The 72,089-nt window shown below is 43.6% G+C and overlaps 1 protein-coding gene across 1 annotated transcript; it reads right to left on the bottom strand.

The window, feature by feature from the left end:
- Positions 1-68,333: 68,333 nt before the first annotated feature.
- On the bottom strand, positions 68,334-71,399 carry LOC120022731 (trypsin-3-like). The gene is made up of 6 exons (XM_038966718.1): positions 71,349-71,399; positions 71,008-71,170; positions 70,476-70,637; positions 69,688-69,779; positions 69,124-69,260; positions 68,334-68,797 (listed from the first exon to the last, which is right to left on the bottom strand). Exons 1-6 carry the CDS (start codon positions 71,386-71,388, stop codon positions 68,648-68,650), a joined length of 744 nt encoding a protein of 247 aa, XP_038822646.1. The 5' UTR covers positions 71,389-71,399; the 3' UTR covers positions 68,334-68,647.
- Positions 71,400-72,089: the final 690 nt, after the last annotated feature.

The following is a 72,089-nucleotide window of genomic DNA, read 5'->3' as shown; positions in this document are numbered from 1 at the left end:
CATGATGGAGAGTGAATGTTTTGTACAGTGCCAACAGCAGCCAATCCTGCTAGATCTATTGGTCTTTGGATCATGAAAATGTATCTCTCATCAATTAATTAGTTATTAATTGCTAGATGTACCTGTGTTCTTGAGACTGTTAGCTTGAAACTGCAAACTTTTAGATAATAACATTCATTTAAAAAAGATCAGTAAGAGTAGCAAACGGAGGGACAGAGACATAAACCTGTGGCGCTGGCGTGAAAAGAAAACACCCTATATGCATTGCGCCAATAGGGTTAACCCACTTAGGAATTGTAATGTGGCTTATTAGCGAGGATCGCTACACTACCCCCTCGGAATGGGAAGGCTTGTCCCGTGCTTTGACCACCTCAGTCCCCTCACACGTCCGGCCGTGCGTTTCGATGGCCTCATGTCCACCATCCCACTTCTGACACCAATGTAGCGAATGGAGGGAGTGTGTCGCGAATGGGTGTCACTGGCGTGAAAAGCAAGCCCCCTACGCATCACACCAATAGAGTTAACCCACTTGGTGGGAATTGCAAGGTTGCTCATTAGGGAGGATCACTACAGTATAGCTGAGAACTTTTACAGCTTCTGTATAAAATAATATGGCATAGGTCTATAACTGTAGAAATAATGAAAATATACAGTATATCAGGCACTACTTTTGTTATTTTCGCACCACTTGATTTGCTACCCCTTTCTTTTTCCTACCTCTATATTTTGTTCTCGTCTCCATAGACAGGAAAAATATTTATGTATGGAGATTAAGGGAGATAAGAGGTATGTGGTAACATATGAGTGATGGAAGCAGCCTGAATAAGAAAAATATATACAAATTGTATGTGTGTGCGCATGACCCTGTACGTGCCTCTGTGTGGGATTTGGAGAGAAACGGGGAGAGAGCTTGACAGACAATCCCAGAGAGTCTGTGTGTTGAACCCGCTGCCGCCTAATACCCCTACCTACTCCCTGCATGCTTTGCCATGGTTACGAGACAGGGCTCCCAATGCAGGCAGTTAATGTGTTTTTCAGCAGGGGTGAGCTGGGTACTAATGTGTCTCGGTCTGTCTCCTCAGAAAATGGCACAATCAATATCAACTGTCCCAGGATGCACCACCACTAGCAGAGGGCCAGGGAAACCACCAAGCTGCCTGCAAGGCTGAATAATGTAAGGTGACTAAAATGTTATGCTTTTTTTAAATGAAACAAAATACCTTGCTCTCCTTAAAGATTTTAGAATTAGTTTGTGAGTTAGAGAAAATAAGAGTAATTAGAGACTCATTTTAATGTATTCAATTCATTTTTGTACAATATATTAGCACAATTTATTGCACAAGAGCTTTCTTTTTATGTCAGTTATTTTTGTTTTCAGTAAATTATTTTGATACGTACCGTCAGGTCCAAAATTATTGGCACACTTGATAAAGATGAGCAAAAAAAGTCTATAAAATAAATAATAAAAATACTGAGCTATTGTATGCTCAAAAACATTTGAAAATGATTTTGTTTTATTGTTCAGAGAAATACAATTTGTTTAACAAGTAATATATATATTTTTTAAAGATAGGGGTCAAAATTATTGTCATCCTTTTTTTCAATACCTCACCTTGTGAGGATAACGACACTTAGCCTTTTTCTAAAATGTTTTATGAGATTGGAGACCACATCGGGAGGGATCTTAGACCATTCCTCCATTCAGAATCTTTCCAGATCCTTGATATCCTTTGTCTGCTCTTATGAACTGCCCTCTTCAATTCAAACCACAGATTTTCAATGGGGTTCAAGTCCGGACATTGAGATGACCATTGCAAAATATTGGTTTTGTGGTCAATTAACCATTTATTTGTAGATTATGATGAGTTCTTGGGGTTAGTGTCTTGCTGGAAGAGCCACTTGCAGCCAAGTTTCAGCCTCCTGGCAGAGGCAACCAGAGCTGCGTTCGAATACCCATACTAACATAAGTATACTGCACACTTAATGAGTATATACTACATAGTTCATTTTAGTATGCTGTAAACGAACAGTATGCTTTTAGTTGAGTGTACTAGCTCTTCACCGCTCTACCGGAAGTTGATGCTGTTGCTATGCAACCTCTTGCTAGCTAGTTAGCATAACAAATTACTAGTTAGACATTTTACAACTTTGGGTGTGTTCTTAAATTCAATCTGGAGTGCCAGAGTGCACTTGTAAATTCAGAGCATAGTCAGATTGTCTGTTTGTAAATTCAGAGCTTTCGCTCTCGGAGCGCACACTGGACACTCCAGCCTTTGAGCTTTCTGACCTTATGGCAGTCAAGCACCCAAGCTAACGTTGGCTAGCTTGCTAGCTACTTCCAGACACAAATGAGACCACTCTGACCATTTTACTCGCCCTAGCAGAGCTGGTTAGGCAGTTTTCCAGAGCGTTGGTGACTGTAACTGTGCTGCTGGCAACAATTTAATTATGCTCTTTTGCCGAAGTTTACTGACACCAGCCATATTCAATGGGGGTTGAGCGCTCATAAATTCATTACACTCAGAGGAGAGTGCTCTGAAATCAGAGTACTGTAGATAGCCAGAGCGAATTTACGAAAGGACCCGAATGTCCATTGAGAATGCACCATGACTATACCATTTAGCTAAACTAAGAATGACGGGAATAATCTTGTCAATAAACGTTGGGTAGAGTTGGGGAACTCGGCTGAGAGTCAGACTCTGCCGACGTCAGTATTACTTATGGCTAGGATGCGGGGATTGAGCTCGGGCCGATTGCGGTGTGAGTTATCTGGCCCAAATGTATTATTTGGGGCTCGGGCTGATTCCGGTGAGAGTTTACTGGCCCAAATGTATTTCTTGGGGCTCGGCAGATTGGGACTATTCTCTGGCAGATGATTACAAGGGCTGCTTTAAATAATTGACATTTCATTATTTATTTTTCCATGTTTTCTAATTGTTTCTGTGATCAAAAAATATAATTAACATTTAAATTAAATTCTTTAAGAGTCCTGTGTAGTATTTTAGTATTTTGATACTTTGTTCAAGGCAATTGATAAGCTTTAAAAACTTTGTGGATGGAGCCTCCCTGTAACGTCTGCTTCCAACTCACTCTCAAACACTTAGATCCCCTGAACACAGCTCACTTTCCAGTCCACTTTCCAGCTCACACTTTCAAGCACATAGATCCCCTGAACGCAGCTCACTCTCCAGATCCCAATCACCTGAATTCTGATCACCTGTTCACACACCTGTATGTCATTATCACACATTATTTCGTTCAGTTCTTTGCATCCCCGTCATTGTGAGGTATTGTTTGTTTTGTGACACACTTCTATTCGGAGCTCTGTTTTTCCTGTAATTTAATCCTCCCGTGTATGATAGTTTCTGCCTGCCTCACTAACGACACCTATTCCCTGCCTGTACTTTAGCCTATCGGATTTTCCGTTATCAACCTATTGCCTGATCTCCCGGATGACGTTACAAGCCTTTTCCCTGCCTGTACTGTTGCCTTTTTGGACCCCCTGTGTATGACCTTCTGCCTGCCTCTGGACCCAGCTACCTGCCTCCTCATGTGGTCCTTTACCAATAAACACCTGCTGCGCCCTGCGCTTGAAACCAGCTCTATGTCTCACTTTGTGTTCATTACACTCCCGAGTAGCGCAGCAGTCTAAGACACTGCATCGCAGTACAAACTGCGTTGCTACAGATGCTGTCTCGAGTCCCGTGCTTGCCACGACCGGGAGACCCATGAGGCGATGCACAATTGACGCAGCATCGTCCGAGTTAGGGGAGGTCCTTGTCCCATCGCGATGGGTATACTTTGTATGTATAATAGTAATATTTAAAATGACTAAATTGGGTAATTTTGTATACATTTGTTTAAATTTGCATCGGACCGCTTCTGGGGAGATTCTGGTAAGATGTCGGCTGAATTCTGGTAGACGGAAACGGCCCGATGTACTTGGGCTGGTTCTGGGCAGTCCTTCATTTTGATTCCGGACCGAGTCCGACACCCGATTCTGGGCCAATTCAATCAGTTCCAGCCCCCCAGAAGAGGGCCGCTTCTGGGCCGATTCCTCATTGCTAGCTGCGATTCTGCTGTAACGATATGCTGCGGTTCGTAATGACAGCGTAGCTAACAAATTGTCAGCCGACATAACGTGTAAGGTAACTTATTTGAAAAGTCATTTTTATTACATTGTTTAATTTTCTTAACATTTGTCATAATTGAACATTTGTCATAATGAATTTGTATCCGCTCTCGTTGTGCTTCGGCTGCATATTTTCCGCCAATTTCTTCAAATTTGAAAACGACGTGAAGCCACACCCATTTCCTGAAGAATTGCATTATGGGCCCAAAAGTACGGAAATAGTGTCCTCTGCGTGTGTACTTCATATTTTGGCGAATTTAGTACGACATCCGGAAACTTTTGGCATACCAACTATATCCATACTATGACTAATAAGCATACTATATACTCAATTCATGTCACAAATAGTACGGTTTAGCGGTTAGTATGAGTATTCGAACACAAAGGTGCTTTCTGGAAGCACCTTTGGCAGTGATCAAAGCATTGAGTCTTGGGTATGACGCTACAAGCTTGGCACACCTGTATTTGGGGAGGTCCTCCCATTCTTCTCTGCAGATCCTCTCAAGCTCTGTCAGGTTGGATGGGGAGCTTTGCTACACAGCTATTTTCAGGTCTCTCCAGAGATGTTTGATCGGGTTCAAGTCTGGGCTCTGGCTGGACCACTCAAGGACATTCAGAAACTTGTCCCAAAGCCACCCCTGAGTTGTCTTGGCTATGTGTTTAGGGTCGTTGTCCTGTTGGAAGGTGAACCTTTGCCCCAGTATGAGGTCCAGAGCACTCTGGAGCAGGTTTTCATCAAGAATCACTCAGTACTTTGCTCCATTCATCTTTTCCTCAATCCTGATTGGTCTTCCAGTCCTTGCCGCTGAAAAACATGATGCTGCCACCACCATGCTTCACCGTAGGGATGGTGCCAGGTTTCCTCCAGACGTGACGCTTGGCATTCAGGCACAAGAGTTCAATCTTGGTTTCATCAGACCAGAGAATCTTGTTTCTCATTGTCTGAGAGTCTTTTGACAAACTCCAAGCGGGCTGTCATGGGCCTTTTACGGAGTAGTGGCTTCCGTCTGGCCACTCTACCATAAAGGCCTAATTGGTGGAGTGCTGCAGAGATGGTTGTCCTTCTAGAATGTTCTCCCATCTCCACAGAGGAACTGTAGAGCTCGGTCAGAGTGATCATTGGCTTCTTGGTCACCTCCCTGACCAAGGGCCTTCTCTCCCAATTGCTCAGTTTGGACGAGCGGCCACCTCTAGGAAGAGTCTTGGTGGTTCAAAATGTATTCCATTTCAGAATGATGGAAGCCACTGTGTTCTTGGGGACTTGCAATTCTGCAGAAATGTTTTGGTACCCTTCACCAGATCAAGGCTTGGTCTTTTTTTTTACATGCACTTTCAACTGTGGGACCTTATATAGACAGGTGTGTGCCTTTCCAAATCATGTCCAATCAATTTAATTTACCACAGTTGGACTCCAATCAAGTTGTAGAAACATCTCAAGGATGATCAATGGAAACAGGATGCACCTGAGCTCAGTTCCGAGTCAAATAGCAAAGGGTCTGAATACTTACGTAAATAAGGTGTTTCAGTTTTTATTTTTAATACATCTGTTTTTGCTTTGTCATTATGGGGTATTTATTGTGTGTAGATTGCTGAGTTTTAATTTTTTTAATCCATTTTATAATAAGGCTGTAACACAACAAAAAAAGGGGTCTGATTACTTTCCGAAGGCACTGTACATGTATATACAATACCAGTCAAACGTTTGGACACACCTACTCATTCAAAGTTTTTCTTTATTTTACTATTTTCTACATTGTAAAATAATATTGAAGACATCAAAACTATGAACTAATACATATGTAATCATGTAGTAAACAAAGCAAGTGTTAAACAAATCAATGTTTTGATGACAGCTTTGCACACTCTTAGCATTCTCTCAACCAGCTTCCCCTGGAATGCATTTCCAACAGTCTTGAAGGCATTCCCACATATGTTGTGCACTTGTTGGCTGCTTTTCCTTCACTCTGCGGTCCAACTCATCCCAAACCATCCCAATTTGGTTGAGGTCGGGTGATTGTGGAGGCCAAGTCATCTAATGCAGCACTCCATCACTCTCCTTCTTGGTCAAATAGCCCTTACACAGCCTGGAGGTGTGTTTTGGGTCATTGTCCTGTTGAAAAACAAATGATAGTCCCACTAAGCGCAAAAAATATGGGATGCTATATCGCTGCAGAATGCTCTGGTAGCCATGTTGGTTCAGTGTGCCTTGAATTCAAAATAAATCACAGGCAGTGTCACCAGCAAAGCACTATCACACCTCCTCCATGCTTCACGGTGGGAACCACACATGCGGAGATCATCCGTTCACCTACTCTGCATCTCACAGAGACACGGGGGTTGGAACCAAAAATGGCAAATTTGGACTCATCAGACCAAAGGACAGATTTCCACTTGTCTAATGTCCATTGCTTGTATTTCTTGGCCCAAGCAAGTCTCTTCTTCTTATTGGTGTCCTTTAGTAGTGGTTTCTTTGCAGCAATTCGACCATGAAGGCCTGATTCACACAATCTCCCCTGAACAGTTGATGTTGAGATGTGTCTGTTACTTGAACTCTGTGAAGCATTTATTTGGGCTGCAATTTCTGAGGCTGGTAACTCTAATGAACGTATCCTCTGCAGCAGAAGTAACTCTGGGTTTTCCTTTCCTGTGGCGGTCCTCATGAGAGCCAGTTTCATCATATTGCTTGATGGTTTTGCGACTGCACTTGAAGAAACCTTCAAAGTTCTTTAAAATTTTCAGATTGACTGACGTTTATGTCTTTAAGTAATGATAGACTGTCATTTCTCTGTGCTTATTTGATCTGTTTTCGCCATGATATGGACTTGGTCTTTTACCAAATAGGGAGAGCTATCTTCTGTATACGACCCCTACCTTGTCACACAACTGATTGGCTCAAATGCATTAAGAAGGAAAGAAATTCCACAAATCAACTTTTAACAAGGCACACATGTTAAATGAAATGCATTCCAGGTGACTACCTCATGAAGCTGGTTGAGAGAATGCCAAGAGTGCGCAAGCTGTCATCAAGGCGAAGGGTGACTAAAATATATTTTGAAATGTATAACATTTGTTTAACACTTTTTACTATGTGTTATTTCATAGTTTTGATGTCTTCACTATTATACTACAATGTAAAAAATAAAGAAAAACCCTTGAATGAGTCGGTGTGTCCAAACGTTTGACTGGTACTATATATATATACATAGATTACTATGCCCCTACCCCCTTCTCCCCTGTTTAGAAAACTTGGTGGAAAACATTAAAATTGAATATATACTGTACATTTGAAGTCAGAAGTTTACATAAACCTTAGCCAAATACATTTAAATTCAGTTTTTCACAATTCCTGACGTTTAATCCTCGTAACAATTCCCTGTCTTAGGTCAGTTAGGATCCCCACTTTATTTGAACAATGTGAAATGTCAGAATAATAGTAGAGAGAATGATATGTTTCAGCTTTTATTTCTTTCATCACATTCCCAATGGGTCAGAAGTTTACATACACTCAATTAGTATTTGGTAGCATTGCCTTTAAATTGTTTAACTTGGGTCGAACGTTTCGGGTAGCCTTCTACAACCTTACCACAATAAGTTGGGTGAATTTTGGCCCATTCCTCCTGACAGAATTGGTGTAACTGAGTCAGGTTTGTAGGCCTCCTTGCTCGCACACACTTTTTCAGTTCTGTCCACAACTTTTCTATAGGATTGAGGTCAGGACTTTGTGATGGCCACTCCAATAACTTGACTTTGTTGTCCTTAAGCCATTTTGCCACAACTTTGGAAGTATACTTGGGGTCATTGTCCATTTGGAAGACCCATTTGCGACCAAGCTTTAACTTCCTGACTGATGTCTTGAGATGTTGCTTCAATATATCCACATAATTTTCCTGCCTCATGAAGCCATCTATTTGTGAAGTGCACCAGTCCCCCCTGCAGCAAAGCACCCCCACAACATGATGCTGCCACCCCCGTGCTTCACGATTGGGATGGTGTTCTTCGGCTTGCAAGCATCCCCCTTTTTCCTCCAAACATAACGACGGTCATTATGGCCAAACAGTTCTATTTTTGTTTCATCAGACCAGAGGACATTTCTCCAAAAAGTACGATCTTTGTCCCCATGTGCAATTGCAAACCGTAGTCTGGCTTTTTTTATGGCGGTTTTCGAGCAGTGGCTTCTTCCTTGCTGAGTGGCCTTTCAGGTTATGTCGATATAGGACTCGTTTTACTGTGGATATAGATACTTTTGTATCTGTTTTCCACAGCATCTTCACAAGGTCCTTTGCTGTTGTTCTGGGATTGATTTGCACTTTTCACACCAAAGTACATTCATCTCTAGGAGACAGAACACATCTCCTTCCTGAGTGGTATAACGTATGCTTGGTCCCATGGTGCTTATTCTTGTATACTATTGTTTGTACAGATGAACGTGGTACCTTCAGGCATTTGGAAATTGCTCCCAAGGATGAATCAGAATTGTGGAGGTCTACAATTATTTTTCTGAGGTCTTGGCTGATTTCTTTTGATTTTCCCATGATGCCCTTCACGACTGGACTACCGACGTAATCTGCTCGAGGGGGTACTCAACTGGCCCCTACGTTGCAACGTCCCCTGAATGCCCATCTGCTAGCCTGTTAGCCGCGGCCCGCTAGCTGTTAGCCGTGGCCAGCTAGCTGTCTAGAGCATATTGGACTGTTAGCTGAATCGATCCATCGGCCAATTTCTTGGGCCACTATACCTATTTTTCCAATTAGACTTGGACCCCTCTGCTACTCGGGAACCCTACTAATCCATCACGACTGGTCTATCGACGTCACCGCATGCGCAGGCTAAAACAGACTTCCCTCTGTTGCAATGTCCCTCTAAGGCCCTTCTGCTAGCTTGCTAGCTCCGGCCTGCTAGCTGTCTGAATCGCTGTGTCTCCAGCCAGCCCAACCACTCACTGGACCCCTATGATCACTCGGCTACGCATGCCTCTACCCTAATATCAATATGCCTTGTCCATTACTGTCCTGGTTAGTGATTATTGTCTTATTTCACTAGTGAGCCTCTAGCCCTGCTCAATATGCCTTAACCAACCATTTAGTTCCACCTCCCACATATGCGATGACATCACCTGGTTTAAATGTCTCTAGAGACAATATCTCGCTCATCATTGCTCAATGCCTAGGTTTACCTCCAATGTACTCACATCCTACCATACTTTTATCTGTACATTATGCCTTGAATCTATTCTATCGCGCCCAGAAACCTGCTCCTTTTACTCTCTGTTCCTAACGCACTAGACGACCAGTTATGATAGCCTTTAGCCGCACCCTTATCTTATCTCTGTTCCTCTGGTTATGTAGAGGTTAATCCAGGCCCTGCAGTGTCTAGCTCCACTCCTACTCCCCAGGTGCTCTCATTTGCTGACTTCTGTAACCGTAAAAGCCTTGGTTTCATGCATGTTAACATTAGAAGCCTCCTCCCTAAATTTGTTTTAGTCACTGCATTAGCACACTCGGCCTAGGATGTCCTAGCCGTGTCTGAATCCTGGCTTTGGAAGATCACCAAAAACCCTGAAATTTCCATACCTAACTATAACATTTTCCAACAAGATAGAACTGCCAAATGGGGCGGTGTTGCAATCTACTGCAGAGATAGCCTGCAGAGTTCTGTCTTACTATCCAGGTCTGTACCCAAACAATTAGAGCTTCTACTTTTAAAAATCCACCTTTCCAGAAACAAGTCTCTCCGTTGCCGCTTGCTATAGATCATCCTCTGCTCCCAGCTGTGCCCTGGACACCATATGTGAATTGATTGCCACCCATCTATCTTCAGAGCTCGTGCTGCTAGGTGAACTAAACTGGGACATGCTTAACACCCCGGCCATCCTACAATCTAAGCTTGATGCCCTCAATCTCACACAAATTACCAATAAACCCACCAGGTACAACCCCAAATCCGTAAACACGGGCACCCTCATAGATATCATCCTAACCAACTTGCCCTCTAAATACACCTCTGCTGTTTTCAACCAAGATCTCAGCGATCACTGCCTCATTGCCTGCATCCGTAATGGGTCTGCCCCTTCATCACTGTCAAACGCTCCCTAAAACACTTCGGCGAGCAGGCCTTTCTAATCGACCTGGCCCGGGTATCCTGGAAGGATATTGACCTCATTCCGTCAGTAGAGGATGCCTGGTTATTCTTTAAAAGTGCCTTTCGCACCATCTTAAATAAGCATGCCCCATTCAAAAAATGTAGAACCAGGAACAGATATAGCCCTTGGTTCTCTCCAGACTTGACTGCCCTTGATCAGCACAAAAACATCCTGTGGCGTTCTGCATTAGCATCGAATAGCCCCGAAGACCCAGATTTTGCAGCTCTTTAAATGCAACTTTTCAGGGAAGTTAGGAACCAATATACACAGGTAGTTAGGAAAGCTAAGGCTAGCTTTTTCAAGCAGAAATTTGCATCCTGTAGCACAAACTCTAAAAAGTTCTGGGACACTGAAAAGTCCATGGAGAATAAGAGCACCTCCTCCCAGCTGCCCACTGCACTAGGAGGCTAGGAAACACTGTCACCACCGATAAATCCACTATAATTGAGAATTTCAATAAGCAATTTACTACGGCTGGCCAAGCTTTCCACCTGGCTACCCCTACCCCGATCAACAGCTCTCCACCCCCCATAGCAACTCGCCCAAGCCTCCCCATTTATCCTTCACCCAAATCCAGATAGCTGATTTTCTGAAAGAGCTGCAAAATCTGGACCCCTACAAATCAGCCGGGCTAGACAATCTGGGCCCTCTCTTTCTAAAATGATCTGCCAAAATTGTTGCAACACCTATTACTAGCCTGTTCAACCTCTCTTTCGTATCGTCTGAGATTCCCTAAGATTGGAAAGCTGCCACGGTCATCCCCCTGTTCAAAGGGGGAGACACTCTAGACCCAAACTGCTACAGACCTATATCTATCCTACCCTGCCTTTCTAAGGTCTTCGAAAGCGAAGTTAACAAAACAGATTACCGACCATTTCGAATCCCACCGTACCTTCTCCTCTGCAATCTGGTTTCAGAGCTGGTCATGGGTGCACCTCAGCCATGCTCAAAGTCCTAAACGATATCATAACCGCTATCGATAAGAGACTACTGTGCAGCCGTATTCATCGACCTGGCCAAGGCTTTCGACTCTGTCAATCACCACATTCTTATCGGCAGACTCAACAGCCTTGGTTTCTCAAATGATTGCCTCGCCTGGTTCACCAACTACTTCTCTGATAGAGTTCAGCGTGTCAAATCGGAGGGCCTGTTGTCCGGACCTCTGGCAGTCTCTATGGGGGTGCCACAGGGTTCAATTCTCGGGCCGACTCTCTTCTCTGTATACATCAATGATGTCGCTCTTGCTGCTGGTGATTCTCTGATCCACCTCTACACAGACGACACCGTTCTGTATACCTCTGGCCCTTCTTTGGACACTGTGTTACCTAACCTCCAGACGAGCTTCAATGCCGTACAACTCTCCTCCAACTGCTGTTAAATGCAAGTAAAACTAAATGCATGCTCTTCAACCGATCGCTGCCCTCACCCGCCCGCCCGTCCAGCATCACTACTCTGGACGGTTCTGACTTAGAATATGTGGACAACTACAAATACCTAGGTGTCTGGTTAGACTGTAAACTCTCCTTCCAGACTCACATTAAGCATCTCCAATCCAAAATTAAATCTAGAATTGGATTCCTGTATCGCAACAAAGCCTCCTTCACTCATGCTGCCAAACATACCCTCGTAAAACTGACCATCCTACCGATCCTCGACTTCGGCGATGTCATTAACAAAATAGCCTCCAACACTCTACTCAACAAATTGGATGCAGTCTATCACAGTGCCATCCGTTTTGTCACCAAAGCCCCATATACTACCCACCACTGCGACCTGTACGCTCTCGTTGGCCGGCCCTTGCTTCATACTCGTCGCCAAACCCACTGGCTCCAGGTCATCTACAAGTCTCTGCTAGGTAAAGCCCCGCCTTATCTCAGCTCACTGGTCACCATAGCAGCACCCACCCGTAGCAAGCGCTCCAGCAGGTATATCTCACTGGTCACCCCCAAAGCCAATTCTTCCTTTGGCCGCCTCTCCTTCCAGTTCTCTGCTGCCAATGACTGGAACGAACTACAAAAATCACTGAAGCTGGAGACTCATGTCTCCCTCACTAGCTTTAAGCACCAGCTGTCAGAGCAGCTCACAGATCACTGTACCTGTAAATAGCCCATCCAACTACCTCATCCCCATACTGTATTTATTTATTTATCTTGCTCCTTTGCACCCCAGTATCTCTACTTGCACATTCATCTTCTGCACATCTACCATTCCATTGTTTAATTGCTATATTGTAATTACTTCGCCACCATGGCCTATTTATTGCCTCTATATAGACTTTTTCTACTGTATTATTGACTGTATGTTTGTTTATTCCATGTGTAACTCTGTGTTGTTGTATGTGTCGAACTGCTTTGCTTTATCTTGGCCAGGTCGCAGTTGCAAATGAGAAATTGTTCTCAACTAGCCTACCTGGTTAAATAAAGGTTAAATATTTTTTTCTTTGTTTAAATGTCAAGCAAAGAGGCATTGAGTTTGAAGGTAGGTCTTGAAATAAATACACAGGTATGCCTCCAATTGACTCTTATAATGTCAATTAGCCTATCAGAAGCTTCTATAGCCATGACATAATTTTCTGGAATTTTCCAAGCTGTTTAAAGGCACAGGCAACTTAGTGTATGTTAACTTCTGACCCACTGGAATTGTGATACAGTGAATTATAAGTGAAATAATCTCTGTAAACAATTGTTGGAAAAATTACTTGTGTCATGCACAAAGGAGATGTCCTAACCGACTTGCCAAAGCTATAGTTTGTTAACAAGACATTTTGGAGTGGTTGAAAAACGAGTTTTAATGACTCCAACCTAAGTGAATGTAAACATCCGACTTAAACTTTGTAAATATATATATGACACTGAATGTACAAAACATTAGGAACACCTTCCTAATACTGAGTTGCACTCCGTTTTGTCCTCATAATAGCCTCAATTCGTCGGGGATCGAACTCTACAAGGTGTAGGACAAAAAGGGGGTGCAACTTAATATTAGGAAGGTGTTACTAATGTTTTGTACCGTCAGTGTATAACGTCTCTTTCCTAATTACACTGGACTCCAAGGTCAAATGTAAAAAGAAAAAAAAATCTGAATTCCTACTCTCAGATAACCACAGACTAAGCCACCTTTCCCAGTACACTAACATTTGACTATTTCCTTTTGCATACATCCTTCTATTTTACTGTGATGTTTTATGAGGGTCTTGAACCTCTCTATTTGTACCATTTCTACCGAGATTCTCCTAAAAATAAATACTTTACCTTAGGGTATTATCATATTTCCCAATAATTGATGGTGGTTTTTCAAATCTCTTGACAGTACTGTTTGTAGGTCAATCTGAGCACAGACTTTATGACTTAATAACCACTTGTGGACCTGACTCCAAAAGCGAGCCACCGAAGGGTAGTACCAAAAGAGATGATCTATTGATTCTGTTTCTTCGTGGCAGAGTATGCACAGGACTCACTGTTCAATGCCCCATATATTAAGCATTCCTTTTGTGGTGAGAATTTTACATAATAACATTAAATAAAAAATAATGGATTTATGCTTCAATTGTTGTTTTGTAAATCAGTTCATAAACCCGATGCCATGGTATTGGGACATAAAAAATCTGTTCCCAACTATCTAGAATTATATGCGGCGTAGTTATCAAACCTCTCGACCTTAAGTGAAACTGATACATTTTACGATTTATACTAGTCATTTTAAGCCATGCATGGTTTTTCATTGGAGGCAGACAAACCAATTCATTCCTTTCTATTTTGAGAAATGTCCTCTGCTGCGATGAGTTCGTTATACTCCATACACCTTTGTTAATTGCTTGTGTGACATAATTTTAGTGTCCTTATTTACAATGTCAATGTCATCCCTTATACATTTTTTCCAAGAAAATTTGTATTTCCTTTATCAGTACAATGGAGTTTAGCCTTAACATTTGTGAATAATAATAATATTATTATTCTATTAAAGACAATTTTGTGAGGGTCCCCTACCAGAAATGTACATGCTAAAAACGTATGAATATACATTCATTTCACAATAACAACATTTATTGTAACACAAATCGAATTGTAACAAAAAATTATTTCATAAACACCTTAAAGGTTGTTTGGAGTGCCTTTGTAGTTCCAAAACACATTACAAATGCACAGGAAACAGGTAATCAAGTAATTTCACATGAGATGGAACATGTTAGAATTGTTTATTTTGTGTCAAATTTCCAGTAGGGTAACTGGTGCTTTAGGTGGTGATATTTCCGTGCTTTCTTGGCTGTTCATCCGATGACATCTTCTTGATCCCGATTACATCATTCTTACCCCTATCCTAATAGTTTTTTTTTTATTCTCCCAAATTCAGATGAACTTGCATGCAGCCTTGTTCCCAAGGACCTCACCTGTGACCTTCAAGTAATCACAGGTTAAGGGTCTCAGGGACAACAAAACATGCGTAGATATAAGTCAAGTCTCTAAATATACTTAATGTGAATCTATTTGAGGATAAAAGTACAACACAACAAAGACAATAGAGCATGTCATATTATCACGTCACAATCAGAGTCATCATTTGGATGATGGTGGGAAGTGTATAAAGGCTTTTGTAGTGAAACGGCGAACAGCAGTTAATGGGAAACTTACTTATGACGATCCCTGAAAGAAAGAGTCAATCTGCCACTAGTTTGGATACCATATAATTGTGTTGTGTGTTGGGTTGGTGAACGGCTCCACCTCATAATGGCTCATCTCTAAACCTCCAAAACTTGCCAGAGATGTTACCTGAAAGATGAAAAGAAGACAGGGGTAAGAAATCATTGGATGGTATTGATGCGCTGTACCATTCTTGTGTTTTCATTTGAATCTTTCAAGACATGAAGATATTGTATATGCATTTCATTCCTCTAGTTACCCCCTAGTGGTAGACAGACAGAGAAAAAGTTACTGTTGAAACAGACTGACATACTATTGTCTAAACCAGGGATGGGCAACTTTGATGGGGAGGGGGCCACAAAAAAATGTAACTCATGAGGGGCCGCAGTGGTTCGTGGGTCTGCGTACCCACACCCATATTCTAGTTTAAATTTATATTTAGTAGAAATATCATTGATTTACAGACACATTTCTACGCTAGTCTATATTAGACAAACAGTGAAACATAACTAAACAAATGCTTTCTTAAAAGTAAAAAAAGGCTTAAAACTACTGAGATACTACCGATGCGCTAAGTTTGCTGCATGCATGTTAAAGACAGATGGGGAAGATGGCCTTCACAAGGCAGCAAGAACACATCTCAGAGCTCATGCAACGGAATACATACATGTCATGCAAATAAATCCAACACAACGAAGGTGCATGTAGCATGTACTGTCTGAAATTAGACCCCTTCAATTTCCTCTTGTCCCTCAGGTTTTCCCCGTCCCAGATTGACGAGCTCCTCCTTTCTCTCCAAAGCATGAGAGCACAAGAGGAAGGTGGATGAAGAAAACCAGAGAGAGAGGGAGTAGAAACACCACGCAAAAAAAACAGGGATGAATGTGAAGGAAGAAATGGAAAGAGAATAACGGCGGCTAGCCGAAGAGGTCAGATAGATCTTTTCGTTTGCCTATTCGCTCGAGTGTATCCACTCACCATTTCGGCTTTAGCTGGTGTAGAATTTGTGTTCCTTGTGTAAACACACACTCACACACATGACTGTGTGCACATACATACACACAAATGGATGCACATACTGTACATACATACACAAGAGCGTGCACACACACGCATGCAAACATGCACAGTAGCACACACACACACACTCTCGATTAGTTATTGATCTATTACCCCACTGAGAAAAAGGACGATTATTCCATCGGTAAAGGAAATAAAGCAAAATAAACCCTATCCTGCTCCATCTTCACTGTCTTCCTTTTTTTCAGGGCTGTAGCCTAGACAGTAACATGAAAAAGGTGCCCGGTCTACTCCCCCAGCGTTCTCTTTTTTGTCTCTCTCTCCTCCTATCCCTCTCACAGGCTCTGTCCCTGGCTCTGTTAATGGCTGTCTCCATGTGCCAAGTCAGATCCCTAATTCTCCGGGCGATTAGAGTCCAAGCAGCCATTGTGTGAGACAGGTACACCACAGACAATCGCATTGATGCCATTACTGCTGTACTTACAGCCATACTTCCACAACCCCCTACCACAAACACCAGCCAGCGCCTCCATCTCTGACCTCCTCCCCTCATAAATCTGTGTCACCTATATACATCGCACACACACAAACACACACAAAACACATATGCAAGCTTACAGTCCATCTTTCTCTCTCGCCTGCTGACATTCTCACCGCTCTGTCCCCGCCTCCCCTGCTCTGTCTCTCACCCCCTTTCCCCTCATCTCCATCTATTCCATTTTCCTCCTCCCCCCTCTCACTTTCTCTCTCTCTTTCTCGCTCATACTCTCACCCTTGTGTTTTTTTTCAGGCGTGACGACTTGTCTCGCCCATCTTGCAGTCTGTGTGCGCGCATGTGTGTCTTTACGTGTGTGTGTCTATCTGTACGTGTGTGTGTGTGCACACTTGCATGTGTGGTGTGTGTGCTCGTACACTACTGTGCTCGTGCATCTGGGAAAGAGAGTAAATGTGTGTGAGAGCTGGAGGGAGGGAGGGAGTGGGGGAAGGTGGCAGTGGCAGGAGCAGACAGAGACTGAGGCTGTGGTATTCACACAGCATGAGGATCAAAGCCACATCAAGCCCAAAAGTGATTAACCTCACATTCTGTTCGACCGCCACCGTCCTCACTATTATACACTGGGCATGTAAACAACATACATCTAGCATCATCTCTACATCTAAACAACACTCAGTACCTCTGAAGCAAATATGTCCCTAAGAATCTGCCTCTTATAAATATCTCTGAATATAAATGTTTTACAGTTAGAATCCCAATTATAATATGCATATAACTGCCATCTCTTCATTGATCATTTCTACTTGGCACAGACACGTTTATCTCAAATGCACACATGAACAGATTCACTGTTATTTTCATGTTACGTGATTCACTTATTCCGCGCCACAGTTGTGTAGTACGTTTAAACCAACACAGGTTGTATGTGAATATAACACAATCAAGATAAAGTCATATGAGACAATTGGTAATATCAAGAATGAAACATCAACGGTTGACGGCTTGAAAGGAATGTCAGAAAGTCAAAAATAATAAAGTGCCCCCACAAACCTATGAATGGCACGAAATTCCAAAATAGCAGACAATAGTTGGCACTAGTGCCATGCTGGGTATATTTATCCTGTTGGAGGAGAGATCAAGCAAGTATTTCTTTGAGTGCTTAAAGATAAAACAGCGGCAGGCACAGATGAATGATATGTGTTCTTTTTCTCTCCTTACTCGAGCACTGTAACGCAATGCGGATAGTGACTGTCTGAGCCACTAGCCAGACACACTGGGGGGGACTTAGGGGGAGTGGAGGGGGGTTGTAAGGCGAGGAGGAGGAGAGGGGGAAGGCAGTATGGTGGGGGGGAGCTCAAAGCTCCCATGCTTTCGGACATATTGGTACTAATAGCTGTACTTCCTGCAACCACACAGAACAGCAGACTCTTGTGAAGATGGCGAATTTACGAGATCACAGTAGAAACCTGTCACCTGTCCATTTTATTCAAAGGCTATATAATCCAGGGCGTGTGCCTATTTTTTTTATTTAACTTGTATGTAGTCAGGGGAAACTGATTGAGACCAGGGTTTCATTTTGAAAGGTGCCCTGAGCACAGCAATACAACAGTACAAAAATGATCATTCTAACAAAACAAAAAGAAAACTACATTACAACTTTCAACATTACAACCAAAACAATCTCTGAATTCAATCAAAACAACTGCAACTTTCATTCAACACATCTAATACTATAATCTTAAACTGCCCTGGCAGCACCAGGGAACCAAGATGCAAGAAGTTCTGCAGGCTAGTCCAAGAATGGGGGGCATTAAAACTGAAAGCAGATCTACCTAGATTGGTGCAGACTGGTGGAACCCAAAGAGTTAACCATCCCTGTGAATGGGTTTGGCGTTTTAATACATTAGATATTTATCAATCCAAACGCACAGATATTTAAAACCTCTTAGGGCTAGGGGGCAGTGTTCGGAAGTTCGGATGAATGACGTGCCCAAAGTAAACTGCCTGTTACTCAGGCCCAGAAGCTAGGATATGCATATAATTGCATTGGATAGAAAACACTCTGAAGTTTCTAAAACTGTTAAAATAATGTCTGTGAGTATAACAGAACTGATATGGCAGGCAAAACCCAGAGGACAAACCATCCCCAAAAAAAACAAAATCAGCCTACCACTGTTTCCAATGGCTTTCATGTTTATTATGAGGCGAAGTCCTCCCAGATGGCAGTTCCTAGGGCTTCCACTAGATGTCAACAGTCTTTAGAAGGAGTTTCAGGCTGGTTTTTGGAAAAATGAGCTAGAAGTTGTAGTTTTTCTAAGTGGTTCCCATTTTGGCTGTAGTGTTTCCATGCTCGTGGATGAAAGCGCATTCTTTGTTATTTATCTCCGGTAATGAACATACTATTCTCCATCTTAAATTTGATCGTTTATTTACGTATTAGAGTACCTGAGGTTTGATTATAAACGTTGTTTGACTTGTTTGGATAAGTTTATTGGTAACGTTTGGGATTCATTTTGTATGCATTTTGAAGGAGGGAAACCGGTTGATTATTGAATGAAGCGCGCCAGCTAAACTGAGTTTTTATGGATATAAAAAAGGACTTTATCAAACAAAAGGACCATTTGTGATGTAACTGAGACCTTTTGGAGTGCCAACAGAAGAAGATCTTCAAAGGTAAGGCATTTATTATATCGCTATTTCTGACTTTCGTATCGCACCTGCCTGGTTGAAAAATGTTTTTCATGCTTTTGTATGCGGGGCGCTGTCCTCAGATAATCGCATGGTGTGCTTTCGCCCTAAAGCCTTTTTGCAATCTGACACATTGGCTGGATTAACAAGAAGTTAAGCTTAATTTTGATGTATAATACTTGTATTTTCATGAATGTTAAATATTTATATTTCTGTAATTTGAATTTCGCGCTCTGCAATTTCACCGGATGCTACCGTCCCACCTGCCCATAAGAAGTTATACTCTGTCAATTAGGTTAGTATTGTGGAGTAACAACAATATTGTTGATCCGTCCTCCAGTTTTCTCCTATCACAGCCATTAAACTCTGTAGGTGTTCACCATGCTCAAAGGGATATTCAATGTCTGCTTTTGTGGAAAAAGTCAAGGGGTGTGAATACTTTCTGAAGGCACTGTGTTTAGTCCATCTGAGAATTTCCTTTGCGTGAATTAGAGAGCAACATATATTTAGTTTTGCTCGCATTACTGTAAGTACAAGTTTTAAATCAACAAGGGCTGGGAGTTGGTCAGGGATTCTAATACCTTGGCTAGGCAAGATAACTATCGCCCAATTTCCAAGTTATCCAAGTCAGAAGGATCTCCACCATTTTCCAGAAGGGGATAACACCAGTAGCAATTGTCAAGTAAAAAATAACGGTTAATGATTCAACAATGAGTCGGGCAAAGAGCTGTAGTAAGCCCATGGGGATTTTTTCCCATCGATCTTTAGCAAGGTACTAAATATATCAGACATAAAATACTTGAAATGAAAAAAATAAGATTGTCTGTACAGTCTGTTTCAAGTTAAATAAACTCCCTATAGAGAAATTAGAGGAATTCTCAGAAACTATTCTTTCAAAAAGGTGGCCAGCTGAGACAAAATGGTTAAAAGCATCACAAATTTCCATTTGCTCTATATTACGGGACCAGAGGCTGTCATAACCTGTCATGGCAATGGGGGAGTGCAACAATAAAAAGGGCAATACACTGTAATCTGTGACCATGAACAAACCATGATAATGGTGTTTAGGTTATGTTATTGTATGTGTACCTCTAGTTAACAGAGCGCAGTTGAGAAATCTCAAACTGTGTAGGAGAATAATTGATAAAACCTCTATACGTCCACATGCTGCACCAAATGCCATGTTGATGTCTGCCTGGATTTCCCTCACTGTCTAAGTGCCTTTGGAGTTTCACATTCAGGAACAAAAGCCCTGATGTCAACAGCATATATTAATGAGAATACCATTGTCCTTATGTCATTCCATGTCTATTTCAATCGAATTGACATTTTGGTTGCATTAGGGTATTTGTTTATAAAAAAATATTAATGTTGGGATGAAATTCAAATAACATTTTCAAAGTCTAAATAATGTGCCTTAATCGGCCTCTTATGCCCCTTATTCAATCGCACACATAGATTGCGTCCCTATGGGCACTGTTCAAATGTACAGCACTATTTAGGGAATACATAAAATCAAAATCAAATCAAATTTTATTGGTCACACGTGTTTGGCAGATGTTATTGCGGGTGTAGCGAAATGCTTGTGTTTCTAGCTCCAACAGTGCAGTAAAATATAACAAGTAATACCTAACACTTTCACAACAGTATACACAATACACACAAATCTAAGTAAAGGAATGGAATTAAGAATATATACATATGAGATTATCAATGTCAGAGCGGCATAGACTAAGATAAAGTAGAATATAATAGAATACAGTATATTCATATGAGATGAGTAATGCAAAATATGTAAACATTATTAAAGTGACTAGTTTTCCATTATTATAGTGACCAGTGATTTCATGTCTATGTATACAGGCATCAGCCTCTAATGTGCTAGTGATGGCTATTTAGCAGTCTAATGGTTTGAGATAGAAGCTGTTTTTCATTTTCTCGGCCCCAGCTTTGATACATCTGGACTGAACTCGCCTTCTGGATGGTAGCAGGTTGAACAGGCAGTGGCCCGGATGGTTGTTGTCATTGATTATCTTTTTGGCCTTCCTGTGACATCGGGTGCTGTAGGTGTCCTAGAGGGCAGGCAGTTTGCCCCCGGTGATGCTTTGTGCAGACCTCACTACCCTCTGGAGAGCCTTGCAGTTGCTTGCGGTGTAGTTGCCGTACCAGGCAGTGATACAGCCCGACAGGATGCTCTCAATTGTGCATCTGTAAAAGTTTGTGAGGGTTTTAGGTGCCAAGACAAATTTCTTCAGCCTCCTGATGTTGAAGAGGTGCTGCTGCGCCTTCTTCATCACACTGTCTGTGTGGGTGGACCATTTCAGTTTGTTAGTAATGTGTACGCCGAGGAACCTGAAGCTTTCCACCTTCTCCACTGCGGTCCTGTCGATGTGGATAAGGGGGTGCTCCCTCTGCTGTTTCCTGAAGTCCACGATCAGCTACTTTGTTTTGTTGACGTTGGGTGAGCGGTTATTTTCCTGGCACCACACTCCCAGAACCCTCACCTCCTCCCTGAAGGCTGTCTCGTCATTGTTGGTAATCAAGCCTACTACTGTTGTCTCGTCTGCAAACTTGATGATTGAGTTGGATGTGTGCATAGCCACACAGTCATGGGTGAACAGGGAGTACAGGAGGGGGCTGAGCACGCACCCTTGTGGGGCACCTGTGTTGAGGATCAGCAAAGTGGAGGTGTTGTTTCCTACCTTCATCACCTGGGGGCGGCCATTTGGGACACAGCCCTATTTCACATTTCTTACTCAGTGGTATTACACATCATTATACATTGTTCATTATAAATTGACAGAATACATAGTAAAGGTATTTTTAGGGGCGGTTTCCTGGACACAGATTAAACCTAGTCCTGAACTAAAAAGCAAGATTAATGGAGCGTCGTAGCGTAGAGCTGACACTTTCTAAATGGCCCACTCTGTCTAAATGTCCAGAACTGTTGTGGGGTCTTTAGTCAACTCTTCATACTTACCACAGGGGAGTTGAGTGAAGGGGTCCATTGGATGATGTATTGGTGACACCGCAGGGAAAGCTAGAAGGTTGTACAGTTATCTCCAGGCTGTTTATTATGCGAAACAATACAACCAACTACCTCACACTGCAGAGCCCTCTTAGAGCAGGGTCCCTGCTGGAGTTTCCTGACAGAATGACTGTCCATCTCTTTAATGGTCTGTCCTTTCAGTATTTTTACTCTAAATACAGTATGTTTTTCACCCGATTCATCATACAATTCAATATTGGTTCGAAAGTCATCCTGAATTAAAAAATAAAATAAAAAAAATTCCAGAAAGGTTTGTTAACTTATATCCTAACATTGTACATGGTATCATGATGAAATGTTCAGATTCCAAAGTGATAAAAAAAATGCGCGAGGGTTAGGAAATGCATCCACCCAGTGCATTTCTGTGGTATTGTCTCCCTCTTGTGGTACGTGATTGAACCTTCAAGACATCCCCTCCCCCTTCAACTCACTTATGGCAAGACCTTGGTTACGTCCCAAATGGTACTTTATCCCCTTTATAGTGCCAGATCTGGTCAAAAGTAGTGCACTATAAAGGGAATAGGGTGCCATTTGGGACGCATCCCCTTCATTGTCTTACAGCACAAAGCCAGGCACTCTACCTGCAGTCTGTCTGACGTACTTAAACAATAATGTGGTGCATCCAAAATCTTCACCCCCTTGAATACTGAGAATACTTCATTATTCTAAAGCAGTCTAGAAATGCTGAGTTCAGTCTCATCCTTTCTCCTTCTTCTCCCACAAAAAAAAACATCAGAAGTATTGTCTCTCTTTGTGAACTGATAATCATCACTTTACTCAGGTAAAAAGGTCTGTAGGATCACTCTTCACTAGACTATCAACTGATGGCAATAAGATTGTGACACAAGAATTATCAAGACATAGAGTGAAGTGATTTGGAAATGATGATGCTAGATATCTTCTTTTAGCACACTCGTTCAATCACCACAGCATGAGTTATTGTATCAGTAGACATTCTGTCTTAATAATCATATGGGAGTGCCCAAAACAGGGAGTATAATATGTACTAATATAATATACTCCCTTCTCTGATCAATGAAGCAATACTTGCCCTGATGGTAGATCCAGGTTAGATTTTTTATTTGTAAAATATGAGTAATCATGGGTTACAGATCTACAGCTCAACATTGGGTCAGTCTATCTCACTGCACAACATAGGGAGCTGATTTTGATAGGCGCATACAGACTGCAGAGGGAGGTGCAGATCTACAGCTCAACATTAGGTCAGTCTCTCTCACTGCACAACATAGGGAGCTGATTTTGATAGGCGCGTACAGACTGCAGAGGGAGGTGCAGATCTACAGCTCAACATTAGGTCAGTCTCTCTCACTGCACAACATAGGGAGCTGATTTTGATAGGCGCGTACAGACTGCAGAGGGAGGTGCAGATCTACAGCTCAACATTAGGTCAGTCTCTCTCACTGCACAACATAGGGAGCTGATTTTGATAGGCGAGTACAGACTGCAGAGTGAGGTGCAGATCTTTTCCTCTCCGATAACAGCAGTAAATTGGCTGTTGTTGGAAGTCAATGGTGGTGTTTTGACACTCTTCCTTTGTGCCTGAAGGACTCACTGATTACTTGATAGCTACACAGCTTTGCTAGGCTCCCCATTCAGCTTGGTTAATGCGCCAAAAAAAAAAACATCCTTCACTTCTGAGTTGGCTAGCTAAAGCCTTACTGAATTTCTGTTGACCAAAAGGTTGAGGCGCGGGAACAAGGTTTCATGTCAACTGATGCATATTGACTGGGAAATTCGTATTGCGACAATTACGTCAGTGGCTTTTTGTCTAGGCCTATGTATGAGCATAAATGCCATCACCAGAGCCAGCTATCTGAGTCTACCCTTCGTTTGATATATTACACAGATATATCAGGTGGGAAAGACCAACTTTTATGCCCTTCAATAGATTTAGTGCCAATGTCAAACCTATTATGAAAAGTATGATCAGTGGAGACATTACAGATCGTAATCTTTTTCTTTTTTTAACTCATTTTGGATGGCATCCAACTGCAAACCCCATTCGCCACTTCTCTTTCTCCTTCAGTCTACCCCACAAAGCCCGTCTACCCTTCATTCGCTTTCATTGGCCGGCTTCCCCGGTCTCTAAGTGCCTCTCAGTTGTCCTTCATTGCTAAACATTTGTCTGAGAAATCTTTTCCAGCTCTTTTTGTTGTTGGACAATCTCTCTTTTCATACAGGTCTCCCTTCTTCATCCCCTTGATTCCGCTCCTCTCCTTTCAATCTCTCTCACTGTCTCATTCGTAGTCGAATCACGTGTGTATGCGGCATGGTTGTGCCAATGCCATTTCTCTGCCAGTCTGTTTGTGTGTGTGTTTGTGTGCCAGTGTAAGCCTGATGGAAAGCCCTTGCGTTGGATGCCAGTCTATGGTTTATGAACCCAAGATGGTTTGGGGTTATGTGAAGCTATTGTAGATGACTATTCAAACAACTTGGTTGACACCAAATTAATTGGGAGGGTCGGAGGATCGTAGCATAGAGCTCCACCGTCAAGACAAATATTGATGAAGAATATTTAGATATAATAAAGAATTAGAAATTCCTCTCTGTATATTCAGAGAGTGACAGTACATGCACTTATTAGGCTCTGTCTGGGAATCTGTGACTTTGCACCAGACACCAGAGTTGGGCTTGTTAAGGTGAGAGAAGGAAGCACATCCGTCGACAGAATCCAAATTTGGCACTGCACAGTTGACTGATGGATGGTCAAACTTTCCAGCTGTTTCACAATGGGTGGCTCCCTCCCAGCCCGTCTCTGTAACTAACAGTGTCTACGTCCCAAATGACACCCTTTTCCCAACATAGTGCACAGCCATTGACCAGGGCCGAGAGTAGTGCACTACATAAGGAATAGGGTGCCTTTTGGGACGCAAACAGTGTCCCACTGGATATTCACTGAAGATAGAAGGACATTGGCCCCCTTTTGAGTAACCAGCAGTTACATTTTTTTTATCCATTAAGGATATAAGGAGAGAGAAAGAAAAAAAGTAACCAAAGCTTGTTTGTTTGTTAAAAGAATAAACGTAACATCTGTTCTTGTAGTCAAAAGTTGAGAGATTGACAAAGTCTTAAATGAGATTTGAGGAAGATAATACATTTAAAACACAGTTTGACTTAACAGGGAGGGAACGCAAAACAAAAGATTTTGAATTTATATGCTTCTGACTTGACTGGATAGAGACACTAGAGCGACGTGACAGCTGCATTGGTATCAAACGTGCCAGTCTGATCTTTGTCAATCACTGAGAAAGTGATACAAAGCTAAAAATAATGAGCTCAGGTGACAGATACACCTTTGACACACTTAAAAAAAAAATGACAGGTCTTATTAAGACTTAACATGTCTCCACTGTGATTTGAGTGACAGACAACTAAGCCACTGTGTACCCAGACAGCCAGAGAGCAGAGTCCATGAAGTCTGCATGGCAACAAATAAATTGTTGAGTGGAGAGTCTTGACTCAATCTATCATTGTCTTCTAACTGGAAAAGCAGATTGAGTTGGACGGCAATTCGACGTGACACGCATTACCTCACCAGAGCGGAGGCAGGTGGGAGTATAAACTGTGTATACTGTGTGGATATGTGGTAATTATTTTCCCTTTTATTTTCAGAACTTTTATAAGAGTGTGTTTATGTGACCGTTAGACGTTGGGGAGGATGCTGGAATGTGTTATACTCCTCTCCGGAGTCATATTCAGTCCCTTGTCCTTGTTAGAGTTTGGGTCTGGTTCTCTGTATGGGAGATCAAGGCTCAGACCACCCCACAGACAAACTTTCCCTCTTCAGCCAGATGGCAACTTGATTCAAGGCCAGGGTAAGTATCTGCTTCTCCCAGACCATAAATGATTAGCTTTCTCAAGATGATACGAGATGCTGTAGTAGTTCCCACCCCTCTATTCTCTTCCCCCATTTCTCTCTCCCATATTTACAAAGGCAGCATAAGATGTTACCATGGGAACACTGACACTGCCTGGCAACCTCAATGGCTTGGCAAGATGCCCAATAGTTACTATGGCGCAGTTTTCAGTTGCTATGGGTATTGTGCCAATCCTGTGAGTGCACGTGTGGAACATGTGTTTTTGTAGCCTATGTAAGTCAATGTACTTGTACCCAATTCTAATATAGCCCATTGAAAAAGTTGATATAGCTCATTATTTGATGTTTTATGTAAATGAGATATTCTACCATCTGTTTGAAATAGCTACTAGTGGGAGTGTTTGTGAGTGAAAAGAGATTTGAAGTTGCCAGAACATTCACATATGTGTGTATATGTGCGTGTTTCTGTGTGTCTCTCTCGCTCTGTGTGTGTGTGTGTGTGTGTGTGTGTGTGTGTGTGTGTGTGTGTGTGTGTGTGTGTGTGTGTGTGTGTGTGTGTGTGTGTGTGTGTGTGTGTGTGTGTGTGTGTCTGAGAGAGAGAGAGGAGACAAAGAGAGAACGAGAGAGGGAAAGAGAAAAAGAGGGTGTGAAAAAAAGGGTGAGAGAGAGAAAGATTGGAGGCAGCTTTACCTTACTGAGGCTGGACTGAAATTCTTTCCATTGTTCCTCCTTAGTGGGAAGTTTCCACGGACTCAAGACAAGAGTAGACCACAGCATTCCTGAAAGCAACAGAGAATAGGCTGTTTATTATTATCTATTAATAAATCAATTCATATGTCCACAGTTCAGACCTGACCTTGTCCAGTGCTATTTCCGATGGAAACATAGAGCATTGAATAATGTAAGCTAAACATTTGTGAAGCAAATCTTTGAACAATAAATAACAATAGTAGAGTAAACCCATTGAACCGAAAACATAATAGCTCATAGTCTTAAAGATAAACTATGCAGAAATCACTACAATTCTAATAGTTAGCCTAATTTCAGTTTTTGACAAAACAAGCAGTCATTGTGTAGAGAATCATTGTACCATCTAAACCGCTGTGAAATATATTTTCCATTAGCAAAAATATTGTATATTTAACTGTTTGAAGCTGGTGTACGAAACCCAAGCAAAAGAGCAAAAACTAAACTTCAGAACGGGAAGAATAGAAATAGCACACATAGAACATATCTACAGCTTATTAGACTTGCCTTCAATGGGAATGAAAGATCTATAACACACATTTCTATGTCAATTTGGTCAGGTTGACCAAAAAGTTACATATTGTAGTCAGGAAACAGAGTATATCCGCAATATTATCTGTGTAGATAATGAAAGGGAAAATGGAAGAGTGAAAATATTACAATGATGTTGTGCTATTGACAAAGACTGAATAGAACATGACATACAAAGCCATGAAGAGATGCTTTAAGACAATAGTGATGAATAATACATTAACAATGATGAACAACACAATCCGACATTATAAATTAAATAGTAGTGAGCCAAACAAATGCAATAATTATTACATCTCAACACAGTGTTTGCATGCACTTAAGGCCTCTGCATGCTTCGGTTCAGCTGGCACCTAGCTGAACTCGGTGCGGTGAACCCAAACGAGTGCGCTTGCATACCTTCGACCTTCGCTTGAAAACAACTTGGCTTAAAAAAAACAAGGGAAAAAAGCATCCTTAGTACCGTTTGTCAATCTGGAGACGCGTAGCCAGTATATACTTCCTCAAAATAGTCAAGATAAGTCATTCACTTTTACATTTTTGCCAAGGAAATCTTAGTCGCACATTTTATATTTAACTAGGATGTTTGGTGCAGTATTTCTCAAATGAAAAAATGTATATGAAAACGAGTCGTCCATCTTTGAATGACAACAAACTCTTCATTGAGTAATCCTTACTGTTGACCATGAAGGGGCGTAGACTTCGCCTTCCGAACAGCCCTAACAAAAAAAAAACTTGTCGAAGGCCAAAACCAACAAAAACGTCACAAAACGTAACTTCCGAACTTCGGTTTGCCTCAAACATTTTTGTGTGCACGAACAGCTGAAAAAACCCTTGCCGAAGGACAAAACGAACGACACAAAATGTCATCCTAATATATGCACAAACTGCTCCAAACTGTTTCAGATGGGAAGCATGCCTTCAGTAAGAGATCAGTGTTGCCTGCAGTGTGTTTTGATCTAACATCACCAGAGGAACTGTTGCCCCTTCCCCTGCCTCTCCCATCCCTTGGAATTTAAACCATGGCTGGAGATGTAAGATTGAGCTCAGCATGCCCTTAAAGTAGGTCAAAGACCAGGCTAAACAGTCAGGTGTTACGGCAACTTGATGCCACCAACCAGAGATTGTGAGGGGGGATGGTTTGGCAGGTAAGACAACCTGTCAGGGGGTCATTATCAGAGACGCATCATTCTGGCTCTGAATCAGCAAGAAGGAAGTTGAGCCTAAAATATTGATGTTTCTTAAAGTGTATTTTCAAGTGAATCTCGGTCTGGATACTCATTGAGTTTTCACTTGTGTCCTTCATACTTCCCCATGCATACTACACTCTTAGAAAAAAAGGGTCCCAAAGAGGTTCTCCGGCTGTCCCCATAGGAGAACCAGTTTGGGTTCCATGTAGAACCCTCTGTGGAAAGGATTCAACATGGAACCCAAGAGAGTTCTACCTGGAACCAAAATGGTTCTACAGTATGGAACTAAAACGGGTTCTTCAAAAGGTTCTCTTTTTTTTCTAAGAGTGTAGACATCCTTCTATGAATGAATTGTATGTGTGGTGCCAGTGTTGCCAAAAAACAACAATGACAATGCAACACTAAACAAAAATGTAAAGCCCCTTCAAAAACGTCAACACTGAAAAATGAACAGCAGCTTTAGCCTAATTGTGTTACCTGCAAGGTCTGACTCTGTTTTCAATTCAGCTCTGGAGTGTTGGGTCAATATGGAATCTGGTCTCCATTCTGTGTCATTTGCTTGTCTGATCATTTAGGAGAGACCTTTTTAAGTGTGTCCGCAGGTGTGTGTGGGACAGAGAGAGATAGAGACATACACACATTGACGGGAATAGCACTGAGTGAGTGCATATTTATGCATGCATAGTGGTATTTCCATTAAATACAATTCAGATACAGACCTGTCTTCACAACGTGCATGCATTGACGCAGTTCACATATGTCCTATGTGAGTGGGTGTGTGTGTGCTTTTCCAGAGTGTGTGTGTGTGTCTTTATGTTTGTTTAATGCGGCAGAGGGTGGAGTGGTGGATCAATAAGAAACAAAGGAATTCAGATCAATATGAAGCCAAGTGAGAGAGTGAAGGAGAGAGAAGGGGAGAGAGAGAAAAAGGGAGGAGGGGGATGAAGAAGTGGGAGGTGGTGAGATGGAGGGTTGGACGGGGACTGACTGTTAGTGCTAGTGCACTGGCTAACTGTACACTGGGGAGAAACCAGTCATCTCTACAGCACAACCTGAGTACTTAAACTCTAGACGTCAATGACAGTGAAGAAAGAGGGTCAAGGAGGGGAGAGAGAGGAGAGCAGAGATACTGGAGACTAATTCAACCTTCCTGCATTGTTATTGACATTCTGTTAAAGCAGTGACTCAGACAGAGAGAAGAGAGGGAATTGGATATTATTACAGGCTTTGGTTTTTCCATTTATGTTTTGAGGTTGGACTTTAGTACGTTAGCACTTAGGACGTACCGATTGGTGTCACATCGTTAGTCAGTATGTGTTACACCTGTGGTGTCTTGTTCATCTCATTAGTGGGAAGGTGTTTCATCTGTGCTGGCCCAGGTGCTATTTAAGAGTGGCTGGCCCAGTACTCCAGTTGTCTTGTTAGATGCAGAGCGTTAACACCTTTAGTTGGCTATTCCTATTTTGATGTCTAGACAAACAATCCTTTGTCTGAATTTGTTTTGCGCCAAGTTTGGTGGCGGCTCATGGTCGGTGTCTTTTAGGTTCCAGTTGTTGTTGTTAGTCAACTTTCAGTGGGCACCCCCATGAGTGTCTTTCAGAACCCCTCCTAAAATCCCACCTGTTTCGTTTTGGTTGTTGTCAGTGACTCTTTGTTAGTTCCCCCTTCTGTTTGAGCGACATTATTTGTTTTTGACCAGTGCACTATATGGAGAATATGGTGCAATTTGGGACAAAGCCACGGTTTGGAGGGTGTCCAGGGTATGGCTGTGTGTCACCTATCCTTGACCTCTGAACCCCAGTCAGTGAAATCTGGCTCTGTATGATAGAGGCAGACACTCTACAGCTGAGGGCCAAGTGGACTCTGACCATCAATCTGTCACCCCACCGTCTTAAGCAAAACTCCATCTTTTGTTTTGAGAAATGCATATGCAAGTATCATGCACTATGCATACCATACATTCTATCCTTTCCAGCTATCGATTTCCTTTTCAGATTGGTATTATTTATCTATCGTGACAAATATTTCAAATTCTTTCAGCCAATGTCTTCACACATCTCAAACGTGAAAACAGGATAACTTGGTTTTCTACAACACCTCATCGCTTGGCGGCGAGATCAAAGCGCAGAAGGCCATTTCGGTGTCTATACTGGATGAGACTTTTTTGATGTGAAGTGGTGCAAACAAACACCTGGCTGCTGAGTGCTATTGAACCTGCTCTCCATCTTGCTCAAGGTTCCTCAGTACTGGAGACAAGTTTTAATTAGAATGGCCACCGCATGCATACAAGTCAAACTGACCATTTCTTCTGAATGATCTGTGTAGAAATATAGCGTAGTGGTGTTAACTGCTGAGATTCAGCAGGAGGTTCAGGTGCATAAGTGTACATTTCTATTAAAAGTAACCACATTTCCATCCACAGTTTTTATACCGTATTGAAAAATCACGACAGCTGTGATGGAAACAGGATGTTTCGGGAAAATGTTATAAATGCCGACAAATCATTTGTTTGTTCGGTAAAATGTATTATGCGAGAAATGTCTGTGAAAAAATCCTACTTGAAGTCATGATATGGTCTGTGGTCTTCCCACTACGACTTGGGAAACCATGCAGTTTATTAGGCTACGGATGAAATAACTTACGATGAAATCCACAGGGTGGTGAAAGTGCATGTTGATATTGATGCTCCTTTCCAATAATTATCTCGGGTCTCATTATGGTGGCATGAGGATCGATGCTTGACTGCCAATTGACCCCCCTAAAAATATTCTCACTGTTATCCGTAATAATATCATCATGTAGACTTGCCTAACCGCACAGCCTACCTGCACTGTATCTGCGAGCTGTTGACTACAGCACACATGCCACGACTAGAGTAGGCACATTTGTTTTTTATATTAAACCTTTATTTAACTAGGCAAGTCAGTTAAGGAAAAAAAAGTAATATTTACAATGACGGCCTACTCCGGCCAAACCCCAACGACGCTGGGCCAGTTGTGTGCCGCCCTATTGGACTCCCAATCACAACCGGATGTGATACAGCCTGGATTCGAACCGGGTACTATAGTGACGCCTCTTGCACTGAGATGCGGTGCCTTAGATTGCTGCGCCACTCGGGAGCTGATGGGAACCACATTTGCTATTTAACGCAAAACACTTTTTGTGATAAAACTATGGGTAAAGTTGAAAATACAATGGAAACAAATAGAACTTTAGATTTTTATGTGATACATGAAAACTTAAGAGAGAAATGACATTTTGTGTGGACTACATCATCACACACTGATTTCTATCCGCAACAAGTCCGTTTGGTGGAAACACACCACTGGCGGGAAAATTAGCATATTTTCTTTATGCATATTTTGTTACATTTGCATGAAAGTCTGTCGCCGATTGGATGGAAACCTAACTAGTGTTCAAACAGGTGCATCCTAGATAATATCGATGCATGCGCATTATGTGGGTCCAAATGAGGAGAGGATCATCATGTTGAAACTGTACCAGTAATCGTTTAGCGATATGTGTGTTTGGCGAAAGGCATATAACGGTATTCTTGTCCCCTATAGACAGTACCAGTCAAAAGTTTGGACACACCTACTCATTCAAGGGTTTTTCTTTATTTGTACTATTTTCTACATTGTAGAATAATAGTGAAGACATCAAAACTATGAAATAACACATGGAATCATGTAGTAACCAAAAAAGTATTAAACAAATCAAAATATATTTAATATGTTAGATTCTTCAACCCACTGCCTTGATGACAGCTTTGCACACTCTTGGTATTCTCTCAACCAGCTTCACCTGGAATCCCTATTCCAACAGTCTTGAAGTAGTTCCCACATTTGCTGAGCACTTGTTGGCTGCTTTACCTTCATTCTATGGTTCAACTCATCCCAAACCATCTAAATTGGGTTGAGGTCATGTGATTGTGGAGGCCAGGTCATCTGATGCAGCACTCCATCACTCTCATTCTTGGTCAAATAGCCCTTACACAGCCTGGAGGTGTGTCGGGTCATTGTCCTGTTGAAAAACAAATGATCGTCCCACTAAGCGTAAACCAGATGGGATGGCGTATCGCTGCAGAATGCTGTGGTAGCCATGCTGGTTAAGTGTGCCTTGAATTCTAAATAAATCACAGTGTCACCAGCAAAGCACCCCCACACCATCACACCTCCTCCTCTATGCTTCACAGTGTGAACCACACATGCGGGAACCACACACCTACTCTGCATCTCACAAATCACAAATTTAGACACATCAGACCAAAGGACAGATTTCCACCGGTCTAATGTCTATTGCTCGTGTTTCTTGGCCCAAGTAAGTCTCTTCTTCTTATTGGTGTCCTTTAGTAGTGGTTTCTTTGCAGCAATTTGACCATGAAGGCCTGATTCATGCAGTCTCCTCTATACAGTTGATGTTGAGATGTGTCTGTTACTTGAACTCTGTAAAGCATTTATTTGGGCTGCAGTCTGAGGTGCAGTTAACTCTAATGAACATATCTTCTGCAGCAGAGGTAACTCTGGGTCTTCATTTCCTGTGTCGGTCCTCATGAGAGCCAGTTTCGTTATAGAGCTTGATGGTTTTTGCGTCTGCACTTGAAGAAACTTGTTCTTGAAAAAGAAAAATCTTTTATGTCGTAAAGTGTTTCTCTTTGCTTATTTGAGCTGTTCTTGCCCTAATATGGACTTTGTCTTTTACCAAATAGGGCTATCTTCTGTATACCACCCCTACCTTGTCACAACACAACTGATTGCCTCAAATGCATTAAGGAAAGAAATTCCACAATTAACTTTTAACAAAGCACACCTGTTAATTTAAATGCATTCCAGGTGACTATGAAGCTGGTTGAGAGAATGCCAAGAGTGTGTCCAGACTTTTGACTGGTACTGTACATTATCATGAAATATCATCCTTATTGTACCCCCATGGAACTTGGCATCTTTTTTAAGCGGATTCAACATGTTCCAAGTTATATTGACTACCTTTATATGAACATACAGTTGAAGTCGGAAGTTTACATACACTTAGGTTGGAGTCATTAAAACTCGTTTTTCTACCACTCCACAAATTTCTTGTTAACAAACTATAGTCGGTTAGGACATCTACTTTGTACCTGCCACAAGTAATTTTTCCAACAATTGTTTACAGACAGATTATTTCACTTATAATTCACTGTATCACAATTCTAGTGGGTCAGAAGTTTAAATACACTAAGTTGACTGTGTCTTTAAACAGCTTGGAAAATTCCAGAAAATGATGTCATAGCTTTAGAAGCTTCTGATAGGCTAATTGACATCATTTGAGTCAATTGGAGGTGTACCTGTGGATATATTTCAAGGCCTACCTTCAAACTCAGTGCCTCTTTTCTTGACATCATGGGAAAATCAAAAGAAATCAGCCAAGACCTCAGAAAAACAATTGTAGACCTCCACAAATCTGGTTCATCCTTGGGAGCAATTTCCAAATGCCTGAAGGTACCATGTTCATCTGTACAAACAATAGTACGCAAGTTTTCTACAAACAGGGACGCACAACTTGTTAATCAAAACTGCATGCATGTTATCAACACTCAAAGAAGGAATGTTCTAGTCCAAATGCCGCAAACCAAACTTTCAATTAAGGAACACCATGACCAAGTTGGATGAAAAAACAGAGGAACTCATTGAAGTTGCTGATCAAATGATTTTTGAGAGAACCAAGGCGAGAAAGATGAAAAATATATATTTCTAAACAAGCGGAGGAAATCTCATCACTCAATTGCTCGCTCCGCACTCAAGATCTCTACCTGCAAACCATGACGGATAAGTATGAGGCTGAACGGAGACAGTGCGACACTCACGTGTCTAGATTAAGGAATACCACCCTTAGGTACCATTTGGAAGAATTCCAGAACGGTCACGCGCTACAGAATGAGTACCCAACCAAGCAACCAAGCTCGCAACCAGAGCTCGGTACACAAAGAAGTGAAGACGACAAAAGGTTTCAGGCTTTGCCTCTCTCAGGTGTCCCTCAGTCTGACATGGCAGGGCTTGCAAACTATTACAGACTACAAAGGGAAGCACAGCCGAGAGCTGCCCAGTGACACGAGCCTACCAGACGAGCTAAAACACTTCTATGCTCGCTTCGAGGCAAGTAACATTGAAACATGCATGAGAGCATCAGCTGTTCCGGATGACTGTGTGATCACTCTCTCCGCAGCCGATGTGAGTAAGACCTGTGAACAGGACAACATTCACAAGGCCGCAGGGCCAGACGGATTACCAGGATGTGTACTCCGAGCATGCGCTGACCAACTGGCAAGTGTCTTCACTGACATTTTCAATCTCTCCCTGTCTGAGTGTGTAATACCAACATGTTTCAAGCAGAGCACCATAGTCCGTGTGCCCAAGAATACTAAGGTATTCATGTAGCCATGAAATGCTTTGAAAGGCTGGTCATGGCCTACATCAACACCATTATCCCAGAAACCCTAGACCCACTCCAATTTGCATACCACCCCAACAGATCCACAGATGAGGCAATCTCTAATGCACTCCACACTGCCCTTTCACAGCTGGGCAAAAGGAACACCTATGTGAGAATGCTATTCATTGACTACAGCTCAGCGTTCAACACCATATTGCCCTCAAAGCTCATCACTAAGCTAAGGACCCTGGGACTAAACACCTCCCTCTGCAACTGGATCCTGGACTTCCTGACAGGCTGCCCCCAGGTGGTAAAGGTGGGTAACAACACATCCGCCACGCTTATCCTCAACATGGGGGCCCCTCAGGGGTGCGTGCTCAGTCCCATCCTGTACTCCCTGCACGGCCAGGCACGACTCCAATACCATCATTAAGTTGGCAGATGACAACAGTGGTAGGCCTGATCACTGAAAACAATGAGACAGCCTATAGGGAGGAGGTCAGAGACCTGACCGTGTGGTGCCAGGACAAAATCCTCTCCCTCAACGTGATCAAGACAAAGGAGATTATTGTGGACTACAGGAAAAGGAGGACCGAGCACTCCCCCATTGTCATCGACAGGGCTGCAGTGGAGCAGGTTGAGAGCTTCAAGTTCCTTGGCGTCCACATCACCAACAAACGGACATGGTCCAAGCACACCAAGATAGTAGTGAAGAGAGCACGACAAAACCTATTCCTCCTCAGGAGACTGAAAAGATCAGATCCTCAAAAGGTTTGACAGCTGCATCATTAAGAGCATCCTGACAGGTTGCATCGCTGCCTGGTGTGGCAATTGCTCGGACTCCGACCACAAGGCACTGCAGAGGGTAGTGCGTACGGCCCAGTACATCACCGGGGCCAAGCTTCCTGCCATCCAGGACCTCTATACCAGGCAGTGTCAGAGGAAGGCCCTAAAAATTGTCAGACTCCAGCCACCCTAGTCATAGACTGTTCTCTCTGCCACCACACGGCAAGTGGTACCGGAGCGCCGAGTCTTCTAAACAGCTTCGACCCTAAGCCATAAGACTCCTGAACATGTAATCAAATGGCTACCCAGACTATTTTCATTGACCCCCTCCCTCTTCTACGCTGCTGCTACTCTGTTATTATCTATGACCTCAATTACCTCGACACCTGCACATTGACTCTGTACCGGTACCCCCTGTACATAGCCCTGCTATTGTTATTTTACTGCTGCTTTTTAATTAGGTTATTCTTATCTCATACTTTTTTTGTTGCATTTTCTTAAAACTGCATTGTTGGTTAAGGGCTTGTAATTAAGCATTTCACTGTTGACTAAGGTCTACACCTGTTGCATTCGGCGCATGTGACAAATAAAATGTGTTTTGATTTGATTTGATTCATCAGTATGCACACCTGGCATCCATCATTACGCGCACCTGCAGATTGTTAGGATACTCACCTGGACTCTATTACCTCCCCGATTACCTTCCCTTTATCTGTCACTCCTTTGGGTTCCTTCCTCAGTCAGTATTGTTCCTGTGTTCATGCTATATCGCTACTGTTACGCTGTCTTGTTTTCATGTTTGTTGTTTTATTAAACGTTTCACCTGCACCTGCTTCTCAACTCACAGTGTCATTGTTACACTCAGATTGCAACACGTGGAAGGGAATCTCCAAAACAATCTTCTGATGGTTAACACACATGCCGTCAACATCGTCGAAGAAACGCCTCGGCTGATAGCACCACTGCTTAGGCATCTTGTTCAGGAAACAGGGGGGGGGAACTGACACTCGAATGGCGACAGTCCAGTGGATGAGTTTGGCAGTGTGTTGTGAGCATACTCCGCCCAGACAAGGAACTTGCTCCAGTTGCTGGCCTGGGTGGAGACGAAACAGCGGAGGAACTCCTCCAACTGCTGGTTGGCCCGCTTTGTTTGCCCATTCGACTGTGGGTGGAACTCCAAGGAGAGACTCACCGATTTCCCCGACAGGGGCAGAAGGCTTTCCAGTACCATGCGACGAACTAGGGCCCATGATCCGAGACAATGTCCTGGGGAAGTCCGTGTAGTCAAAAGACATGGGTAATCATGAGATCAGCGGTCTCTTTCGCTGAGGGCAACTTGGGTAAGACAATGAAATCGGCTGCCTTGGAGAACCGATCAACGACTACCAGGATAGTGTTAAGACCTTGGGATGGAGGTACCCCTGTGATAAAGTCTATGGACAGGTGGGACCAGGGCCGGCTGGGGATGGGCAGAGGTTGCAGCAACCCAGCCGGTTGCTGTCATGAGGACTTGCTTTGGGCACAGGTGAAACAGGCCGCAACCAATGATCTCACATCCTCAATTATGTTGGGCCACCAGAATTTCCGCCTAAGGAACTCCAGTATCCAATTAATCCCTGGAAGCCCAGTTAATTTAGAGGAGTGTCCCCATTTTAGCACTCGAGAACAGGCTGATCGCGGAACATAAAGTCTGTTAGTGGGACCCCCGCCGGGGTCAGGTTCTCGGGTCTGGACTTGTTGTACCGTGATCTCTATACTCTATAACACAGGAGCCACAATGTGGGAGATGGGGATGATGAGCTCGGTGTCCCTCTCCTCATTAGAGACATCGTGTTGGCAGGACAGGGCATCTGCTTCTTGGATCCCAGGCGATAGGCTAGTGAAGTTGAACCTGTTAAAAAACAGAGCCCACCTAACCTGGCAAGCGTTCAACCTCTTGGCTTCTTGAATGGAGACCAAGTTCTTATGGTCTGTCCAGATCATGAAAGGATGAGGTGTCCCCCTAACCAGTGTCTCCACCCCTCAAGGGCCCACTTGACTGCCAAGAGCTCCCAGTTGCCTACATCGTAGTTGCGTTCCGCTGGCGAGAACAGCTTGGGAAGGCACATGGGTGCATTCTCTTGTCCCCCTCGTTCCGCTGTGAAAGGACCGCCCCTCTTCCAGTGTCGGAGGCATCCACCTCTACCACGAAGGGGCGAATAGGATCCGGATGAATGAGGATGGGTCCAGAGGTGAAACGTCCCTTGAGCTCCATAAATGGCCTGTCAGCCTCGGGAGTCCAGCCAAAACGGGTCTGGGTCTTGCGGGTTAGGGCTGTGAGAGGCGCTGCCATCGTACCAAAGTTCTGTAAAAATGCCTGCAAAAATTGGCAAGCCCGAGGAACCGCTGGACTTGTTTGAGTGAGGCGGGGCAGGGCCAGTCAGTAACCGTCCTAACCTTAACAGGGTCGATTTGGATGCTGGCGGTAGAGATGTGGCCCAGGAAAGAGACTTGGGATACATGGAACTCACACTTCTCAATCTTGACATATAGTTGACTCTGCAGGAGGTGTCTCAGGACTTGGCAGACGTGCAGGATGTGTTCCAGAAGGGTCTTGGAGAAGATCAGGATGTCGTCGAGGTAAACAAAGATGAACCAATTCAACATATCCCTAAGAGTGTCATTGACCAATGCTTGGAAGACTGCCGGTGAGTTTGATAATCCGAATGGCATGACTAAATACTCATAGTGGCTACTAGGGATGTTAAAGGCAGTTTTACATTCATCTCCCTCCCTGATTCTGACCAGATTGTAAGCGTTGCAGCGATCCAGTTTGGTGAAGAATTGGGCCCCCTGGTCCAGCTCCAAGGCGGCGGACAGAAGGGGTAGGAGGTAACGGTTCTTAGTTGTGATCCTGTTTAACCCTCGGTAGTCGATGGTGGGACGCAGACCTCCATCCTTCTGAGGAGCGAATGAAACCTGCCTCCAGCAACTCCCGGATGTAATTGTCCATGACTGCAGCTTCAGGGATAGAGAGGGAGTAAAGACGGCCCCGAGGAGTGGTGGAGCCAGGTAGGAGTTCTATGGCGCAGTTGTATGGACGATGAGGAGAGAGGGTGGTGGCTTGCCTCTTACTGAAGGCCTCCCGGAGGACGAAGTATTCGGGAGGGAGAACGGAGAAGTCTTGGTCTTCAATGGATGCAGGGGGATGCGGCGAGGCTCTAGGTGGTGGTCTTAGACATTTAGTCTGGCAGTTCTTTCCCCAGTCTAGTATGTGTCCCGTGGACCAGGAGAGTAGTGGGTTATGTAGTGCTAGCCAAGGTTCTCGGGAGCCGTGATCAAAAGAAAACTAAGAGTGATTCACCCCAACCTGCAGTAGAATGGGCTTGGTCTGATATTACACCTGACTGGAGCCAATGGGGCATCCATCGAGGGCTTGAATCTGCAGAGAGATTGTATATTTCACGCAGGGGATTTGTAATTCTCTGGTGAAGTCCTGATCAATGAAATTATCTGAGTCCCTGGAGTCCACAAAGGCTTTAATCTGGTGCTGACGGTTGTCCCAGTGGAGGGTTGCGGGTAGTGACAGATGGTGAATAGGTAGCCAGGGGGTAACTGCACAGCTCGTCAGGGTCTCCCCTTGTCCCTGGCGGTTTCCAGTCAGCTCTGGGCATGTAGCACGGTGATGGCCGAGCTTCCGCAGTAGAGGCAGCAGACTTCGTGCATGTGTGCCTGTCACGCTCCTGTGGGCTCAGATGTGTGCATCCCAGCTGCATGGGCTCCTCAATGCTGGGTTCGGGGTGCTTGGGGTGCTCAGAAAACCAGGGCACTGGGGTGGTGTCAAAAAGCGATGTCTCGCGTTCTCAGAGGCGGCCATCTATCCTGATTGCCAGCATTATCAGGGACTTGATGTCCTCTCCCAGTTCCCGAGAGGCCAGTTCATCCTTAATGGAGTTAGACAACCCCTGGTGAAAAGCCATCCACTCTCGGCAGCGAGGGTGCGGAACTCAATGGCGAAGTCAGCCACTGGTCTGGCCCTTTGGCGGATGTTGAACGGTCGGCTGGCCGCTTCTCGTCCGCCGACTGGGTGGTCGAAGACTTGTCGCAGCGAAGGCTAATATGGAGCTGCAGGATGGTGGCTGCTGTTCCCACACCACCATTTCCCACTCCAGGACCTTGCCCGAGAGTAGAGAGATTATATAGGCGATATTAGCCCTATCAGTGTGGAACGAGAAGGACAGTAGCTCAAACACCAGAGAGCACTGGATGTGGAACCCCTTGCATCCTCCAGGGTGGCCGTCATACCACTCAGGGGCTGGGATATTGGGTTCCCGGTGGAGGTTCCCTGGAGGAACTACGGCAACGCCTGTAGCACTGGGTGATGAGACTTGGACATTGGCTGCTCCTGGGTTGGGGTTGGACTGTGGCTGGAGGGAGTCGGTAATTGCCCGGAGGGTTTCTGATATCTGGAAGAGTTGTTCTTGCTGCCGCCCCAGCAGTGCTCCTTGGTGGGTTACAATATTCTTGACCTGACTGACCTCTGCTGGGTCCATGTTGTAGGCTGAAGATTGCTGTGACATGGTGAGGTTGGACCAGGTGCAGAGATGAGACCAGACAAGGAATCAGTTGTTAACTTCTCTGAGATATGTGGGATGCTAGCGTCCCACCACGACAACAACCAGTGAAATTGCAGGGTGCCAAATTCAAACAGAAATCTCATAATTAAAATTCCTCAAACATACAAGTATTATACACCATTTTAAAGATAAACTTCTCGTTTATTCAGCCACAGTGTCTGATTTCAAAAAGGCTTTACGGCGAAAGCACACCTTGTGATTATGTTAGGTCAGCGCCAAGTCACATAAAAGCACAGCCATTTTCCAAAGAATGAGAGGTATCAAAAAACTCAGAAATAGCATTATAAATATTCACTTACCTTTGATGATCTTCATCGGAATGCACTCCCAGGAATCCCAGTTCCACAATAAATGTTTGTTTTGTTCGATAAAGTCCATAATTTATGTCCAAATACCTCCTTTTTGTTCGCGCTTTTAGCCCAGTAATCCAAATGCACAATGCGCGAGCAATTAGTTCAGATGAAAAGTCGAAAAAGTTATATTACAGTTCATAGAAACATGTCAAACGATGTATAGAATCAATCTTTAGGATGTTTTTATCATAAATCTTCAATAATGTTTCAACCGGACAATTCCTTTGTCTTTAGAAATGAAAAGGAACGCAGCTCACTCTCACGGCCGCACGCCTGACTTAGCTCATGGCATTCTGCCAGACCTCTTAGTCAAACAGCTCTTATTCGCTCCCCCTTCATAGTAGAAGCCTGAAACAAGGTTCTAAAGACTGTTGACATCTAGTGGAAGCCTTAGGAAGTGCAATATGACCGTATATTGGATAGGCAAAGACTTGAAAACCTACAAACCTCAGATTTCCCACTTTCTCGCCTGCCATATGAGTTCTGTTATACTCACAGACATCATTCAAACAGTTTTAGAAACTTCAGATTGTTTTCTATCCAAATCTACTAATCACATGCATATTCTAGCTTTTGGGCCTGAGTAGCAGGCAGTTTACTCTGGGCACCTTATTCATCCAAGATACTCAATACTGCCCCCGTTCCCAAAGAAGTTAAGGATAAGCATAATGCTTTACTGAGAAACGGTAATGGAAGGATCACAGTAACACTGGGAAAACAACAAACACTAAGTCTCGAAAACTCAGGAGACAAACGCACACAGCTTCAGAAAAGAACAACAGAAAACACACCTCTTTTAACAGGGAAATCATAATGAGTAAACAGGACACACCTGAGTGTCGTTAATGTCTTCTTGGCGACAAACTCCCGTCTCAGACAATCACTGGTACAGCTGATTAGCTGTCCTTGGTCAAATATCTCGAACTCTTCAAACCATCCCATCTTACTACGAGTCTCAAATCACCGTAGTACACTACACTAATCCCCCCTATGGAAGAGTGAACTCTATTTAGTTTTCCAAACGGGCGGTTCGTGTGCAAACTATATCATTGTGAGAATAGTTATAGAATGTGTCCAAGATAAGTAAGTATCTCTCTCTCTCTTGGGCATTACAAAAAACTGCCTTCATTGAGAGGAGGGGAGTCTATGCTTGGTTTTTAATCAAATAAATGGGGGGGGGGGGGGGGGGGGGGAAGCACATCCCTCTTGCTCCATGCGCATACGGGCACTGTGCATCACGGCTGGATAGGCTGTGCTTCCAACGTCAAAATCCATGTCATAACCGCTATGACCAGCTTTTGTTTGGTTTTAAAAATCCCCACCAGCACTGCCTGAAATTGGCACGTTGGCACATGTTTTAAAAGACACACCTCAGATATTGCCACCCCTCCCACCTCAGCGCACACAGTGCTCACAGCAATGGAAGTCCTGACAACAATGGTAAACCAAGGACAATTCTGAGAAGTGAGGACATCTGGCCGGTCCTCACTTCTAAAAAGGCTATTTTAGGCTTCGGGTTAGGTTTAGGGTTAGAATTAGGGTTATTGTAAGGGTTTGGTTTAGGGTTAGGGTAAAAAGTCCTCACAAGTATAGTAATACAGAGCTGTGTGTGTATGTTTGTCTGTGTGTCTGAGTGAGACAGACCAGGAGACTCTCTCTCTGATCTCTTTTTCCCCCTTCCCCCTCTCTCTCTCTCTCCCGCCCTCCCTCCCTCTGTCTGCCCCCCTGAGCTAAGTTCTATTCCCTGCCAATCTGGCATTAAAAGCTTCCTTTGCGTCAGATTTGAGATGCCCTACATCTGTGTATGTGAAATGTGCTTTCATTCAAGGAGCATGTGTATGAGGTTTAAAGTATGTCAAATCCCCCATCTGACAGAAGCAAGAACATCAGCGTACCTGAGGGGGCTATCTTTTGAGTCTGTCACTCACAATATGAACCAGTCAGGATTGGGGATAGTAGGGGGGGGGGGTTACAGAAAGAGAGAATCACAGCTTTGGGTTACTACAGTCAGATATTCAGATAGCTCATATGTGACTCATTTCAGGAAACTAAGCGTATGTCGTGCGTCACTACTTCACAGCAGAGCCTTTTGAACATAAACTAAATTTTTTGAATGAAAATGCGTTTTTGGGCAGAAATGCTTTCTGGAACATGTGAACTTTCATGTGCCTTAATAACAAACTTGCATGCCATTTGTAAATACATTTGCCATCTGTAAATAAAATTGTTAAATTACGAACTGAGTCGAAAAGAGAACACACAGAAGGCTGTTATATAAAACACCCGTCTCCGGATTACAACTTCAAACTAAGGCAACTATGGCATCCGTGACAGAGAGGGAGAAGTGTCCATGTATAAGATAGTCTAGCTAGCTACATTTTCAGATGTTACACGTTTCTAATTTTGTCAGAAAGTTGTTTTCATTTCAAGTTAGTGTACTGTTAGCTAGCTAGCTAACGTTAGCTGGCTGGCTCGCTAGCTAATGTTAGGTGTATGATCTGTGTGGTAATATTATTAGTATCTCAGAGCCATTTGCATTGCTAGTCAATGTTAGCTAGCTAACATTGAACCTGGTGGTTTAGCTACCTGCAGATTCACGCAGGGTAGTAACATAATGAGTTGGGATTATGGCTTGTTGTTTAGCTGGCTAGCTAGCTACATGTCTAAACAAAAGACTCCAGTATGCAAGTAACCATTTCAATAGAATGTTATACAATTTTTGAGCTCTGAGTCTCTACTTTTATCCAATGTAAAAAACACAATTTCAAATTTTGTGTCGGACGTATTTGATACCATTCCACTCATTCCACTCCAGCCATTACCACAAGCCCGTGCTCCGCAATTAAAGTGCCACCAACCTCCTGTGCTTGGGGACACATGTTATAAATCATACATGACCACCAGCACCAGGCACACTATACAGACACTGTACCGCGCTGCATTAATAACAAGTACGCACAGACACACAGTCTGTATCTTTCCCTTTCTCAACCAACCCCCCAGCACCACAGGTACTGAACTCCATGTGCCGAAGAGAGAGAGAGAGAGAGCTACAGTATTATCTACTTCACTTGCATTGGCAATGTTAACATATGTTTCCCATGCCAATAAAGCCCTTCAAATGGAATTGAATTGAAATTGAATTGAGAGAAGGAGAAAGAGATCAACGAAGGGTAGGTATCGTGCATAAGGATAATAGGATACCTAATGTAAGTGGAGGATATGTGAATGTGAATAGAGAGACGTGGAGATCAAGACAAAATGAGACACAATGAACAGGAGTGAGAAGAGAGCAGAAAGTAAGACAGAGAAGCAGGAAGAATGAGCAAGAGGTTGATAGACAGGAATAGACTACCCGTGAAAGAGAGCGGGGCAGAAAGGGCCTGGGTTAGGGGGGAGAGAGAGAGAGAAAGAAAAAGAGAGAGAGAAGAGAGAGAGAGAGAGAGGGCAGGCGGGAGGGTGTGTGCTAAAATAAGAGGCAGGCTCTTGTCGGCACTGTGACCTACTCATGCAGGACTGAGGAATTCACCCTGTCGACCAGGACACATTCCTCCGGTCCTCAGACATTAACCCACGCGCTGCCGCCCTGTTGGGGTGGAGCGGGTTACACTGGCAGCCCTCACTGGCACTGGGTTGCACCATTGTACAACGCTCTACACTAGCAACTCATTGTTTTAAAGTTTGTATTTATTTATTGGATAGAGACAGTGAAGGGAGACAGTGCTCCAAAGGCAGCCACAGTAAACGGCTAGACCACCACTGGCCACTTCCTCAGTACTGTCCTGTGCACACATTCACCAAACATAGTTCTGCACACACAATAAATCAGCACATATACTGTATCTGAAAAGCCACTGATCTACATATATTGAAGCATGATTAATTGTGATGCCTAAACTGACATGGCACACACACACACACTCACACTCACACTCACACACACACACAAACGCTGAAGGGAGCCTATACACATTTCTAAACGAACACAGTAAACAAGAATGGGTTGATCAGGTAAAGTGCGTAGCATAACCAAGTGAACCATTGAACTGGGTGTAGGTGTGCATATGGTGCTGCAAAAACACATTGTGACAATATCTGGATATGAAGGGCTCTATTGTGTCACCGGGGCAGAATGTAGCTCTTATTCTGCTGGTGGGAACGGGGGACGGGGGGTTACAAAGACAAAAATGTAATGTGAAGCTTCTCAAAGCCACATGCTCTTCTTTATACCCCTCTGCTTCTCCATGATTCCATAGCAATTCACTACATACAATACTGCAGGATCAGGACATGACCAACTGGCAACCTCACCACTTGTAACTCAGTAAGAAATACAGTATGTCAAAGCTCAAACATGCAACCCGCATTGTACGAAGATCAAATGTGACATGAAATACCCATCACTGTAGAACATTATCATTAGTTTGCTATTTAGCTTCCTTGGTAGAACAACCTTAAAGGGAATCATTATAGGATGACTCAGGGAGTTGTAATTCAATTGTTCTGGTGGTAAATCGGTTCCGAGCTCAAAATGGCTGACCAAGTGATCTTCCTCACTGCTAGATGTTTGAGAAAAAAGATGACCTATAGAGCACTTGATTCTATTCACCTTCAGATGACTTCCCTGAAAGGTAAGTGAAGTATGATGGATAATTTGTGTTGGTTAGTTTTGACTGAAAATTTAAAAAATCTCCTTACCTTCGGTGGGGGGTAAAAGCACCCAAATGTCATACTTGAGTAAAAGTAAAGATACATTAATAAAAAATGACTCAAGTAAAAATGAAAGTCACCCAGTAAAATACTACTTAAGTAAAAGTCTAAAAGTATTTGCTTTTAAATAAGTAAATGTACCAGACAGCCTAATTTTCATGTTTTTTTTATTAATTTACGGATAGCCAGGGACACGCTCCAACACTAAGATATAATTTACAAACAAAGCATGCTTAGTGAATCGGCCAGATTAGAGGAAGTAGGGATGACCAGGGATGTTCGCTTGATAAGTATTTGAATTAGACCATTTTCCTGTCCTGCTAAGCATTCAAAATGTAAGAAGTACTTTTGGGTGTCAGGGAAAATGTATGGAGTAAAAAGTACATCATTTTCTTTAGGAATGTAGTGAAGTAAAAGTAGTCAAAAATATAAATAGTAAAGTAAAGTACAGATACCCAAAAAACCTACTTAAGTAATACTTTACACCACTGCTTACTTTTCAGGTCTTGGGCTACATGGAATGGGAGTGGCAATGTTGGGTGCGTAGGTCAGGTCTGAAAAAGAGAAAAAAACTGTTACATTTTTTTGCAGTCATCTTTAGTTCTTTTGAAAACTTTCAGTTCTAGTTCTGTATGCTTGACTGCTGCTCCCCCGCTACCCCTAAAGAGAGGTAGCCTCTGTATTCTCTATATTTGTCTTTGCTTGTCTGTTAGGCTGTCTATTGTTTTTACTGTATATCCACCTGTCTGTTTCCCAGTATGTCTATCAGCGTGTCCACTTACTGTATACAGTTGAAGTCTGAACTTTACTTTATTTTAAGAACGTGAAATGTCAGAATAATAGTAGAGAGAATGATTTATTTCAGCTTTTATTTCTTCATCACATTCCCAGTGGGTCAGAAGTTTACATACACTCAATTAGTATTTGGTAGCATTGCCTTTAAATTGTTTAGCTTGGGTCAAACGTTTTGGGTAGCCTTCCACAAGCTTCCCACAATAAGTTGGGTGAATGTTGGCCCATTCCTCCTGACAGAGCTGGTGTAACTGAGTCAGGTTTGTAGGCCTCCTGGCTCGCACTCGCTTTTTCAGTTCTGCCCACAAATGTTCTATAGGATTGAGGTCAGGGCTTTGTGATGGCCACTCCAATACCTTGACTTTGTTGTCCTTAAGCCATTTTGCCACAACTTTGGAAGTATGCTTGGGGTCATTGTCCATTTGGAAGACCCATTTGCGACCAAGCTTTAACTTCCTGGCTAATGTCTTGAGATGTTGCCTCAATATATCCACATCATTTTCCTGCCTCATGATGCCATCTATTTTGTGAAGTACACCAGTCCCTCCTGCAGCAAAGCACCCCCACACCCTGATGCTGCCACCCCCGTGCTTCACGGTTGGGATGGTGTTCTTCGGGCTTGCAAGCGGCCCCCTTTTTCCTCCAAACATAACAATGCCCATTATGGCCAAACAGTTCTATTTTTGTTTCATCAGACCAGAGGACATTTCTCCAAAAAGTACGATCTTTGTCCCCATGTGCAAACCGTAGTCTGGCTTTTTTTATGGCGGTTTTCGAGCAGTGGCTTCTTCCTTGCTGAGCGGCCTTTCAGGTTATGTCGATATAGGACTTGTTTTACTGTGGATATAGATACTTTTGTACCTGTTTCCTCCAGCATCTTCACAAGGTCCTTTGTTGTTGTTCTGTGATTGATTTGCACTTTTCGCACCAAAGCACGTTCATCTCTAGGAGACAGAACGCGTCTCCTTCCAGAGCGGTATGGCAGCTACGAGGTCACATGGTGTTTATACTTGCGTACTATTGTTTGTACAGAAGAGCGTGGTACCTTCAGACCTTCAGGAAATTGCTCCCAAGGATGTACCAGACTTGTGGAGATCTACAATTTTCTTGGCTGGTCTTGGCTGATTTCTTTTAATTTTCCCATGATGTCAAACATAGATGTCACTGAGTTTGAAGGTAGGCCTTGAAATACATCCACAGGTACACCTCCAATTGACTCAAATTATGTCAATTAGCCTATCAGAAGCTTCTAAAGCCATGACATCATTTTCTGGAATTTTCCAAGCTGTTTAAAGGCACAGTCAACTTCTGACCCACTGGAATTGTGATACAATGAATTATAAGTGAAATAATCTGTCTGTAAACAATTGTTGGAAAAAAATACTTGTGTCATGCACAAGGTAGATGTACTAACCGACTTGCCAAAACTATAGTTTGTTAACAAGAAATTTGTGGAGTGGTTGAAAAACGAGTTTTAAATGTAATCTTCCGACTTCAACTGTATGTCTACCAATCTGTCTATTGCTCTGCAGATATATTGCTCCTACTCTTTGCACCAGTCACACTGGGAGTTTTTCCATACCATCACAGATATATATCATCAATGACCAGTGTATCATATCATATCAACAGATTTCTGTTGGTAAAAATTGACATTCAACCCCTGCCTTCAGAAAGATTCATACCCCTTGACTTTTTCCACATTGTGTTGTGTTACAGCCTGAATTCAAAATGGATTAACTATATTTTTTTACTCTCACACAAAATACCCCATAATGACAAAGTGAAATCATGTTTTTAGAAATGTTTGCAAATGTATTGAAAATGAAATACAGATATCGCATTTTAATAAGTTTTCACATTCCTGATTCAATACATTCAATACAGGTGTTAGAATTATGTTTGGCAGTGATTATAGCTGTGAGTCTTTCTGGGTAAGTCTCTAAGAGCGTTGCACACCTGAATTGTATAACATCTGGCCATTATTCTTTTCAAAATTCTTCAAACTCTGTCAAGTTGGTTGTTGATCATTGCTAGACAGCCATTTTCAAGTCTTGCCATAGATTTTCAAGCCCATTTAAGTCAAAACTGTAACTAGGCCACTCAGGATCATTCAATGTTGTCTTGGTAAGCAACTCCAGTGTATATTTCTCCTTGTGTTTTTGGTAATTGTCCTGCTGAAATGGGGATTTTTTTCTCCCAGTGTCTGTTGGAAAGCAGACTGAACCAAGTTTTCCTCCATGATTTTTCCTTTGCTTAGCTCTATTCCGTTTATTTTACCCTAAAAAACTCCCTAGTCCTTGCTGATGACACCACCACAATGCTTGAAAATATGAAGAGCGGTACTCGGTGATGTGTTGTTTTGGATTTGCCCCCAACATAACAATTTGTATTCAACATAAAGTTAACTTCTTTGCCACATTTTTTGCAGTATTACCTTAGTGCCTTATTGCAAACAGGATGCATGTTTTGGAATATTTTTATTTTGTACAGGCTTCCTTTTTTTAAAGCTGTCATTTAGGTTAGTATTGTGGAGTAACTACAGAGCTCTCTGAAATTAGGTGTCCCCCTTGGTCAGTTCAGAGTAATGATCTCTATGTTGATAAATGTATTATTGTTAAACAAACTTATTTAAGCTTGCCATAACAAAGGGGTTGAATACTTATAGATGCAATACATTTCAGCTTTTCATTTTTAATTAATTTGTAAACATTTCTAAAAAACATAATTCCACGTTGACATTATGGGATATTGTGTAGGCCAGTGACACAACATTTCAATTTAATCCATTTTAAATCAGGCTGTAACACAACAAAATGTGGAAAAAGTCAAAGGGTGTGAATACTTTCTGAAGGCACTGTATGTCAATGAATCAACCCCATCTACACACACACACAGAGCCGGCCGGCAGAGGAAATCCTTAGGTCTGCACTGATCCAGTTAATGTCTGATGCTGCGGTTTGAATATCATCTCTTAAGCATGAGCAACACAACAGATTCACACACAGAAGAATGGAACTGATGGTGAGAGGAACATTCGGATGCTAAAACAATGGTACACATCGATGGTACACTTATTCCCTATATAGTGCACAACTTTTGACCAGAGCCCCCATACAGCTCTGGTCAAAAGTAGTGCACTACAAAGGGTATATGGTGCTATTTGAGACCTAACCTAAGAGAGCAAGATGTAGACAGATCAGAGCTATAGGCTTGTACAGTATGTATTTCTATTACATGTTTGGAATATCACATGAGCTGCTGGAGGGTGACAATGTTCATATATTTGTTAAAATTCTCCATATGAGCCTAATGTGATGATAAATGATTTCCACATTTCTGAAATGGATGGATCTAGTAGATTTGAAATCTGGTATGATTATGATAATAATGTACTCTGTGGTATTTAGATGTGATGTCAACCTCCCTCTGAGACATACAGTATTCTTGTCATTTACAACCTGTCTCTTCCACTTCAAGCACAGGTATGTACTGTACTATAGGTGCTAGGATGGGGCCATCGAGTCCATGCCAGGGGTAGACCCATATAGTTCACTACCACTGATCATGAGCCTGCACCCTCATCCAGCCACTGTCACGTAAAGATTACAAAACACCCGGGTCCCAATACAGTACACTGGCATTACCATCAACTACCTACAGGACTGAAATCAAAGGCGGTTTGTTGAGGTTGAGGAACATTCAGAAACATCTGATGGTGGATTTGAATCAAACAGGTGTACTGCCGGAGCATGGGATCCCCCCCTGACTGATACTGCTGCAAACCCAGACGTTTGCCTCATGTGAACTTTGACATCAAAGACTTTTCCCCCCTCTTTCTTTAAAAGCCATAGGGAGGTTGTGGTGGTGCCAGGGCTGGAATGCCGCTAAACAAAGGGACGTCCCACGCAGACTATTGAGATGATGTCTTCATTAATCAAATCAAGACATGTGAATTCATCCTGTAACTATGCATGAAACATGCGTAGAAATTAGGCTGCGTATTGTAGTCATACTGGTTCGACTTAAGCACATACTGTATATAAATCAACCACAGAGTAGGGAGGCAGATAACACAGGGGAGGGAAGAGAGAAAGGGAAAGATAAACTACATGACCAAAAGTATGTGGACACCTTCTCGTCAAACATCTCATTCCAAAATTATGGGCATTAATACGGAGTTGGTCCCCCCTTTGCTGCTATAACAGCCTCCACTCTTCCCACCAGATGTTGGAACGTTGCTGTGGGGACTTGCTTCCATTCAGCCACAAGAGCATTAGTTTGGTCGGGAACTCCTGTTTAGCGATTAGGCCTGTCTCACAGTCGGTGTTCCATTTCATACCAAAGGTGTTTGATGGGGTTGAGGTCAGGGCTCTGTGCCGGCCAGTCAAGTTCTTCGACACTAATCTCGTCAAACCATTTCTGTATGAACCTCACTTTGTGCACAGGGGCATTGTCATTCTGAACATGGAAAGGGCCTTCCCCAAACTGTTGCCACAAAGTTGAATGTCATTGTATGCTGTAGCGTTAAGATTTCCCTTCACTGGAACTAAGGGGCCTAGTCCAAACCATGAAAACAGCCCAGACCATTACTCCTCCTCCACCAAACTTTATAGTTGGCACTATGCATTCAGGCAGGAAGCGTTCTCCTGGCATCCGCCAAACCCTGATTTGTCCGTTGGACTGCCAGATGGTGAAGCGTGATTCATCACTCCAGAGAACGCGTTTCCACTGCTCCAGAGTCCAATGGCGGCGAGCTTTACACCACTCTAGCCGACACACGGTATTGCATATGGTAATCTTAGGCTTGTGTGCGGCTGCTCGGCCATGGAAACCCATTTCATGAAGCTCCCGACGAACAGTTATTGTGCTGACGTTGCTTCCAGAGGCAGTTTGGACCTCGGTAGTGAGAGTTGCAACCGAGGACAGAGGATTTTATGCGCTACGCGCTTCAGCAGTCTGCGGTCCCGTTCTGTAAGCTTGTGTGGTCTACCACTTTGCGCTAAGCAGCTGTTGCTCCTCGACGTTTCCACTTCACAATAACAGCACTTACAGTTGACCGGAGCAGCTCTAGCAGGGCAGAAATTTGATGAATTGACTTGTTGGAAAGGTGCCACTTTGAAAGTCACTGAGCTCTTCAGTAAGGCCATTCTACTGCCAAAGTCTGTCTATGGAGATTGCATGGCTGTGTGCTCGATTTTAAACACCTGTCAGAAACAGGTGTGATTGAAATAGCCGAATCTACTAATTTGAATGGGACTTTTGTATATGTAGTGTATATCAGGCTGATGATGGCGAGGAGAAGGTGGGTTAACATACTGGTACTGGACATACAATACATACGGACGGATTAGCAGCTGGGTAGAGCATATTTGGGTCTTTTTCTAACCAACAATCACATATATATAACATATGTAGTGTGAATCGCCATTGCCTCACATGTCATTACATTGATATGACATGTGAGGCAAAGTAATGAATGACCACGATATCTTTAAATGAACACAAGATACTACTATTGCTATTGCTCTGTGTCGAAATTGTATGTACATACCAAGTCTCTCTCTTCACCAGTAAATATCACCACATCAAACAAGTTATCCCCAAAAATGCAGGAACGATAATCAAACAAACTTTTTGAAACCGTTTAAGTGTTTCGGAAACCAGTAGTTAATATTCCCCGATCTATTGATGACACCAGACCATGTCTTGATTTGTGAATATTGTCTTTCAATACAGGAGGACAGACAGATTGAGGGGTACCCGGATGGAAGATGGGACAGAAAAGGGGAAAAAGATGGGAGGAGCATATAACAAAAAGAGAGAAGAGGCGACCCTATACTTCTAATTCCCATTTCCCAATACCCATATTGTAATACTAAAATAATCAAACTTGGCTGTCATCAGCCAAGTCGACATGCCCTTCATGCCTCCTTTAACGCTTCATTATAACACACAACATCCTTTCGATACACACGCCGATATAGAACATGAACCGTGATTGGCACAACCCCACAAATGCGTAGGGAGTCACAGAAGAGTGATCCGCCAGGCACCTCTCACGCCAACCCCCCAGTCTCCCTCTCTCTCTCTTTCTCCTCTGTCTGGACCCCCAAAACGGGATGCTCTGAATGCAGCCCCCTCCAAAATCCCCATCTAAATGCGACCAAGGGTAATCCTACAGGGAGGCACTTAAGATAGCATATGTTAGAGAACAGCAGAGGGGGGGAGAGTAAGAGAGAGAGGGAGGTAGGGAAGAGAGAGAAGGAGAGAGAGAGAGAGAGAGAGGGGATAGGATGGGGGATTAGGATCCTAGGGAACACATTTTTCAAACAAAAATAAAATTGTTGAAAAATGGAGCAAGGCATGGGGAGGGCGGGAGAACGGAGAATCTGAGAGAAAGAAAGCGATAAACGTATGAAGAGGAAAAAAGGATATGAACAGACACACAGAGGCGAGAGGGACATTGATGGAATTATAAGAAATTAGGAAAAGTGAGGGGGCAAAAAACACAAAAGCGATATAGAAAGTACCAGCATACGTTTAGGTCTTGTTCTAGGTCTTGTTCCTTCTCTTTTTAGTTTTCTCCTTTTCCCCCCCTCCTTTTCCCTTGATTTTGACCCTCTTACTGGTCCCCCCTTCTCTTCTCTCCCTCTAATTTTTCTTGGTAGTGCCGGTACTCTCTCTCCTACCTCTCTTGCTCTCCCACAGAACATGCTCTCCATTTTCTCACTCTTTCTTCTGCTGTCCCATTTCGTCTGTCCATTCCGTGAGCGTTCTCTTCTTTTCTTCGTCCTCTCTTCCAGAATGGGTATGTGAAGAAATGACTCAAAATGAACCGAATTTTTACATTAAAGCTGGAGAGCAATTTTTTATATAAAGAGCAAAAATAATAGGGAGGAGTAGATGCACAAATCAATTGGTAGCATGCAGTCTGATGCAGGGACAATCCAGGGCCTATGTTTTCAGGGGCAGAGGAGGGGTGCAATGGGACTCGTCTCGCTGTACAAGAGGGAAAGACCCAAAGCAAGCAAAGCAAATAAAAAATAAAAAATAAAAAACTGAGCCCTGTGCTGGCTGCGGTCTCAGGCGAAAGTGGATAGTAGGCGTGTGAGGGAAGGAGTCAGCCCGGGTGTGTAAAGAGGTGGGAGGGGAGAAAAGGGAAAGCTAGCTAGAGCGAGACTGGGATTTCATGGTGAAATATCCAGGAGGGAGGGATAGAAGAGGAGGAGTGTGTTGTTGGGGAGAGAGGGAAGAGGAGGGGGCTGCTGGAGTTTATTTTTTTTCTCTCTCCCACTATTCATTTTTTGTACTTCCATTTCTTCCCTCATTCCTGGGTTAATACATTTTCTCTCAGAAAGAGAGAGTAAGAGCACTGCTTTCTCCACTTTGTGCCTCTTTTCGCCTCCCTTCCTCCTTGCTTACTTTCCGCTCAGTCTCCCTTTTATTCAGGCAATTTTCTACACGTGCACTTGAACTCCAAATCCTGTCTGGCATACCCTCCCCTTTCCCTCTTTCTCTCACGTGCACTTGCTCTCTCTGTCTCTCTCTCTCTCTCCTAGACAGAGGATTGAAATAGTGCTTGCAGGCTAAACACAAGAGAGAAATGGAGAGGGCGAGGGGGACAAAAAAGGGGAGAGAGATGTAAATAGAGGGAGGGTGTCAGAAGGTGAGTGTAGCTGGTGCATGAAGTCATGCGCAGGAGAGCAGAATGAGTGAGCAACGTACTTTACTCAACAAGGCACAAGGTAACAATTAAACTTGACCAAAACAAGACGGTAAACATAACGCACGGGTGAACACAGCACCTGTCAAAAAAACACCATGGGAGAAACAGAGAGTTTAAATACAGGAACAAATCATTGTGAAATGGAAAACAGGTGTGTGAAAACAAAGACAAAACCAAAGGAAAAAGAAAAGTGGATCGGCGATGGCTAGTAGACCGGCGACGCCGACCGCTGAGCGCCGCCCGAACAAGGAGATGCACCGAAGTCGTGACAGAGGGGAAGAGGCTTAGAAGGGCTGATTCAGAGCTGTGTGTGTGTGTGTGTGTGTGTGTGTGTGTGTGTGTGTGTGTGTGTGTGTGTGTGTGTGTGTGTGTGTGTGTGTGTGTGTGTGTGTGTGTGTGTGTGTGTGTGTGTGTGTGTGTGTGTGTGTGTGTGTCTGTGTGCGTGTGTGTGACTTATCATTTTTGTTACTTAATACTTTGGGTCTTAAAATTTGATTTAATGTGTGGTACACTGGTAAGCCTGAGGCAATGGCAAATATAGAAGAAACTACTATGAGGGAGGAAATCATCAAAACATAAAAAAACACAGCAGCAAACTTCAGGGACCTCAAGACTGTCTCATGAAAAGCTGCAATAACCGAATACCACGAACTACACACATTCAAGAGCTCCCATAACAGCACAAACAGTGACGATGACTTGTCTTACATCTTTCAGTTTAGGGTTGTTTACCATGCATTGTGCCGTCTTGTATTGTTAGCCCCTCTATTACATATGGTGCGTACTACTCTGAGACAATCATATACGTATTTACACAAAAATGTAGCGGTATTGTCACGGCCGTCGTCGGAAGGAGACCAAGGTGCAGCGTGGTGAGCGTACGTTTTCTTTTATTATTATTTTATTATTTTAAATGTTGCCAACAAAACAAGAAACGAAGAAACAACCGTGAAGCTTAACAGGGCTATATTGCCACTAACAAAGATAACTACCCACAATCACAGGTGGGAAAAAGGGCTGCCTAAGTATGATTCCCAATCAGAGAAATACAAAAACATAGAAATAAAGAAACTAGAATGCCCACCCTAGTCACACCCTGGCCTAACTAAAATTGATAATAAAAGCCTCTCTATGGCCAGGGCGTGACAGTGCCCCCCCCCCCCCCCCCCCCCCCCCCCCCCAAAGGTGCGGACTCCGGCCGCAAAACCTGACTCTATAGGGGAGGGTCCGGGTGGGCATCTATTCACGGCGGCGGCTCCGGTGCGGGACGTAGACCCCGCTCCAACTCTGGCTCCCCCACTTTGGTGCTGGGGACTCTCGTCGCAGGCCACGGACTGGGAACCCTCGTTGCAGGCCCTGGACTGGGAACCCTCGCTGCAGGCCCCGGACCTGGAACCCTCACTGCAGGCCCCAGACTGGGAACCCTCGCTGCAGGCCCCGGACTGGGAACCCTCTCTGCAGGCCCCGGACTGGGGACCCTCGTTGCAAGCCTCGGACTGGGGACCGTCGCTGGAGGCTCCGGACTGGAGACCGTCGCTGGAGGCTCCGGACTGGAGACCGTCGTTGGAGGCTCCGGAATGAAGACCGTCGTTGGAGGCTTTGTGCCATGGATCACCGCTGGAGGCTTCGTGCCATGGATCATCACTGGAGGCTTCGTGCCATGGATCACCACTGGAGGCTTCGTGCCATGTATCACCACTGGAGGCTTCGTGCCATGGATCACCACTGGAGGCTTCGTGCCATGGATCACCACTGGAGGCTTCGTGCCATGGATCACCACTGGAGGCTTCGTGCCATGGATCACCACTGGAGGCTTCGTGCCATGGATCATCACTGGAGGCTTCGTGCCATGGATCACCACTGGAGGCTTCGTGCCATGGATCACCACTGGAGGCTTCGTGCCATGGATCACCACTGGAGGCTTCGTGCCATGGATCACCACTGGAGGCTTCGTGCCATGGATCAACACTGGAGGCTTCGTGCCATGGATCATCACTGGAGCCTCTCTATGGCCAGGGCGTGATCTGGCTAAAATAATGTATTCATGGTGAGTACCTATAACTTGTTATCATACTATTACTATGTTAGTAGCCCTGTATGCTGTGCTACCCATCTAACAATGTGCATTGTCCTATTGCAAAACCATTTCCATGACCTACAAAATCCAAGCCAGTTTATGCCATACTGACAAAGGCTTTTCATCAGGAAATCCCCAGGCATCAGTGCAGGTATGAGGGGAAAAGTAAGGTGGCGGTGCAGTGACATGTGGGTGGAAATGGAGGAGAGAGAGAGTGGGGAGAGGGGGGGGGGTCATAACAGTTCAAGGAAGGCGTATGCTGAATTCCCTGTTACCTTGGTTAAGGAGTGGCCTGTCTGTCCCTACTACCAAAGCCAGAGAGCATTTCCACCAGGAGTGAGCGATTCCATTAAAAACACTTCACGGTATTTCCCTTATCCAAGGACAATATGAACCTAAACTCAGCAAAAAAAGAAACATCCTCTCACTGTCAACTGGGTTTATTTTCAGCAAACTTAACATGTGTAAATATTTGTATGAACATAACAAGATTCAAAAACTGACACATAAACTGAACAAGTTCCACAGACATGTGACTAACAGAAATTGAATAATTGAGATCCGAGCTCTTCGCTGGCCATGGCAGAACACTGACATTCCTGTCTTGCAGGAAATCATGCACAGAACAAGCAGTATGGCTGGTGGCATTGTCATGCTGGAAGGGTCATGTCAGGATGAGCCTGCAGGAAGGGTATCACATGAGGGAGGAGGATGTCTTCCCTGTAACGCACAGTGTTGAGATCGCCAGCAATGACAACAAGCTCAGTCCGATGATGCTGTGACACATCGCCCCAGACCATGACGGACCCTCCACCTCCAAATCGATCCCGCACCAGAGTACAGGCCTCGGTGTAACGCTCATTCTTTCGACGATAAACGCGAATCCGACCATCACCTCTGGTAAGACAAAACCGCGACTCGTCAGTGAAGACTTTTTGCCAGTCCTGTCTGGTCCAACGACGGTGGGTTTGTGCCCATAGGCGACGTTGTTTCCGGTGATGTCTGGTGAGGACCTGCCTTACAACAGACCTACAAGCCCTCAGTCCAGCCTCTCTCAGCCTATTGCGGACAGTCTGAGCACTGATGGAGGGATTGTGCGTTCCTGGTGTAACTCGGGCAGTTGTTGTTGCCATCCTGTACCTGTCCTGCAGGTGTGATGTTCGGATGTCCCGATCCTGTGCAGGTGTTGTTACACGTGGTCTGCCACTGCGAGGACGATCAGCTGTCCGTTCTGTCTGCCTGTAGCGCTGTCTTAGGGATCTCACAGTATGGACATTGCAATTTATTGCCCTGGCCACATCTGCAGTCCTCATGCCTCCTTGCAGTATGCCTAAGGCACGTTCACGCAGATGAGCAGGGACCCTGGGCATCTTTCTTTTAGTGTTTTTCAGAGTCAGTAGAAAGGCCTCTTTAGTGTCCTAAGTTTTCATAACTGTGACCTTAATTGCCTACCGTCTGTAAGCTGTGCGTGTCTTAACGACCGTTCCACAGGTGCATGTTCATTAATTGTTTATGGTTCATTGAACAAGCATGGGATACAGTGTTTAAACCCTTTACAATGAAGATCTGTGAAGTTATTTGGATTTTTACGAATTATCTTTGAAAGACAGGGTCCTGATAAAGGGACGTTTCTTTTTTTGCTGAGTTTACAAGCAGGAACATAAAATAGCCTCTATGACATATGCTTGAGCACAGGAGAGGATACTGTAGGCAGCTTTGATTCATATGTCATTAAGGTTGAAAAAGTAATTTCACCCCCTCTCCCTGGCTGCATCCCAAATGGCACCATATTCCTATAGTGCACTACTTTTGACTAGGGCTTTTGTCAATAGTAGTGCACTATATCAACTATGGGGAATAGGGTGTCATTTGGCACGCAACCCTGTCTTGTCACTGCACCAGTTAAGTTGCATGGAAGCATTGATCTAAGGTCAGTTAGTTCATATAGGGTACCTTTCTAGGTGGTCGGTGAACTTGCTAATGGTGTAGGCTATCTTCTCTCTGAGGCCACTGCACCAAACTTCATGTATAGGAATGGTGGGAAAGAAACACATGGACATTAAATGAACAAGCCTGCCCTCTGCTGGTATAGTAGGCTATTATCCCTTACATCTATGCCTCTGAAGAAGCAAAGGCATTTAAATTGTACTCATAGCTATCTCTTGCAATATCGCTTTGGAACTGTCTAAATACACCTAACTCCTAATTACATGGTCACAAGGTTGCCAGGTAGGCTACAAGCCAAGTTGCAGGGTAGGACTATATCAAAATGAGGAGAATACATATACTCCAACTGAAGGCAGTAACCCTACCCAGCAGCGAGATCTAGTGGGTTTTTATATCAGACATTCAACAGACATTCGCTGTTAAATCTCTTGTCTGCAATAACTTTTGCATTGATTGTATCAACTCAGGATAAGACCCAGATGCAGACAGCTATCAAATCAAATCAAATCAAATGTATTTGTCACATACACATGGTTAGCAGATGTTAATGCAAGTGTAGCGAAATGCTTGCGCTTCTAGTTCGGACCGTGCAGTAATATCTAACAAGTAATATAACCTAACAATTCCACAACAACTTCCTTATACACACAAGTGTAAAGGAATGAATACGAATATGTACATAAAAATATATAAATGAGTGATGGCCGAACGGCATAGGCAAGATGCAGTAGATGGGCAAGATGCATGAGAACATTATATAAAGTGGCATTGTTTAAAGTGGCTAGTGATACATTTAATTACATCAAGATGGCAAGATGCAGTAGATGGTATAGCGTACAGTATATACATATGAGATGAGTAATGTAGGGTATGTAAACATTATATAAAGTGGCTAGTGATGAATTGATTACATCAATTTTTCCATTATTAAAGTGGTTGGAGATGAGTCAGTATGTTGGCAGCAGCCATTCAATGTTAGTAATGGATGTTTAACAGTCTGATGGCCTTGAGATAGAAGCTGTTTTTCAGTCTCTCGGTCCCCGCTTTAATGCACCTGTACTGACCTCGCCTTCTGGATGATAGCAGGGTGAACAGGAAGTGGCTCGGGTGGTTGTTGTCCTTGATGATCTTTTTGGCCTTCCTGTGACATCGGGTGGTGTAGGTGTCCTGGAAGGCAGGTAGTTTGCACCCGGTGATGTGTTGTGCAGACCTCACTACCCTCTGGAGAGCGTTCCGGTTATGGGTGGAGCAGTTGCAGTACCAGGCGGTGATACAGCCCAACAGGATGCTCTCGATTGTGCATCTGTAAAAGTTTGTGAGTGTTTTTGGTGACAAGCCAAATTTCTTCAGCCTCCTGAGGTTGAAGAGGCGCTGCTGCGCCTTCTTCACCACGCTGTCTGTGTGGGTGGACCATTTCAGTTTGTCCGTGATGTGTACGCCGAGGAACTTAAAACTCTCCACCCTCTCCACTACTGTCCCGTCAATGTAGATAGGGGGCTGTTCCCTCTGCTGTTTCCTGAAGTCCACGATCATCTCCTTTGTTTTGTTGACATTGAGTGTGAGGTTGTTTTCCTGACACCACACTCCGAGGGCCCTCACCTCCTCCCTGTAGGCCGTCTCGTCGTTGTTGGTAATCAAGCCTACCATTTTAGTGTCGTCTGCAAACTTGATGATTGAGTTGTAGGCGTGCATGGCCACGCAGTCGTGGGTGAACAGGGAGTACAGGAGAGGGCTGAGAAAGCACCCTTGTGGGGCCCCAGTGTTGAGGATCAGCGGGGTGGAGATGTTTTTTTCCTACCCTCACCACCTGGGGGCGGCCCGTTAGGATGTCCAGGACCCAGTTGCACAGGGCGGGGTCAAGACCCAGGGTCTCAAGCTTAATGACGAGTTTGGAGGGTACAATGGTGTTAAATGCTGAGCTGTAATCGATGAACAGCATTCTTACATAGGTATTCCTCTTGTCCAGATGGGTTAGGGCAGTGTGCAGTGCGAATGTGATTGCGTCGTCTGTGGACCTATTGGGGCGGTAAGCAAATTGGAGTGGGTCTAGGGTGTCAGGTAGGGTGGAGGTGATATGATCCTTGACTAGTCTCTCAAAGCATGATGACGGAAGTGAGTGCTACAGGGCGGTAGTCATTTAGCTCAGTTACCTTAGCTTTCTTGGGAACAGGAACAATGGTGGCCCTCTTGAAGCATGTGGGGACAGCACACTGGGATAAGGATTGATTGAATATGTCTGTAAACACACCAGCCAGCTGGTCTGCACATGCTCTGAGGACGCGGCCGGGGATGCCGTCTGGGCCTGCAGCCTTGCGAGGGTTAAAACGTTTAAATGTTTTACTCACATTGGCTACAGTGAAGGAGAGCCCGCAGGTTTTGGTAGCGGGCCTTGTCAGTGGCACTGTATTGTCCTCAAAGCGAGCAAAAAAGTTGTTTAGTCTGTCTGGGAGCAAGGCATTTTGATCTGCGACGGGGCTGGTTTTTCTTTTGTAGTCCGTGATTGACTGTTGACCCTGCCACATACCTCTCGTGTCTGAGCCGTTGAATTGCGACTCCACTTTGTCTCTGTACTGACGCTTAGCTTGTTTGATTGCCTTGCGGAGGCAGTGGTGGGCCGTCAGGGCCTGCAAGGCCTTCTCTGCTGGCCTAAACATCATCAGAATATACATTTTTTTAAAATATATTTTCCCACAAATATGTATTAAATTATTCCCCAGAGTAAGAGTTATACTCTTCATTTCATAGCTTTCCTCTTGGTTGCACTGCTTCCAGCCCCAGGTTGAGATTTGGAGGGCTGGTCTTTATGTTAGATCTTTTATCCAATCATATTCAACCATCATGTGTTGCCAGGGGTCTAAAATCTGCCCTCAGGCCTTCAGAATCAACAGTGCGGGCACTTGTAGCTTATAGTGAATGGAAATGAAAATTTAGTGTCAACCAATCAGCTTTAGAGTTGGCTATTGTACGCCTGCTGGCTGGCTCCAGTGTTACACAGGAGCCAGCTAGCAGGCGTAGTGCGTGCACGTCTTTTGTTTGGATTACCAATATTGAGAGGCAGGTCCTATGGAGATCTAGGACACTGAATTTGATAAACGAATTAATTCGCGTACTACTAAGCTGTTTTTTCAACCCACAATGGCGGAAGGAGGAGAAGATATCGATTTGGTCGAGGATATAATTATAACGCCATTCTCAAGACGAACTTTTCAAGAAAAGTTAGACATTGTAAGGAGAGGTCGCCCGACGCCACAAAGCCTGTCACAGGCGGGAAAGGGCTTCGTTCGCTCGCCACTTTCAAAGTTTCAACTACGAGCGCTGTCAATGGCTCACAGGCTCCTTGGCTCCGAGAAGCACTGCAAACTGTACTGCTGGGAATGCCTATTATTTGCAAGTGATCGATTTGGTGTTTGGAGCCACACTGGCTTTGCAAACTTGAGTTGTCTAACCAAGGCAGCAATGAGACATCAAAGTACGGCTGGGCACTAACAAGCAATGGTGCTTTTGAAAACTTTTGGGGACACCGGAGTGGATCTACAGCTCAAAGAACAAGCGCGCAGGGCAACGGAGCTGCACAATGAAAAGGTGAAGGGAAATATTGAAAAGACTCATTGATTGTGTCATGTTTTTGGGTAAACACTGTTTACCCAAAAATGTCAATTTGTCAATTTCAAGGTGACGCAACGCCTGGTTATACTGCGTTTCTGTCTAAATGTATAGTGTCTAGAGCCATGGCATCATAATGATGGTAATAAGAGGTGGATTAATTCGGGTGGGACTGTGTAGTACCTCACTGAAGGCCCAGGCCCCAGCCCACAGCACGCCACTGTGCGGAGGGAATAGCTACACTGTTTGTATTCGGTCATGTTTCCGGTCACCTTGCCCTGATTAAAAGCAGTGGTTCCCGCTTCAGTTTTGCGCGAATGCTGCCATCAATCCACGGTTTCTGGTTGGGGAATGTTTTAATAGACGCTGTGGGTACAACATCACCGATGCACTTGTTAATAAACTCGCACACCGAATCAGCGTATTCGTCAATGTTGTTGTTCGTCGCAATGCGGAACATATCCCAGTCCACGTGATCGAAGCAATCTTGAAGCGTGGAATCCGATTGGTCGGACCAGCGTTGAACAGACCTGAGCGCGGGAGCTTCCTGTTTTAGTTTCTGTCTATAGGCAGGGAGCAACAAAATGGAGTTGTGGTCAGCTTTTCCGAAGGGAGGGCGGGGAGGGCCTTATATGCGTCACGGAAGTTAGAATAACAGTGGTCTAGGGTTTTGCCAGCCCTGGTAGCACAATCGATATGCTGATAGAATTTAGGGAGCCTTGTTTTCAGATTAGCCTTGTTAAAATCCCCGGCCACAATAAATGCAGCCTCAGGATATGTGGTTTCCAGTTTACATAGAGTCCAATGAAGTTCTTTCAGGGCCGTCGATGTGTCTGCTTGGGGGGGGAATATACACTGTGATTATGCACTGTGATTATGATCGAAGAGAATTCTCTTGGTAGATAATGCGGTCGGCATTTGATTGTGAGGAAATCTAAGTCAGGTGAACAAAAGGACTTGAGTTCCTGTCTGTTGTTATGATCACACCACATCTCGTTAATCATGTGGGTGTCTGAAGAAGGATGTTTTTACAGTGCTATTACACTGTGCGCATGAGCCACATTTGTAGTTCCCATTTGGGATGGGTGTCAAGAGTGTCTGAGTGGGCTCAGGGGACATGTCAGATCTCACCAAAATATCTCCAATATTGCGACCACGCTTATAGACCACCAGTGGGAGTTCCTTGAAGAGGTGTGCCATTTCTTTTGTCTGATTGCAGAATATGCCAGTGCTTTTTCAGGATTGCTTTCATTTTCTCCGAACCCTTGATGTACTTAATGCAAAAGATGGTTGCGTTGTTTTTCTTCTTTGGTTGAGTTTTTAGTAATTCCTCTCATGGTTTTTGAGATATTTTCATCATTGCAGCATCAAGAGTTTTGTCCTTGTAGCCTCTCATTTTGAATTGATCTGTCATTTTGTTAGCATTGCTGTCAAAATCTGACTGGTGGCCACAGATTCGTTTAACCCTCCATAGCTGGCTATATGGTAGACCATTCTTGAGGGGAAGGGGATGCATACTATCAGCACATAGCAAGGTATTGTGATCTGTGGGCTTTGTGTATAAGTCTGTGTGTAATGCATCATTCTCTTTGATAATCCATCATTCTCTTTGATAATCCATAAATCCAGGTAGTTTATTTTTCGCTCATCAGTCTGCATGGTGAATTTTGAGGTATTCAGAGCTCTCGTGCACCAGAGTTTGGAATTAATTTAGTTCCTGCTGACTTCCTTCCCAGAGCACAAAGACATCATCTATGTATCTCTTCCATAGAAATATTTTAGAAAGTAAGGGGTGTGTCTCTGTTTAATAAAGGAATGCTTCTTCAAATTGTCCCACATACAGGTTTGCATAGTTGGAGGAAAAAGGGAAGCCCATGGCTACCTCCCGAATCTGAAGGAAAAAGTCTGACTCAAAGACAAAGTAGTTATGGGATAATACCAGTTCAGTAAGTTGTAAGATGCAATCATTGGATGGAGCAAGGGTAGAGTCTCTCTGCTGAAGGAAGTCTATCATTAACATTTAGGCCCACTTAGGCCTGTTTGGTAAGCAATACGTCTTGTGTCATAAACTTTATTTTGCAGGAAGTGCACAGAGATACAGTATATCCAAATCTATTCTTTGCAGGTGCAGGGGCGCATAGGTTATGGGTAGCATTACATGGATAAGTGGCTCGAGAAAAGTAATTCATGCTTATATATCTATCTGACGACATCATTGTTGGCTTGCCCACTGTCACAATCTTTATTAACGGTCTGCACGCAATGCGTAGTAGGGAATCAAATCAAATCAAATTGTATTAGTCACATGCACCGAATTCAACAGGTGTAGACCTTACAGTGAAATGCTTACTTACGAGCCCCTAACCAACAATGCAGTTTAAAAAATATATGGATAAGAATAAGAGATAAAAGTAACAAGTAACTAAAGAGCAGCAGTAAAATAACAATAGCAAGACTATACACATAGGGGGGTACCGATACAGAGTGAATGTGCGGGGGCACCTGTTAGTTGAGGTAGTATGTACATGTAGGTAGAGTTATTAAAGTAACTATGCATAGATGACAACGGAGAGTAGCAGTGGTGTAAAGGGGGGGGGGGGGGGGGGGGGGGGGGGCAATGCAAATTGTCTGGGTTCAGGAGTCTTATGGCTTGGGGGTAGAAGCTGTTTAGAAGCCTTTTGGACCTAGACTTGGCTCTCCGGTACCGCTTGTCGTGCGGTAGCAAAGAGAACAGTCTATGACTTGGGTGGCTGGAGTCTTTGACAATTTTTAGGGCCTTCCTCTGACACCGCCTGGTATAGAGGTCCTGGATGGCAGGAAGCTTGGCCCCAGTGATGTACTGGGCCGTTCGTACTACCCTCTGTAGTGGCTTGCGGTCGGAGGCCGAGCAGTTGCCGTAACAGGCAGTGATGCTACCAGTCAGGATGCTCTCAATTGTGCAGCTGTAGAACGTTTTGAGGATCTGAGGACCCATGCCAAATCTTTTCAGTCTCCCGAGATGGAATAGGTTGCCCCAGTATCTATGCATTAGATGCTGTATGTCTACTATGAGTATGCCATGTCCCCTCTCTAACGACCAGGAAACACCTGTAAGTGTTATAATGTCAAAATACGTTTGTTACTCACAAAATATTGAGTTTTGCTGAGCAACTATTTTTATTTACCTCTGTTACGGGCCGGTATCTACTTCCAAAAATATCGAACAAAAATTTAGCAAGCATGCCTCTTTTGGCACCTCCAATGTATTGAGCTGTTGCAGACTTCTGCCCTGTGCATGACAGTAATGAGTGATTCGGAGATGCTGAATAGGCATTTTTTCAGTTGCTTGCGTATTTGTATTTATACCTTTTTTTGGAACCCATTCGGTAATCCGTCTCTCATTCCTGATGCATTCAATTGCGCAACTGACTAGGTATCGCCTTTCCCTTCCCTATGGTATCTTTGCGGTGAGTTTACAACTTATTTTGGGGCTTTTGTTCCTTCCCGTGACATATGTTCGGCTGATCTGGTTTTCCACCCTACTCATTATTTCCTTACTCTCAAGCACTCTAATGGGTTAATGCTGCACTATCATTATAGCTTGCTTAAACACTAAATTATTTAGTTATGTTTCCATGTTAAACATCTTCTCACTTGAACTCTCTCTGCTCCACATCATCCTTTTTCTAGTCTCTCTTCTATACTTTCCAAATTCTGATTGACTTCTCACCTTTAAGTAATGCAACAGTGTAATCGTTCACCTCAACGCCACACTGGTCACTTGTTCAGAATTGGAGCTGCAACCACAGTAGTTGGCAACACCACCTGTCGAGTTTCCAATTGCAGTCATGCATGTAGCGGTGGCAGCCATTCATTATTGCACCTTTTCAAATGGAACAGTGCAAGTCACTCAGCAGACCAACATTGGGTCAGACACTCTTGGGCACATGTCCCTATCGCTTCGCGTTACGGCATGCATGCCTGTGTTCGATGCAAAGCAAACGTCTCATTTTATCAATACAACATGCGTGATTGGGTTCTACGTACAAGCATACGTAGCATTTCATCTAAACACATCAGCAAATGATTGATTCTCACGCTCAGCAGGCCATGCTTTATTGAGAAAAAATTCATATAATACTTTCCATGACAGCATAATCTCTCTTTTGTTCTATTCTCCGCATGCATATCTTTTACATCTAATGAATCATTGTTTTCAATCTTAAGATCCAATTGTTGCTTCTCCCCGGTGAGTAATTTATATTATTTTTGGAGGGTTTCGATGCCAGTAGCCCGGCATAGAGCTACCTGCCATCACATCCTCTGGTTCCGAAGATCCGAAGATGTCCCTTGGAGACGAGACCATTCCCCAAACGATTTAATAAAATGTCCTATTGCATTCCGTCTCTGTTGTAGATTGAAATGTAGTTTACGAAAGTTCAATCAGTAACGCAGGTCTGAATGCTCACATTAACTGAATACAGGAAGCATAATATAAGTCCCAGTTCCCTATTCTATGTGCATAGTGGGAATGTACACTGAGTATATAAAACATTAGGAACAACTGCTCTTTCCATGACATAGACTGGCCAGGTGAATCCAGGTGAAAACTATGATACCTTATTGATGTCACTTGTTACATCCACTTCATTCAGAGTAGATGGAGGGGAGGATAAAAGTTAAAGAAAGATTTTTAAGCGTTGAAATCATTTGTTTGTGTCAGGCGCATGTGCTTGTGTCAAGAATTGACACGCTGCTGGGTTTTTCCACACTCAACAGTTTCCCGTGTGTATTAACAATGGTCCACCACCCAAAGGACATCCAGCCAACTTGACACAACTGTGGGAAGCATTGAAGTTAACATGGGTCAGCATCCTTGTGGAACGCTTTCAACAGCTTGTGGAGTCCATGCCCCAACGAATGAATGCTGTTCTGAGGGCAAATGTTTGGTATACTCAGTGTATATGTTAGAAGTCACAAATGTTATCACCATTAGCATAGCGTCATATCTCTCCTAATCTTTTCTGTTAGCCACGTGGGAACTGTCATTCGCCCATTTACCTCAACGCATATTCCTCTCACATACGGTCTCACTCTTGCAATTATCACCTTTCTGTGGTCATAAATCTTGGGATGTATTCACATGTCAAACTTACCCACGTTCTCTTTCTGGCTGGGATGCAGCGAAAGTTACCGACAACTCTCCACCTCCAAATATAACAACCTTATAAGGCCTGTCATTGGAACTCCCGTCTCCCAGCAGCCCGGCATAGGGCTACCTTCCATCACATCCTCTGAGGACCTTCCATCACATCCTCTCTGGCTCTGAGGATCTTCCTTTAATCAACTATTTAATCAAATGTCACGTTGCATTCGGTCTCTGTTGTTCATTTAGTTAAGCCTGTACTAGATTGAATTGCATGTTGAATAGGCTCTTAGTGACACTTTCACGTAACTGGTTGATGTTATCATGTTTGTTGTTTGTTCTTTCTTGCAGGGGGCCGAAGACTCATTCCTCAGGGCCAAAGAGAGCTAGATAGAATTGCTGGTCAGGTGGGTCCCAACCTAACGTAGCAGGCGTAAAATAAATGTCTGAGCGGCGTTTCTCTCTTTCTGGGGACGTTCTCTTCTGCACTATTGAACCAATCCAGTAAATATGGAGGAGGAGTTAAGATAAATATGGAGGAGGAGTTAAGATAAATATGGAGGAGGAGTTAAGATAAATATGGAGGAGGAGTTAAGATAAATATGGAGGAGTAAATATGGAGGTTAGAAGGGTGTGCCAATCAACTTAAAAGATGTCTCTCTACTTAGAGCCTGCTTCTGCAAACAACAGGCAGTGTGTGAAGTTCACAAGAAGTATGATAGAAGAGAAGCATACCTTCCTGTCATGTTTTCCCTGCACTGTGACCTCCATTTGTACTGCAAGTGAACCTTGTCGTGGAAAATTCTAATCAAGTGAGAGAGACTTTGTCATTTCTTCAAACAGCTATCGATTAGTTATTGCAATAATGTAGCTGGTCAACAACCCACCCGTAGGTGATTCGTTGAGAGCCCAATGATTCTGAGTTGGGGCTTGCCTTATATAGCCCAGCCCTGTTACATTTCCTTAATCCACCACAACTGTCTCAATGTGCCGAACCAACAGATATATAGGCCCTGCAAAATGACCTATTCGGAGTCCTCTGTGTTCTCCTGCAAGTACTAAGAACTGAAGGAGAGACTTCATTCGGAACAGAGACACCTCGTTCTGAACATGCCGGTTTCAGAGTACAGAGAATGGGGGTAAGAACACGAGATGCGCAGAGCCGTGGTGAATTAGGTACAGAGTTATGTGAAAACTGCAACTACAACTTACACAACCAGAGTAACAGGATTGTACACACCTATCATTTATATAAACCTTAAAGTAATGCACATTTTCCCCTTACAACCTATTCTTAACAACCTGAAAAAGACAATAGTTGATATCCCTTGTGACAGGCTTGGAATGCATCTCAAATGGCACCCTATTCCCTATATAGTGCACTACTTTGACCTATTGAGTCCTGTTGGCCCTGGTCAAAAGTAGTGCACTAAATAGGGAATAGGGTGGCATTTGGGGGGTAACATACTGTAGGCTACAGCTCATTGAGAGATGAGAGGTCTCTGAGATCATGTTCTTTGAAAATGTCAACATGTATTCCTGAAAGGAGGAGACCAATATGATCAACTAAACTGTCTGTGAACAGCCCCTTCAACAACAAAACGCAACACCCCCCCAACAACTGTGTGGCTCACATGCTGTTCCCATCACAATGTTTTGTACCTGTCGGTGTTACGAAGAACAGTTTGAATCATTTTGAAGAAAAAACAACACACGGATATAGGATTTATTGTAGGTCATTTTATAGATATAGCCTAAACCTCTCTGGGGGTAGGGTATAGTCTGCGCGGGATATAGTGTGTGTGTGTGTTCCAAACGGTATATTACTGACAGGGTGTGAGAGTGCTGCACAGTATCCAAACGTATTGACTGATACACTGTCTGTTGACTCAGAGGTAGAGTGAATGTTTCTGATTGGCATAGTTAGTGTGACCTTGAATGAGTGTGTGAGCATTACAGTACATTTGTGTGTGTTCAACACTGTGTGTGTGTGTGTGTGTGTGTGTGTGTGTGTGTGTGTGTGTGTGTGTGTGTTTAGTTGCTTCTCATGATATCGCTGATCCAGATGTTGTATTGGCAAACGCGGGCATAGACACTGGGGTGTCCCTCCTGGGCACACTCGTAACCCCAGGACACCACACCCTGGAGCTGACCATTACACACTAGGGGTCCACCGGAATCCCCCTGCGTACACACACACACACACACACACACACACACACACACACACACACACACACACACACACAGACACACAGAGAGAGAGAGAAAGGCAGAGAGAGAGGATAAAAAGGTCAGAATTAAAGTGAATATTCTCAGGAGACAGAATACTGTAACTGTAGTAAGATCATCTAAAGGAGAGGCTGGGTAGAGGGTTATTATCAATACAAGTGGTAGAGGGAATGAAGAATGAAAGCAGGAAAAGGCTGTGGCTGAACCTGATAGTATAGTCAAACAGTCCTATATCGGTATCTCCACCCCCTTCTTCTCAGTGGTTTAGGCCGACTAACCTGACAGCTGCTGGCTCCTCCGTGCATGAATCCGGAGCATACCATGTTCTCTGTGAACAGATGGGGGTAAGCATTCGCGCAGATTCTGTGATCGATGATGGGCTGCCTCAGGCACTGGAGTTTAGTAGGAAAGCTGTCTGGCAAAGCAGAAATAAATCAATGAATATGCTATGCCACACTTACACAGCCTCTCATTCAACATGCAGTATTCTTCACGAGAGGTGCTGTGTTGTGTGCATTCAAGTCAGCCCTAGACCATTTGCGTTTGAAATGGTATGCATCATGTACACAAAAAAAGCATACCCTTCAAGTAACTTTGCTTTAATCAAAGAAAGCACTTATTAACTTCAAATCCCAATCCCCTCTGACTTCCCCTGTAGTTTGTGTCCTCTAAATCATGGCATAGTTATGGAACTGAAGAAAGGGCCCATAGCCACTAATACAGGATCAGATTATTTTGTATTCGCCTAATAGTTTTACGTTTAAGATTGAGGGTTGGCTAGTCACATCCTAAGCCTACGGTTAGGTGCAACTTCTACATTTAGCTCCCAGCCTCTCACTTACTTCCATTGGTGATGGTGTTGCCCCAGCCGGACACCAGGCAGTTCTCGTCGGCCTGGGGGCAGCGGGAGGGCAGGGCCACAGTCTGGACGTAGCTGTAAAGTTCAAATAAAAAATGTATATTCCACCTAAATAGCAGCAGTCAGTACAAATTGAAACCCACAAGCATACAGATGGCATAGGCCTAACTAAATACATATTTATTTATAAATTGATAAAAAGGACAAAAAAAGGATCTTGAAGACTTAGAGTGACTCATTACCAGGGTTGGGGAAGCTACTCTGAAAATATAGTTTTACCAAGCTACCAATTACTTCACGCTGTAAGAAGTTAAGATACATTAAAGCTAACCTTAAGAAAAAGACACTTTACTTAACTAGTTACTTAGAAAAAGTAGTGCACTACATCAAACTACTCCGTGAAAAATGATCATATCTAAATTTGAAATGTCATAGACTACAAATTGCCAGTCAAAATGTGTAATTTAGCCTATTAAACACAAAAAGGTGAGAATTAGGTACACAAGTGTTTCAAGTGAGAATTAGACAGGTCTGATGCCAAAAAAGAAAGTATGTCAATTCTTGCCTACTTCACCAATATGTTATTTTAGGAAGATGAGTAGTGTCGTCCCAGTAGTTAGCTACACCACTACATGGCAAAACAGTAATTAACTACTGAAAACAAACAATATTTTTATTTCGTTCGACGACCACAGAATTACTACAAGATGTAACTAAATTACTAGTTGACTAAATGTAGTTCACTACTCCACAACACTGCTCATCAATCACCTGTTGAGGGTGGCAGGCTTGCTCAGCTTGATCAGCATGATGTCGTTGTCCAGGGTGTAACTGTCGTAGTTGGGGTGCTTGATTAGCTCGGCGGAGTCGATCCACTGCTCAGTGACCTCGTTCTGCTCGATGTTGTGCTCACCCAGACGCACCTGGATACGACTGAGGATCAGGAGAGGGTTTTAGGAAATCCATCCTTTTGGAGTGAACGAAAAGTAAAGCCCATATCTAAGATTGTGTGAAGTCCCGCGGTAAGGCCAGCCATACGAAAATGTACGTATGCACACGCTACTTGTAAGTTGCTTTGGGAAAAAGCGTAGTAAACTGTAGTAAACAATACATTTAGACTACTACCTGACCAACATCACCTATTATACCGGACTCTTTCCTGACCATATGATTATCTTACCAAAAAAGACTGTGTCCCACTTGTTATAGTCTATAACAAGTGGGGCCCAATTAAAAGCTAAAACACCAAGGGCTGACATCAAATAGGCCTACATCAGTTGAATAACTCCCTGTCAGTACTTACGACTTGTGGCAGTGGGCAGCAGACACCACCCACTGGCTGGAGATCAGGGAGCCACCGCAGAAGTGGTAGCCAGCGTTCAGAGACACTTGGTAGGGCACGGAGTGGGCAGGGCACTCATACCCTCCGACAACCTTCTCATCACTCTCCTCCACCGGGGCAGCAACTGAAACAATCAGGTGTGGAGTTAAGCCCGATCAAACTCACATACAGAAGAGTAGATAAGAAGAGCCACAAGCTGATGGATCCATTAACAAAGAGGATTTTTTTTTTTTTAAACAGTTTAGCTAACAAGGATAGGCACATCAGTCCACTTTCCCTGTAGAGTGATTTGTTTTTCTTACATACTGCTCCGAGCAAAGCCAGAAGAATCAGGACTTTCATGTTTGTTTGTACGTATGGCGCTCACACAACCAAGGCTGCAACCGCCTTTATATACTGTACCAATCCACGCGATCTCCACTTTTTCAAGGTCCTGTTAAAACCAGTTCTCCCTGGGAATAGGGCATATGGCTCCAGAACACATGGATACGGGTGTAGTATGGAACCAATAGGCCTCCAACTAGGGGCCACGGCATGTTATCTACTGTATGACATTCCAAACGTAATGATAAACTATAGACTCAAGTAATTTGACATTTACCTAGACACCTGAAGTAATTGTGTGTCATATTCTCACATAATACATGATAGCTTGCAACGTATAGGAATACTGTATATATCAGCACATTATTTTTTATTTATAAATAAATACTGCTCCTTTCCTGTTCTAGCCAGGGTCAGCAAGGAATATTATGTCAACTCAGATAACCTCATCAGTTCTGCCCTTATCATATTAGTTGTGTTTGTTTAAATGTACTTCTGAGTAGCCTTGGGAAATGTTGGGACACAAATTAGATAGCATGTCCTAAGAGTTTAACAGTCCTTGAAACATGAGCCTGTGCAGTAGCTTGAAAAAAAGGTGTTCAATAACATGGGATAATTCAGATCCACACATATTCCTCTGAGTCACATCATGTTATCTACTGTATGACATTCCAAACGTAAGGATAAACTATAGGCCTCCAACTATGGGCCTCCAACTA

This window comes from Salvelinus namaycush, chromosome 27 (genome assembly GCF_016432855.1).
Source record: "Salvelinus namaycush isolate Seneca chromosome 27, SaNama_1.0, whole genome shotgun sequence".
Taxonomy (NCBI): domain Eukaryota; kingdom Metazoa; phylum Chordata; class Actinopteri; order Salmoniformes; family Salmonidae; genus Salvelinus; species Salvelinus namaycush.
The sequence above is the reverse complement of the archived record's forward strand: the minus strand, read 5'-3'. Positions and strand labels throughout refer to the sequence as shown.

What these genes read in the sequence shown, in the direction of transcription:
- LOC120022731 (XM_038966718.1), bottom strand. Translation starts at nt 71,388, where the DNA reads ATGAAAGTCCTGATTCTTCTGGCTTTGCTCGGAGCAGTAT. An exon ending in GCTGCCCACTGCCACAAGTC is followed by an intron (nt 70,638 to 71,007) that starts GTAAGTACTGAC and finishes CCTGATCCTCAG; the next exon opens with TCGTATCCAGGTGCGTCTGG. An exon ending in GAGGAGCCAGCAGCTGTCAG is followed by an intron (nt 68,798 to 69,123) that starts GTTAGTCGGCCT and finishes GTGTGTACGCAG; the next exon opens with GGGGATTCCGGTGGACCCCT.